Here is a 65,637-nt window from a genome sequence, read left to right as displayed (position 1 = left end):
TCTGTGCCCCCCTCCCCATCTGTATGTCCTGCACTGTGCCATCCGCCCCCTCCCCATCTGTATGTCCTGCACTGTGCCATCCGCCCCCTCCCCATCTGTATGTCCTGCACTGTGCTCCCCTCCCCATCTGTATGTCCTGCACTGTGCCCCCCTCCCCATCTGTATGTCCTGCACTGTGCCCCCCTCCCCATCTGTATGTCCTGCACTGTGCCATCCGCCCCCTCCCCTCCTGTATGTCCTGCACTGTGCCCCCCTCCCCATCTGTATGTCCTGCACTGTGCCCTCCTCCCCATCTGTATGTCCTGCACTGTGCCCCCCTCCCCATCTGTATGTCCTGCACTGTGCTGTCCTCCCCATCTGTATGTCCTGCACTGTGCCGTCCTCCCCCTCCACATCTGTATGTCCTGCACTGTGCCCCCCTCCCCATCTGTATGTCCTGCACTGTGCTGTCCTCCCCCTCCCCATCTGTATGTCCTGCACTGTGCTGTCCTCCCCATCTGTATGTCCTGCACTGTGCCATCCGCCCCGTCCCCATCTGTATGTCCTGCACTGTGCCCACTCCCCATCTGTATGTCCTGCACTGTGTTGTCCTCCCCCTCCCCATCTGTATGTCCTGCACTGTGCCGTCCTCCCCATCTGTATGTCCTGCACAGGGCCGGCGCTACCCACTCAGCAGCTCCTGCAAAGCAGGGAGGCGCCATGCTGAAAAGGCGCTGTCTCCCTCCCTGCTCTGCTAAAGCTGCCTCAGCCCTCACTGTCACTGCCTCCTGCATGCCGCCATCAGCACCTGTCTGACAGCGGGCGGGCGGCAGTATAAAGAGCTGCTCCCTACACTGCGAGTGCACACAGCCTGCACGCTGGAGAGGCTGAGCAGCTGCGACCTGCCCCCTCTTCCTCACGGACACTTGCGCTGAGGCATGTAGCGCTGTCTGAGGAATGCCTGGATGACATTTCATGTCCGGATCCATCCCCTACCCATTGCTCCCTGCGCCTGTCAGCTGTCAATCAAATGACGAACAGGCAGCAGCACCACCTCCCCTTCCTTCCCTCTTCTCAGTGTGCTGTGCCAGTGCCACTGCCAGTCCTCAACACTCCGCCCCCTTAATCTCCTCCCCTCTTCTTCCATCTCCTTCTTCTCTCACCTCCATCCCCCCTCAGTCACGAGAGGGGTGTAATGGCGTCCTTAGTTAAACAGCAAAAAAAAAAGGGAGTCTTTTATTATACGTTTCTAACAAATGTTTTAATAATTGTAGATTTTTTTAATATAAATTTAGACACTTTTTAAATAATGGGCTGGGTTATGTGCCTAAAGGTGGCCATACACGCGGCATCGCATCGCACAGTACAAAAAGTATGTGCTGCACATACTTTTTGTACTGCTTTCGGATCGCATCGCACACACATTGCATGCATGCGGTGCAATGCGATCTAGCACATAACGTATGCGATTCTCGCAGCGTGTATGGGCACCTTTAGTGCCTGCAACATTTTGCGGACACAGCACTGAGATGGTGTATGCATACATGTACATGCACCTGAGATCCTCCATAGGATCGCATGTTGCATACGCTCCCATAATCGGGCTGCAGCTTGTTGCAATGGCAATGTGAAAGGGCGCAAAATTTATGGTTTGCAGGAGGGCGCCGGACACCCTAGCACCGGCCCTGGTCCTGCACTGTGCCCCCCTCCCCATCTGTATGTCCTGCACTGTGCCGTCCTCCCCTACCCCTCTGTATGTCCTGCACTGTGCCGTCCGCCCCTCCCCATCTGTATGTCCTGCACTGTGCCATCCGCCCCCTCCCCATCTGTATGTCCTGCACTGTGCCATCCGCCCCCTCCCCATCTGTATGTCCTGCACTGTGCCATCCGCCCCCTCCCCATCTGTATGTCCTGCACTGTGCCATCCGCCCCCTCCCCATCTGTATGTCCTGCACTGTGCCATCCGCCCCCTCCCCATCTGTATGTCCTGCACTGTGCCATCCGCCCCCTCCCCATCTGTATGTCCTGCACTGTGCCATCCTCCCCTCCCCATCTGTATGTCCTGCACTGTGCCCCCTCCCCATCTGTATGTCCTGCACTGTGCCCCCCTCCCCATCTGTATGTCCTGCACTGTGCCATCCGCCCCCTCCCCATCTGTATGTCCTGCACTGTGCCCCCCTCCCCATCTGTATGTCCTGCACTGTGCCATCCGCCCCCTCCCCATCTGTATGTCCTGCACTGTGCCCTGTCCCCATCTGTATGTCCTGCACTGTGCCATCCGCCCCCTACCCATCTGTATGTCCTGCACTGTGCCATCCGCCCCCTCCCCATCTGTATGTCCTGCACTGTGCCCCCTCCCCATCTGTATGTCCTGCACTGTGCCATCCGCCCCCTCCCCATCTGTATGTCCTGCACTGTGCCCCGTCCCCATCTGTATGTCCTGCACTGTGCCATCCGCCCCCTCCCCATCTGTATATCCTGCACTGTGCCATCCGCCCCCTCCCCATCTGTATGTCCTGCACTGTGCCATCCGCCCCCTCCCCATCTGTATGTCCTGCACTGTGCTCCCCTCCCCATCTGTATGTCCTGCACTGTGCCCCCCTCCCCATCTGTATGTCCTGCACTGTGCCCCCCTCCCCATCTGTATGTCCTGCACTGTGCCATCCGCCCCCTCCCCTCCTGTATGTCCTGCACTGTGCCCCCCTCCCCATCTGTATGTCCTGCACTGTGCCCTCCTCCCCATCTGTATGTCCTGCACTGTGCCCCCCCTCCCCATCTGTATGTCCTGCACTGTGCTGTCCTCCCCATCTGTATGTCCTGCACTGTGCCGTCCTCCCCCTCCACATCTGTATGTCCTGCACTGTGCCCCCCTCCCCATCTGTATGTCCTGCACTGTGCTGTCCTCCCCCTCCCCATCTGTATGTCCTGCACTGTGCCCCGTCCCCATCTGTATGTCCTGCACTGTGCCCACTCCCCATCTGTATGTCCTGCACTGTGCTGTCCTCCCCCTCCCCATCTGTATGTCCTGCACTGTGCTGTCCTCCCCATCTGTATGTCCTGCACTGTGCCGTCCTCCCCTACCCCTCTGTATGTCCTGCACTGTGCCGTCCTCCCCTACCCCTCTGTATGTCCTGCAGTGTGCCGTCCGCCCCTCCCCATCTGTATGTCCTGCACTGTGCCATCCGCCCCCTCCCCATCTGTATGTCCTGCACTGTGCCATCCGCCCCCTCCCCATCTGTATGTCCTGCACTGTGCCCCGTCCCCATCTGTATGTCCTGCACTGTGCCATCCGCCCCCTCCCCATCTGTATGTCCTGCACTGTGCCATCCGCCCCCTCCCCATCTGTATATCCTGCACTGTGCCATCCGCCCCCTCCCCATCTGTATGTCCTGCACTGTGCCATCCGCCCCCTCCCCATCTGTATGTCCTGCACTGTGCCATCCTCCCCCTCCCCATCTGTATGTCCTGCACTGTGCCCCCTCCCCATCTGTATGTCCTGCACTGTGCTGTCCTCCCCATCTGTATGTCCTGCACTGTGCCTTCCACCCCTACCGCATCTGTGTGACCTGCACTGTGCTGTCCTCCCCCTCCCCATCTGTATGTCCTGCACTGTGCCATCCGCCCCCTCCCCATCTGAATCTCCTGCACTGTGCTGTCCTCCCCATCTGTATGTCCTGCACTGTGCCTTCCACCCCTACCGCATCTGTGTGACCTGCACTGTACTGTCCGCCTCCTCCCCATCTGTATGTCCTGCACTTTGCCATCTCCTCCCAACCTGTATGTCCTGCACTGTGCTGTCCTCCCCCTACCCCTCTGTATGTCCTGCACTGTGCTGTCCTCCCCATCTGTATGTCCTGCACTGTACCTTCCTGTACCTGGAAATCATGTCACCTCCAGTTTAGTAGACCAGTAACGGTCCCAGCACCAGATGCCAGCACCTTCTAGGAGCCTCCAGAAGGAACGAGAGCTTGGGTATCCAGGGTGATCACTTACACAATGAGAAGTGCTACACAAGCACCCCTCCCCCGTCCAGTGCCCAGGAACCCCTCCCCTGTGTCCTGTGGTCCAGTGCCTAGGAACCCAAGGGAGCTTATAATCCTTTTATTATGGCCAATAATAAAGCACATGGTGTCTCCAAGTTCGGGGGAGACCCAGCGCGTGTAGCTCGTACCTGGGTCTAGACCCAGATGCTAGATACACTACACTAGAGGATGTATCTAGCAAAGCATTGTACATAGGATAGGACTAATGTAGTGTTCAGTCTTGCAATCAGCACCTTTCAAAACCCGTGCAGTTCCCCTTTCCTGCCTGGTGTGTCTCTCTTGTGCTGCTTCTAGCACAGTTTGATCTGTTTCTCTCTGCTGAAATACAGATCAAGATGTGCTACAAGCACCACAGCAGATCATGACACCCCAGGAAGGAAAGAGGAACTGCATGGGTTAAAAAATAAATGTTTGGTGTGGCAACGGTCACCCATTAATACATCAGATACGGGTGCCAGAGGCAGTCCCGACAGTCGGGATCCTGACTGTCAAAATGCAGACAGGTGCCCGACGGCCACCCGCTATTTTCCCTCGTGGGGGTCCACGACCCCCATAGAGGGAGAATAGAATAGGTGGTGAGCGTAGCAAGCCACCGTGCCCGCAGCGTGGTGCCCGCAAGGGGCTTTGTTGCACTCACCATGCTGTCTGAGTCCGGGCAGTCGGGATCTCGACTGTCGGACCCCTGTACCACACCCTTAGATACAAGAGGGCCTGGTCATAGCATATGGGGAGATTTACTAACACAGACACGGTACCACTTTTGGCTGGTTGTAGACAGGGATAGCCTTAAAAACCTGGACTGTAATAGTGGAGTTTGGGAACCTCTGGACTCATTTGTGGCACGAGTTGTCCGTTATAAAGTCGTACCCGCAAGACTTACATGTATGTAAAACATTTCTGGACGACTATTTGGGAGCAAAAACTAAATAAAACCTCTTTAATAAAAACAGCAAGAAAGTTTCTTTTAAGCCATAAAAGATATTTATCAGACGGCGGTTCCTTCACTTCAGGTCCATAAACCGAATGTCCATGATCAGCAGGACACACTTGGGCAGCGGTCTCGGAGCCGGGGAGAGCACGGTCAGAGTCTCTCTCTCGATGTCCACCCCGGTGGTGACAATAAACCCAGCCACGTTCTTCTCCTCCACCCCTTCTTCTTCCCCACCATCAATGGGCACCACACTCAGCAGGTGATGCGCCATGTCTCTGCCAGGCGACACCGGAACTAGCTTCAGCTGATTGTCCTCTTGTGACATGCCCAACGGGAGGCAAGAGTCCGGAATAGACGGAGCTCCGACCTTGTAGACCTTCACCTCAGAGAACTTCACCTCAAAGGCGTGAGGATAGAGTGACCCCCGGGGGCCGTAGAAGTACTCCCGCACCCGCTGATCCCGGGACTCTCTCCGACACTCTTTGGAGCGTTCGGAGGCCCCGCCGGACTTGGGGAGGAGCAGCGTGTGGACAAAGTGGGGGAGGTCTCGGCGCAGATCGTTGTACAGGCGTTCCTGGTCCAGGACTATGACCACGTCCACTTCGAAGGCCGAGGCCGCATGTATCAGCGCCTGGTATCCCGAACCCTTCACCCAGCCGCAGCTGTTTATAAGGCAGCCGCTGACGGAGGCGCGCCGGTTGGCTTCGCACCGCAGATTGAAGACGTGAGCCAGGCGTGAGGTCAGCTGGGGAGGAACAAGACAGAGTCAGGACCAACAGGCAGGAGACACATCTGGGAAAATCCAGAACTTCTCAATAGCTTCTTAAATCGTATAAAAAAAAAAAAAAAAAAGGGCAACAATTTATTGCGTAAGTATTCACACCCTAAAAGCTTCATCATGAAGATCCCAGAGAATTAAAAATTTATAAATGGCGCAATGTTGCACTTTTCTGTTGCTAATCGGTGGCATGGAAACTAGGGACTCAAAAGTAATTATGCCTCTGTACAAATCATTGGTTAGACCGCACCTCGAATACGCAGTGCAGTTCTGGGCCCCACACTATAAAAAGGACATCATAGAATTATAAAAATTCAAAGGCGAGCAGCAAAGCTTATTAGGGGAATGGGGAACATAAGCTATGAGGAGAGAGTAAGCAAGCTGGGACTATTTACACTAGAGAAGAGACGTTTAAGGGGGGACATGCTCAACATGTACAAATATATCAGGGGCCAATATAAGAAACTGTCACACACCCTCTTTTCTACTAGACAGGAATCTAGGATGCGAGGGCATGAGTATAGATTAGAAGAAAATAAGATTTTGTTCATCTATAAGAAAAAAATTCTTTACAGTCAGAGCAGTCAAACTTTGGAACTCTCTTCCTGGAGAAGTGGTGTCGGCAGACACTATAAATATGTTTAAAATAAGGTTGGATAAACATTTATTGGTAAAAAACATCCATGGGTACGAATAAGTAACAAAATCTGTCTTTAAAATATCAGAACATACTGTACAACAAGGGATTAGCTACTATAACCATAGGTTGAACTAGATGGACAGAAGACTTTATTCAGCCTCACCTACTATGTAACTATGTAACATTTCTTACCTTGTTGTACAATTTGATGTTCGTCCCTGGAGTCGTAGATCCGAAGTGATAGACCAGAGGAGCCTGAGCGGAGAATCCTTCCTCTACATCGGCTGGCCGCTCCACGCAGAGGGCTCCGACCGTACCAGGCACGGACACCGAGCCTTGGCCCACGTCCAGTTCCACCAAGGTGGGGCGCCGGCCTCTCCGCACAGCGTAGTTCAGCAGGAGACGGCAGAGGGTGGACTTGCCCACGTCCGAGGGCCCGGCCACCAACACCCGAGGCCCTCTCTCCCCGTCACGCTCTGCTTGCACCCGCATCTGCTCCAGTCCCACGTGGGTGTTGAGATACAGCAGCATGGGGGTGTCCTTGGACACGTAGGCCACGTCGGGGCTGCCCCACAGCTGAACGGTGCACCCGTGCCATGTGAAGACAGCGGCCTTGCTCCCCGGTGGGAACGTGTACTTCTTGTTCCTGGTTAACTCTGTCCCAAACATCTCGGCCAGCCCGGAGATCAGCTCCACCTGCACGGTGGCCGAGCCCTCTACCTCCAGACGGAGCTCCGTCTCCTTCTCCAGCTCGAACTTGGTGGAGGGAACATTGGAGGAGGAATTTGGCCAGGTGCTCCCGGTCTCAGACCCGCCAGGAAGGGGGTCATCTGCCGACATGGTAGTAATCTGAAATAGGACAGGACAGAAGGTGCAGTAAGTAAATGGGATGATGACGCAGAGGGTGGTGGGATAACTGGAATTATTACATGAGGTGTAGGAAAAGGCAGAGATTATATGAAAAATGTAGCAATGAGGCGGTGGAGAACATGGTGGAGGATGTAGGACTGGATGGGATAATATTGGAGATGTCGGGATGTATGGGACGTAGGGATGGACGGAATCATACGGGCGATGTTGGGGTGTATGGGATCATACGGGAGATGTTGGGATGAATGGAATCACATGGGAGATGTTGGGATGTATAGGACATAGGGATGAGTGGGATAATGTGGGATGTATGAGACGTAGGGATGAACGGGATTATACGGGTGTATGGGATCATACAGGAGATATAGGAATCATGCAGGAGATGCTGGGATGTATGGAATTATAGGGAAATGTTGGGATGTATAGAATCATACGGGAGATGTAGGGATGAGCAGGTTCATATGGGAGATGTTGGGATGTTTAGGACGTAGGGATGATCAGGATCATACGGGAGATATTGGGATGTGTAGGACATAGGGAAGGACGGGACCATACAGGAGATGTTGGGATGTAGGAGATGTAGAGATGAATGGGATTATACAGGAGATGCTGGGACGTGTAGGACGTAGGGATGGGATCATATAGGAGATGTCGGGATGTGCAGGAATGATCGGGATCATACGGGAGATGTTGGGATGTAGGAGACGTAGGGATGAATGGGATCATACAGGAGATGTTGGGATGTAGGGATGATCGGAATCATACGGGAGATGTTGGGGTATATGGGGCGTAGGGAAGGATGGGATCATACAGGAGATGTTGGGATGTGTAGGACGAAAGGATGGATGGGATCATACAGGAGATGTTGGGATGTGCAGGATGTCGGGATCATACAGGAGATGTTGGGATGTGTAGGATGTAGGGATGAGCAAGTTCATATGGGAGATGTTGGGATGTGTAGGACGTAGGGATGATCAGGATCATACGGGCGATATTGGGATGTGTAGGACATAGGGAAGGACGGGATCATACAGGAGATGTTGGGATGTGGATGACGTAGGGATGAGCGGGATCATACGGGAGATGTTGGGATGTATAGGACATAGGGATGAGCGGGATAATATGGGAGATGTTGGGATATATGAGACGTAGGGATGAGCGGGATCATACAGGAGATGTTGGGATGTGTAGGATGTCGGGATGTATGAGACGTAGGGATGAACAGATCATACAGGTGATGTTGGGGTGTATGGGATCATATGGGCTATGTTGGGATGTATGGGATCATACGGGAGTTGTTGGGGTGTATGGGATCATACAGGTGATGTTGGGATGCATGGGATCATACGGGAGATGTTGGGGAGTATGGGATCATACGGGAGATGTTGGGGAGTATGGGATCATACGGGAGATGTTGGGATGCATGGGATCATACGGGAGATGTTGGGGAGTATGGGATCATACGGGAGATGTTGGGGAGTATGGGATCATACGGGAGATGTTGGGGAGTATGGGATCATACGGAAGATGTTGGGATCTATGGGATCATACGGAAGATGTTGGGATCTATGGGATCATACGGGAGAGGTTGGGATATATAGGATGTAGGGATGAGTGGGATCATATGGGAGATGTTGGGATGTAGGGATGATCGGGATCATATGGGAGATTTTGGGATGTAGGAGACGTAGGGATGAATGGGACCATACAGGAGATGTTGGGATGTAGGAGACGTTGAGATGAATGGGATCATACAGGAGATGTTGGGGTATATGGGGCGTAGGGAAGGATGGCATGACATTATAGAAGGTCTGTGGGTGGGCTGCCCTGGCCACGGGGTCCCACGCTCAGAACCTGAGGACTGCTAGGGACCCACCTGATGAGGTCACCTGGCTGCAGTAGGTCAGCCCGTATCTTTGTGGCCCACAAATAAGGCTGAACACCCCAATATCAGAGTTTATTATAATTATGGCAGCCAGAGGGGTGACTGGGACGGTACAGGAGGTGTGTAGCGGTGACTGGGGGTGAGATGAGCTGTGGGCAGCGCAGGGCACCATGTTGGGCACAGAGGGGTGACATGTACATAGAGGGGGCCCCAGAGGCCCGCACCCGGCTCTCACCTCTCTCATCCGCAGCGATCTGTCCCCGATGCAGGAGACCGGAAGCCGCGAGAGTCCCACTTCCGGCGTCTGGGGAAGGCGCAGTGACGACCTCTCCCGGTCACGGTGCCGGCTCCCCTGCACCCCGCCTCGCCAGTCTTTGCTTAGCTCTGCTCACCGGGGCGGATATGCCGGTATAAAACCTCACACTATCACCTGTCCCCAGTACCATGCAGCGGCGGCCATTTTGTTGTGGCCCACTCAATATATCCCCCAGAGCTCTAGACACACGCTGCTCCTGGAGGACTACAACTCCCAGAAATCCCTGTATTATTTTTTTTTTTAACCCTAGAACACATACACCATTTTTGCAGGCAGTAATTTCTTTGTGGTATTTTATTATTTTATTACCCCTGTAGGTGTTCTGGGGTTCATTTTTTTGTGACTGCAACTCCAGAAACACCTGTCAACTGCTAGTGTCACCCCAAACATAGTGTCACCCTGTATAATGGTGGCAGCAGGGTGGCCGTGCCCCACACATGGTCCCTGTGCAGCCTACAGCATTGTGTCCCTCCTGGAGAGGGTCATGTTGGGAGGTATGCTATGGATACTCTGCGCCAACCATGGGCAGATGCACTGAGTGACGGTGGCGCAATGGCCAGCGGTCACGTACATAGGACCCCCATAGGTACAGTAATGGCTGCCGCGGCCGCCTCTTAATCACACCCATTATATTATCCCATGGCATCAGTGAGAGGCATGAGTGTGTGCGTGCGTGTGTGGGGGGGCACCAGCAAGACTATGGCAGCTATCTGGGTCACTGCCAATGGAGCGGTCCCGGCCTACTCAGGAGAGGTCACCTGAGGATAACAGCGGCTCTGGGGGCTGAGCGGTATCATTGGCACATCTGTAATGGGTGTTATACACAGGGGCCGCCCTCCTGCCCCACCTCTGCAACGTCTCACCCAGGCCCAGATTAACAATGGCGAGGGTGGAGCTGCACCTCCAGGCTGCCACATGACTATACGCTCATTGTCATTGCAGGCTGCAGCATGATGAGACCAGCTGGCCACATGGTCGGCCAGAAATCAGAAGTATTACCATTGTGTTCTATGTTACACACTTATGCAATGTTTGTACCTTTATAATAGTAAGGGGGGACACTGGGGTGTACATACCCTCCAACATCTCATACATAAAAAAATGGTACAAATTGGGCAAGGGGGTGTGGCCAATGGTAAATGGGGTGTGGCCAACACAATGCGATGGCTGCAGAGCCCAGTCCTGTTAATTTTATTTATTTATTTATTAGCAGTTTCTTATATAGCGCACACATATTACGCAGCGCTGTAAAGAGAATTCTAGGGTTAATTTTTTTTCGCCTACCAGTATATTTTTGGATTGTGGGAGGAAACCGGAGCACCCAGAGGAAACCCACGCAAGCACGGGGAGAATATACAAACTCTGCACAGTTAGGGCCATGGTGGGAATTGAACCTCAGTGCTGTAAGGCAGTAATGCTAACCATTACCATGCCAGTATGGGACAGGTGAGTATTGTGAGGGTCCCTGGAGGTAAGGGGGGCTGGTGCAGGTACATGGTATATAACACAGAGGAACTAGAAGTCCCAGCATGACACGGGGGCCGCAGATACACCAAACTACATCTCCCATCATGCGTCACGCTCTAGCCAGCCCCGCCCAGCCTCCATACGTCATTGGCTATGCACTGCCTCCACGCCATATCCTAACCTGTCAGTCAACAGCGGGGCAGGGCCTGCGGCAGCCGGCATTGCCTAGCAACGACAGTGACATCAGCGCCGGGGCCTCATGTAAACTGGTAAAAAGTGGTACATTGGTTTTAGCTGGTACAGACCATAGAAAAACGGTACAGTTGGAGGTTGTAAGTGTATGATATAATATTGTAGTGTATATATAATATACATTCATTCCCTGCCCGCCACTGCAGATCAGTCATGGCTCAGGGGTCCCATAAGGTGCAATTTGCCCCATTCAGTGTAATTTTTGGGGGGCAGCAAAACATGATATTAGCAAGGTACAATAAATATTTGCCAAGTGTCTCCTGCATTTCCCTACCAGACCACAAGGTGGCAGTGTCGGGGGGAAAGGAAAGACAGACCAATTATAATCCGCTGTAGTCTGTAAACTGACCACTTGGTGGCAGACCAAGCGTTCTAGTGCGACTGGCTTGAGCAATGCAGCTGGAACGCAATAACCGGAAACATCTGGAACGCACAGACCGGAAGCGTAGTGATGGCAAGCGTCAGCTGTCCGGAAGCGGATTCCGCAATGAGACCGCTATGAACTATAATTCCCAGCAGCCACCTCTCAGGGTAATAAACATGACAAGGCAGAGCTAGCTGAGCGCCGAGAATGTCTTGTTCAGGATTGGAATGAATCCTATCACTGAGAACTCATAACAACATGTCTTACTGCTTATTGTGCTGCCACTGGTGAGGAGGGAGAGGAGGAGGCTGTAATTCCAGGTAATGACCTGTCACTGGCTGTTATATTAGGTGCCCACACAATATGCTGTGTGGTCTGTATGTATGTACAGTATGTATGTGTGTGTGTGTGTGTATACAATACTATAGTCCTGTGCTATAGATATTTACTATACTGTAATGTACCAGTAATGTTATCCCACATCCTGTGTCTTCCAGCATCACCATCCTCGTCACCTACCTGATCATCTGACTTCTGAGGATGGACAAAGACAAGAGTCACATGACTGAGCGGATATTACATCTCACCCTGGAGATCATCTACCTGCTGACTGGGGAGGTGAGGTCACAGTGACATCACTCTTATCTGTATTACTGACACAGGGACCTGACCGGGGAGGTGAGGGGGTCTGGGTGCGTCACAGTGACATCATTCTTATCTGTATTACTGACACAGGGACCTGACCGGGGAGGTGAGGGGGTCTGGGAGCGTCACAGTGACATCACTCTTATCTCTATTACTGACACAGGGACCTGACCGGGAGGTGATCGGGTCTGGGAGCGTCACAGTGACATCACTCTTATCTCTATTACTGACACAGGGACCTGACCGGGGAGGTGAGGGGGTCTGGGAGCGTCACAGTGACGTCACTCTTATCTCTATTACTGACACAGGGACCTGACCGGGAGGTGATCGGGTCTGGGAGCGTCACAGTGACATCACTCTTATCTCTATTACTAACAAAGGGACCTGACCGGGGAGGTGAGGGGGTCTGGGAGCGTCACAGTGACATCACTCTTATCTCTATTACTGACACAGGGACCTGACCGGGGAGGTGAGGGGGTCTGGGAGCGTCACAGTGACATCACTCTTATCTCTATTACTGACACGGGGACCTGACCGGGGAGGTGAGGGGGTCTGGGAGCGTCACAGTGACATCACTCTTATCTCTATTACTGACACGGGGATCTGACCGGGGAGGTGAGGGGGTCTGGGAGCGTCACAGTGACATCACTCTTATCTCTATTACTGACAAAGGGACCTGACCGGGGAGGTGAGGGGGTCTGGGAGTGTCACAGTGACATCACTCTTATCTCTATTACTGACACAGGGACCTGACTGGGGAGGTGAGGGGGTCTGGGAGCGTCACAGTAACATCACTCTTATCTCTATTACTGACACAGGGACCTGACCGGGGAGGTTAGGGGGTCTGGGAGCGTCACAGTGACATCACTCTTATCTCTATTACTGACACAGGCACCTGACCGGGGAGGTGAGGGGGTCTGGGAGCGTCACAGTGACATCACTCTTATCTCTATTACTAGCACAGGGAGCTGACCGGGGAAGTGAGGGGGTCTGGGAGAGTCACAGTGATGTCACTCTTATCTCTATTACTAACACAGGGACCTGACAGGGGAGGTGAGGGGGTCTGGGAGCGTCACAGTAATATCACTCTTATCTCTATTACTGACACAGGGACATGACTGGGGAAGTGAGGGGGTCTGGGGGCGTCACAGTGACATCACTCTTATCTCTATTACTGACACAGGGACCTGACTGGGGAAGTGAGGGAGTCTGGGGGCGTCACAGTGACATCACTCTTATCTCTATCACTGACACAGAGACCTGACCGGGGAGGTGAGGGGGTCTGGGAGCGTCACAGTGACATCACTCTTATCTCTATTACTGACACAGGCACCTGACCGGGGAGGTGAGGGGGTCTGGGAGCGTCACAGTGACATCACTCTTATCTCTATTACTAGCACAGGGAGCTGACCGGGGAAGTGAGGGGGTCTGGGAGAGTCACAGTGACGTCACTCTTATCTCTATTACTAACACAGGGACCTGACAGGGGAAGTGAGGGTGTCTGGGAGAGTCACATTGATGTCACTCTTATCTCTATTACTAACACAGGGACCTGACAGGGGAGGTGAGGGGGTCTGGGAGCGTCACAGTAATATCACTCTTATCTCTATTACTGACACAGGGACCTGACTGGGGAAGTGAGGGGGTCTGGGGGCGTCACAGTGACATCACTCTTATCTCTATTACTGACACAGGGACCTGACTGGGGAAGTGAGGGGGTCTGGGGGCGTCACAGTGACATCACTCTTATCTCTATTACTGACACAGGGACCTGACTGGGGAGGTGAGGGGGTCTGGGAGCGTCACAGTGATGTCACTCTTATCTCTATCACTGACACAGGGACCTGACCGGGGAGGTGAGGGGGTCTGGGAGGGTCACAGTGACATCACTCCTATCTCTATTACTGACATAGGGACCTGACTGGGGAGGTGAGGGGGTCTGGGAGCATCACAGTGACATCACTCTTATCTCTATTACTGACACAGGGACCTGACCGGGGAGGTGAGGGGGTCTGGGAGCGTCACATTGACATCACTCTTATCTCTATTACTGACACAGGGACCTGACTGGGGAGGTGAGGGGGTCTGGGAGCGTCACAGTGACATCACTCTTATCTCTATTACTGACACAGGGACCTGACTGGGGAGGTGAGGGGGTCTGGGAGCGTCACAGTGACATCACTCTTATCTCTATTACTGACACAGGGACCTGACCGGGGAGGTGAGTGGGTCTGGGAGCGTCACAGTGACATCACTCTTATCTCTATCACTGACACAGAGACCTGACCGGGGAGGTGAGGGGGTCTGGGAGCGTCTTAGTGACATCACTCTTAACTTGACGGATGTAACACATGCAGATGTAGCTACATACAGTAATCTTCAAACGATGTCAAATATTTTACTTATGAAGGTTGTTTTTATTTCAGTGATAATTACCCCTTTATTATGTGCAGGATTACATAGTAGTGAAGAAGGAATCTGGGGAGCGTGTGACACCCAGCAACCATATGTCAGGAGGACTGAGCAGGACCCAGAGCCCCATCACGGTGCCTCCACCTCACTCACTGATACAAGAGAGGCACAATGACCAGAAGATCCTGGAACTCACCAACATGATCATTCAGCTGCTGACCGGAGAGGTGACTGCTGGGAATGGGACGTTATACAGTAACACCGGGGGATGTGACCGGAGAGGTGACTGCTGGGAATGGGGCGTTATACAGTAACACCAGGGGATGTGACCAGAGAGGTGACTGCTGGGAATGGGACGTTATACAGTAACACAGACCGGGGGATGTAACAGGAGAGGTGACTGCTGGGAATGGGACGTTATACAGTAACACCGGGGGATGTGACCGGAGAGGTGACTGCTGGGAATGGGACGTTATACAGTAACACCGGGGGATGTGACCGGAGAGATGACTGCTGAGGATGGGGCGATATACAGTAACACCGGGGGATGTGACCGGAGAGGTGACTGCAGGGAATGGGACATTATACAGTAACACCGGGGATGTGACCGGAGAGGTGACTGCTGGGAATGGGACGTTATACAGTAACACAGACCAAGGGATGTAACAGGAGAGGTGACTGCTGGGAATGGGACGTTATACAGTAACACCGGGGGATGTGACCGGAGAGGTGACTGCTGGGAATGGGACGTTATACAGTAACACCGGGGGATGTGACCGGAAAGGTGACTGCTGGGAATGGGACGTTATACAGTAACACCGGGGGATGTGACCGGAGAGGTGACTGCTGGGAATGGGACGTTATACAGTAACACCGGAGGATGTGACCGGAGAGGTGACTGCTGGGAATAGGGCATTATACAGTAACACTGGGGGATGTGACCGGAGAGGTGACTGCTGAGGATGGGGCGATATACAGTAACACCGGGGGATGTGACCGGAGAGGTGACTGCAGGGAATGGGACGTTATACAGTAACACAGACCGGGGGATGTAACAGGAGAGGTGACTGCTGGGAATGGGACGTTATACAGTAACACCGGGGGATGTGACCGGAGAGGTGACTGCTTGGAACAGGACGTTATACAGTAACACCGGGGATGTAACAGGAGAGGTGACTGCTGGGAATGGGACGTTATACAGTAACACCGGGGGATGTGACCGGAGAGGTGACTGCTGGGAATGGGACGTTATACAGTAACACCGGGGGATGTGACCGGAGAGGTGACTGCTGGGAATGGGACGTTATACAGTAACACCGGGGGAGGTGACCGGAGGGGTGACTGCTGGGAATGGGACATTATACAGTAACACCGGGAGGATGTGATTGGAGAGATGACTGCTGGGAATGGGGCGTTATACAGTAACACCAGGGAATGTGACCGGAGAGGTGACTGCTGGGAATGGGACATTAGACAAAAACACCGGGGGATGTGACCGGAGAGGTGACTGCTGGGAATGGGACGTTATACAGTAACACCAGGGGATGTGACCGGAGAGGTGACTGCTGGGAATGGGACGTTATACAGTAACACCGGGGGGGAGGTAACCGGAGGGGTGACTGCTGGGAATGGGTCGTTATACAGTAACACCGGGGGATGTGACCGGAGAGGTGACTGCTGGGAATGGGACATTATACAGTAACACCGGGAGGATGTGATTGGAGAGATGACTGCTGGGAATGGGGCGTTATACAGTAACACCAGGGAATGTGACCGGAGAGGTGACTGCTGGGAATGGGACATTATACAGAAACATCGGGGGATGTGACCGGAGAGGTGACTGCTGGGAATGGGACGTTATACAGTAACACCGGGGGATGTGACCGGAGAGGTGACTGCTGGGAATGGGACGTTATACAGTAACACCGGGGGATGTGACCGGAGAGGTGACTGCTGGGAATGGGATTTTACACAGTAACACCGGGGGATGTGACAGGAGAGGTGACTGCTGGGAATGGGACGTTATACAGTAACACCGGGGGATGTGACCGGAGAGGTGACTGCTGGGAATGGGACGTTGTACAGTAACACCGGGGGATGTGACCGGAGAGGTGACTGCTGGGAATGGGATTTTACACAGTAACGCCGGGGGATGTGACAGGAGAGGTGACTGCTGGGAATGGGACGTTATACAGTAACACCGGGGGATGTGACTGCTGGGAATGGGACATTATACAGTAACACCGGGAGGATGTGATTGGAGAGATGACTGCTGGGAATGGGGCGTTATACAGTAACACCAGGGAATGTGACCGGAGAGGTGACTGCTGGGAATGGGACATTATACAGAAACATCGGGGGATGTGACCGGAGAGGTGACTGCTGGGAATGGGACGTTATACAGTAACACCGGGGGATGTGACCGGAGAGGTGACTGCTGGTAATGGGACGTTATACAGTAACACCGGGGGATGTGACCGGAGAGGTGACTGCTGGGAATGGGATTTTACACAGTAACACCGGGGGATGTGACAGGAGAGGTGACTGCTGGGAATGGGACGTTATACAGTAACACCGGGGGATGTGACCGGAGAGGTGACTGCTGGGAATGGGACGTTGTACAGTAACACCGGGGGATGTGACCGGAGAGGTGACTGCTAGGAATGGGATTTTACACAGTAACACCGGGGGATGTGACAGGAGAGGTGACTGCTGGGAATGGGACTTATACAGTAACACCGGGGGATGTGACCGGAGAGGTGACAGCTGGGAATGGGATGTTATACAGTAACACCGGGGGGATGTGACTGGAGAGCTGACTGCTGGGAATGGGACGTTATACAATAACACCGGGGGATGTAACAGGAGAGGTGACTGCTGGGAATGGGATGTTATACAGTAACACCGGGGGGATGTGACTGGAGAGCTGACTGCTGGGAATGGGACGTTATACAATAACACCGGGGGATGTAACAGGAGAGGTGACTGCTGGGAATGGGACGTTATACAGTAACACCGGGGGATGTGACCGGAGAGGTGACTGCTGGGAACAGGACGTTATACAGTAACACCGGGGATGTAACAGGAGAGGTGACTGCTGGGAATGGGACGTTATACAGTAACACCGGGGGATGTGACCGGAGAGGTGACTGCTGGGAATGGGACGTTATACAGTAACACCGGGGGATGTGACCGGAGAGGTGACTGCTGGGAATGGGACATTATACAGTAACACCGGGAGGATGTGATTGGAGAGATGACTGCTGGGAATGGGGCGTTATACAGTAACACCAGGGAATGTGACCGGAGAGGTGACTGCTGGGAATGGGACATTATACAGAAACATCGGGGGATGTGACTGGAGAGGTGACTGCTGGGAATGGGACGTTATACAGTAACACCGGGGGATGTGACCGGAGAGATGACTTCTGGGAATGGGGCGTTATACAGTAACACCAGGGAATGTGACCGGAGAGGTGACTGCTGGGAATAGGACATTAGACAGAAACACCGGGGGATGTAACAGGAGAGGTGACTGCTGGGAATGGGACGTTATACAGTAACACCGGGGGATGTGACCGGAGAGATGACTTCTGGGAATGGGGCGTTATACAGTAACACCAGGGAATGTGACCGGAGAGCTGACTGCTGGGAATGGGACGTTATACAATAACACCGGGGGATGTAACAGGAGAGGTGACTGCTGGGAATGGGACGTTATACAGTAACACCGGGGGATGTGACCGGAGAGGTGACTGCTGGGAACAGGACGTTATACAGTAACACCGGGGATGTAACAGGAGAGGTGACTGCTGGGAATAGGACATTAGACAGAAACATCAGGGGGATGTGACCGGAGAGGTGACTGCTGGGAATGGGACGTTATACAGTAACACCGGGGGATGTGACCGGAGAGGTGACTGCTGGGAATGGGACGTTATACAGTAACACCGGGGGAGGTGACCGGAGGGGTGACTGCTGGGAATGGGACGTTATACAGTAACACCGGGGGATGTGACCGGAGAGGTGACTGCTGGGAATGGGACATTATACAGTAACACCGGGAGGATGTGATTGGAGAGATCACTGCTGGGAATGGGGCGTTATACAGTAACACCAGGGAATGTGACCGGAGAGGTGACTGCTGGGAATGGGACATTATACAGAAACATCGGGGGATGTGACCGGAGAGGTGACTGCTGGGAATGGGACGTTATACATTAACACCGGGGGATGTGACCGGAGAGATGACTGCTGGGAATGGGGCGTTATACAGTAACACCAGGGAAATAGACCGGAGAGGTGACTGCTGGGAATAGGACATTAGACAGAAACATCAGGGGGATGTGACCGGAGAGGTGACTGCTGGGAATGGGACGTTATACAGTAACACCGGGGGATGTGACCGGAGAGGTGACTGCTGGGAATGGGACGTTATACAGTAACACCGGGGGATGTGACCGGAGAGGTGACTGCTGGGAATGGGACGTTATACAGTAACACCGGGGGATGTGACCGGAGAGGGGACTGCTGGGAATGGGATTTTACACAGTAACACCGGGGGGATGTGACAGGAGAGGTGACTGCTGGGAATGGGATGTTATACAGTAACACCGGGGGATGTGTCCGGAGAGGTGACTGCTGGGAATGGGACATTATACAGTAACACCGGGGGATGTGACAGGAGAGGTGACTGCTGGGAATGGGACGTGATACAGTAACACCGGGGGATGTGACCGGAGAGGTTACTGCTGGGAATGGGATGTTATACAGTAACACCGGGGGGATGTGACTGGAGAGCTGACTGCTGGGAATGGGACGTTATACAGTAACACCGGGGGATGTGACCGGAGAGGTGACTGCTGGGAATGGGACGTTATACAGTAACACCGGGGGATGTGACAGGAGTGGTGACTGCTGGGAATGGGACGTTATACAGTAACACCGGGGGATGTGTCCGGAGAGGTGACTGCTGGGAATGGGACGTTATACAGTAACACCGGGGGATGTGACAGGAGAGGTGACTGCTGGGAATGGGACGTTATACAGTAACACCGGGGGATGTGACCGGAGAGGTGACTGCTGGGAATGGGATGTTATACAGTAACACCGGGGGGATGTGACTGGAGAGCTGACTGCTGGGAATGGGACGTTATACAGTAACACCGGGGGATGTGACCGGAGAGGTGACTGCTGGGAATGGGACGTTATACAGTAACACCGGGGGATGTGACAGGAGAGGTGACTGCTGGGAATGGGACGTTATACAGTAACATCCGGGGATGTGACCGGAGAGGTGACTGCTGGGAATGGGACGTTATACAGTAACACCGGGGGATGTGACAGGAGAGGTGACTGCTGGGAATGGGACGTTATACAGTAACACCGGGGGATGTGACCGGAGAGGTGACTGCTGGGAATTGGACGTTATACAGTAACACCGGGGGATGTGACCGAAGAGGTGACTGCTGGGAATGGGATGTTATACAGTAACACCGGGGGGATGTGACCGGAGAGGTGACTGCTGGGAATGGGACGTTATACAGTAACACCGGGGATGTGACCGGAGAGGTGACTGCTGGGAATGGGTCCTTATACAGTAACACCGGGGATGTGACCGGAGAGGTGACTGCTGGGAATGGGACGTTATACAGTAACACCGGAGATGTGACCGGAGAGGTGACTGCTGGGAATGGGACGTTATACAGTAACACCGAGGGATGTGACCGCCGGGAATGGGACGTTATACAGTAACACCGGGGGAGGTGACTGCTGGGAATGGGACGTTATACAGTAACACCGGGGGATGTGACCAGAGAGGTGACTGCTGGGAATGGGACGTTATACAGTAACACCGGGGGAGGTGACTGCTGGGAATGGGACGTTATACAGTAACACCGGGGATGTGACCGGAGAGGTGACTGCTGGGAATGGGTCGTTATACAGTAACACCGGGGATGTGACCGGAGAGGTGACTGCTGGGAATGGGACATTATACAGTAACACCGGGGGATGTGACCGGAGAGGTGACTCCTGGGAATGGGACATTATACAGTAACACCGGGGGATGTGTCTGGGTGATGACTGTATTATTGTGTGTTTCAGGTTCCTATAAGGTGTGAGGATGTCACTGTCTATCTCTCCATGGAGGAATGGGAGTATATAGAGGAACACCGGGGTCTGTACAAGGACGTGATGGCTGAGAATCACCGGCCCCTCACATCACTGGGTAAGTGGAGGTGTAATGACTGTAATGTCTGTATATATGAGATGTCATCACTATATCCAAAAATCGTTCATATATATGCACAGAGTATATATAGATGATTTTTGAGCTGTAACTTGTACCACTAGGCTGTATGTATTGAGTATTGGGATGTTATGTTGTCTATATGACAATACCCAGAAGGTGAGACCCACCCAATGTACCAATAATGTACACTATTGACACACAAGACAGGTATAGGCACAGGCTAGAGAGAATATAGTAGTGACTGGGTTATCTCTCATTGGCTGCTCCAGATCGTGGCTTGCTATGTCTGTGGTCCAGCCCAGACCTCTTCAGTTTAAGGTAAGCCATAAACTAGTATCCCAAAACTGGCTTTACCAGTCCAACTGGAGAAGTATCTTAAACTTCTCCGACATCTCCTAAGACCAACTTACAAATGATTGCACTTCTTCAGTCCTACAGGCCAGGGGAGAGCCCTAATCCTCAGGTGGTCAACATGGCAACCCAACTCTAAAGGATTCTACTTTGCAACCTGAGAATGCAATAAGGGTCCTGGGTCGTAAACCTGGATGTCCTCTCTTCACACTGTATATTTAGCTGATGTGATTATGGACAGAGCTTCTAGAGCAGCGGTTCTCAATCTGTGGGTCCTGACCCCAAAGTGGGTCTCGACCTTCTCAGCATGGGGTCGCATCTCCATGTTGCTGACCATCAGGCTGATGACTTTTCTAATCTCAGTCAGTGATTCAAGGAGTCTGAAAGATCTGGTGAATTGTCTGTTAGTATAAGCTCCTCCCATCATTTTCCTGTCATTATTTTTATTGTCTAATGGGGTCCCAGAGCATGTCATCAAAGGACGCCAGGATGACATTTATTACAATAACATTAAGGAATGTGTTCCTAGGTAGTATGTAATAAACTGCATACACTTTGACGCGTTTCACCGCAGTGCTGTCTGAATCATGCAGTTTATGCTTATTTTGTTTTCTGGCTATCCTAGGGCTGGACTTAGAACATACACACATGGAGAGTGCCAGTGTCTAGCTTATTCTGTGCTTTAAGTCTGCTAAAATGTCTGATGAAGCATGCCACAGTCCGGTGAAACGCGTATTACTGTTACTCCAGCATCAGTTTCCCAGATCACACTACCTGAGAGCGTTCTTCTTCCACCTCCGAACACCAGCCTGTGGCATATTTTTATCTATTATCTTATGATACAAAATGTCAGTATATAAGGCACATTCCATTCTAATACCATATGCCATCTTGTAGAGTAAATATATATTGCAACTTCAAATAAGATCATTAGTATTTTGATATCTTTCTAAAGATGTCTATATCAGTGTCACTCCGAAGAACCCATTCCCCTCTTTATTATCCACTTGCTTAGATCATCTAACTATTAACTATCTATTTCTCTCACACAGGTCTTACTGAGGATAAAAAAATATCTGGGGAATCCTACACCCCTCTATCTTTCCCAGACTATACAACTGAGGATCACTGTGTTGTTATAGATACCCCGACTACAAAATGCTCATCATCAGCAGGAGGACGGAACATGATCAACTGTAAAGAGAATGTTCTTGAGAAACCAACATTATGTCAAGAAGAAAATGTTGCACACACTGATAATTATACACCCACAGACCATACACAGGATACATCTACTCATATTAAGGAGGAACCGGCCTCATGTGATGGAGAAGACCTCACACACACTGATATTTATACTCCCACATATCATACACAGTATACATCTACTCATATTGAGGAGGAACCGGTCTCACGTGATGGAGAAGACCTCACACACACTGATAATTATACTCCCACAGGTCATACACAGGATACATCTACTCATATTAAGGAGGAACCGGCCTCATGTGATGGAGAAGACCTCACACACCCTGATAATTATACACCCACAGGTCATACACAGGATACATCTACTCATATTAAGGAGGAACCGGCCTCATGTGATGGAGAAGACCTCACACACACTGATATTTATACTCCCACATATCATACACAGTATACATCTACTCATATTGAGGAGGAACCGCTCTCACGTGATGGAGAAGACCTCACACACACTGATAATTATACTCCCACAGGTCATACACAGGATACATTTACTCATATTATAGAGGAACCAACCTCAAGTGATGGAGAAGACCTCACACACACTGATAATTATATTCCCACAGGTCATACACAGGATACATCTACTCATATTATAGAGGAACCGGCCTCATGTGATGGAGAAGACCTCACACACACTGATAATTATACTCCCACAGACCATACACAGGATACATCTACTCATATTATGGAGGAACCAGCCTCAAGTGATGGAGAAGACCTCACACACACTGACATGTATACACCATTATATTACACATTGGCACAGTACGATAAGGATGAGGTGGGCCTTAATTCCCAGAAAGAACGTCAGAGCTCTGAGGTAGATTGTGCAGGATTCGATGCAAAGTTGCGTCATCTGAAAACCTCCTTGCATCACCACAATGTGCCGAGGGCCAGCGCCAAATACAGCAGCGGTGACGGTCAGTTTGCTTCTGCTGCCCATCTCCTTCAGCTGCAAGAAAGTCATAGACCGATACGATTGGTTCCATTTCCACAGTATGTGGAACGCGTCACTGGAGAGGAAACCTTTTCCTTCTCTGTTTATGGGAATCGTTTTACCCAACAATCACGAGACAGCAGACCTCAGAGTGGCCAGGCAGGAGAGAAACGTTACCTGTGCTCGGAATGTGGCAAGTCATTTAAAAGGAATTCCAACCTGGTGACGCACCGGAGAATTCATACGGGGGAGAAGCCCTACTGTTGCTCGGTGTGCGGGAAGCGCTTCATCAGCAATTCGGACTGCGTCATCCACCAGAGATTACACACGGGAGAGAAGCCGTACCCCTGCTCTCTATGTGGGAGGTGTTTCGTCAGCAACTCCCACCGGATATCCCACCAGCGGAGTCACACGGCGGAGAAGCCACATCCCTGCCTGCACTGTGGGAAGCGATTCAGGTGTAAATCCGACCTTACCGCTCACCAGAGGCGGCACACCGGGGAGAACCCGCATCCCTGCTGTGATTGCGGCAAGTCTTTTACCAGCAAGTCTGCACTTGTTAGACACCAGAGCGGTCACCCCAATAGATGTGAGGTTCAGCAGCCTCATGTTGGGGGAAGTGTTGTGTTATAACGACGTTTTATTGTAAAATATTCCAAATCACATAAATACTTACTAGTGATCTTCAGGACAGATTATTTTATAAAATTATATACATTTATGCCTTTCCCGTGTCTGTGCTGTTTTTCTTTATTATGATCCTTTACTTATATGGCGCCACAAGGGATCCACAGCGCCCAATTACAGAGTACATAAACGAATAAGTAAAACAGTGACTTACAGGTTAATACAATAGAGGACAAAGTACAGGATACATAACCATAGCGGCATCAAGAGGATGCTGGAATAAGAATCCCAGTGGAAGAAAACCACAGGAGTTATTGCGATTGAAGATGGTTTAAGAGAAGGAAAAGCACAAGATGGGAGAGGGCCCTGCTCGTGAGATCTCACATTCTAAAGGGGAGGGGCAAATAGGGGTGACACAAAGGGGTTGACCGTGAGCATGGGTTGGCTGGGTTTCCTGAAGAAGTGGTGTCTTGAGAGCCTGTTTGAAGGTTTGTAGGGATGTGTAGAGTCTGTAGGAGAGAGGTAGAGAATTCCAGAGGTAGGGAGCACCACGTGAAAAGTCTTGGAGGTAGGAGAGGCGGCGTGCATTACCGGAGTGAAGAGGACAGGCAGGAATGTAACGGGAGATGAGGCCATATATGTAAATGGGAGAGGAGTTGGTGAGGACTTTGTAAGTGATTGTGAGGAGCTTGAATTGGATTCTGAAAGGGAAGAGCAGCCAGTGAAGGGCTTGTAAGAGAGGAGAGGAGGACATAGTGCGCTTGGAGAGGAAAATGAGCCAGGCAGCAGCACTGAGGATAGATTGGAGTGGAGAGAGTCATTTGTTAGGGAGGCGATTACAGTAGTCCAGTCTGGAGATGACCAGAGAGTGGATGAGGGTCTTGGTAACATCCAGGTTTGTGAGAGATGCTGAATGTGTGGTTTGAAGTAGAGGGAAGAGCCAACACTATTCGAAGACAGTGCACTTGGGGGCTGGAGGAGATAGTAGTGCCATCAATACATAATGAGTTAGTGGGAGGTTAGAGGAGATTGTGCAGGAGGGTGCAAAGACGATTGGCTCAGTCTTCAGTGATAATCTTAAGCGATGTAGCTGGTTTTAGCCCTTCTGAGGGGGTATCTGGACCCTAGGTCAACCATGTCTAGGTTGACACTAGGTCGACCACTATTGGTCGACAGTGCGTAGGTCGACACCTATGAATGGTCAACATAGATAGCAGGTAGACACAAGCATTAGGTCGACAAGTTTTTTTTTTTTTTTTTGTAGCTGACATGTGCCGAGCGCAGCGAGCCATGTGAGGGGACGTTGTACACTTGGGGAGAAATGTAATAGGATGAGAGATTTGGTAATACCGCTTTCAGACCGCATTGTAGACCCGGGTTATTGCTGTGTCCTAGCGGCCCCAACGCGGGTCAAGGTGCGGTCTGAGAGAGCCATCACGGTTCCAGCAACACGGGAGTTCAACCCTGGTAATGACCAGGGTTGAACACGGCTCTTACCTGTGTCAAGTGCAGTGTGAACGGGTGCCTGGGTTGAGCGACCCGGGTCCCGTTCACAGTATGGAGGAGACAGCACTGTCAGCTCCAAGCGCTGCCTCCTCCCAAGCACCGGGTGACGCGCCACCACTCAGCTCCGCCCTGTGTGACGTCACCGACACAGCAACAAGCCGGGTCGGTGTCGTAGCTTTCAGACCGCATATGCCGTGTCGCTCTGAGGACGGGACCCGTGTCCTAATCCTGGGTGCGACCCGGCATATGCGGTCTGAAAACAGTATAAGAAATCTTCAGATTTTTTAAAGCGACAATCATTTACACTGCAAAACCAGTTCCTTATCAAATCTCTCACTTTCTGATTCTCTCATCCTATTACATTTCACCCTTGGTGTCCATGTTGACTGTGTCGACATTTGGGACAAAAAAAGGTGAAAAACCTGTCGACCTATGTTGACCTTGGGTATGTCAACCTACTCACTGTTGACCAATGGTGGTCAATCTAATAACCTTCTGAGAGATATTGCTCAGTATATGTGTGTGAATGCTTCCACCAATGGCCAATACACTCCTGCAGGTTGTTAAATACTCCCTACCTCCTTGATGGCCAACCTTGACACTGCAGATGTTGTTGAACTACACATCCCAGCATGCTCTGCTACAGTTTTGCTATTTGGCCATGCTAAATCTGATGCAGAGCATGCTGGGATGTGTAGCTCAACAACAGCTGGAGTGTCAAGGTTAGCCATCAAGGCCCTACATTAAGGGTGGGCAACAAGCGGCCCTCCAGATGTTGATGAACTATACATCCCAGCAGGCCTTGCCTTATTTTTGCTATTTGGCCAAGGTGAAACTGATGCAAGGCATGCTGGGATGTGTAGTTCATTAACATCTGGAGAGCCGCTTGTTGCCCGTCCCTGCCCTACATCATCTGTGCCTGTACAGACAATGGAGTGGATCATTAACGAGGGCCATGCTGCACAATGTGGTTGTGGGGATTGCTAGGTGTGTATGCACCTTAAGACATTGCGTTGGAGACATGAGTGAGAGTGGGGGAGAGGTCAGGGGAGGAAAGGTAGACTTGAGTATCATCGGTGTAGAGATGATATTGGAAGTCAAAAGAGCTAATGAGTTCTCCTAAGGAGGATGTATAGAGAGAGAAAATTAGAAGGACCAAGATCAAAACCTTGGTGGACACCTCCAGTTAGAGGAATAGTGGGGGAGGTGGAGTCATGAGAGGAGACAGAGACCGAACGGTCAGAGAGGTAGATGGACAGCCAGCAGAGAGCAGTAGACCTTACGACCATGCTCGCTTCTACCCTTGCGGAGTCTCCCCAGTCTGTTTGCCCCTTCCCTCTAGATTGTAAGCTCTCAGGAGCAGGGCCCTCTCTCCTCGTGTACTTTTCTAAGAACACGGTATATCTCTGCCACTGTTAAAATAGCATCAGTGTCCTCTACTGCAACTGTCTTATTTACTATGTACTTATCCTAATTTGCATTTGTACTGTTAGTCACTTTTTTCTTGTTTTTTTTTGCTCATTCATGTATTGTCAGGCGCGTCGGAACCCCTGTGGCGCCATATAAACGATGATAATAATAATAATAAAAAGGGGAACAGGGAGAAATTAATGACCTTTCTAAATGGCTTTATCTTTTCCAGACCCTCCCAGCAGACTTTCCCTACTCTCTCTTTCATAAACTCCAGAAGAGCATTACCTACTTATCTAGAAATGTAAATTTCCTAACGTATCCTTCACTATTCTCAAAAAGCTCATCTCCGGTGGTGTTAGGGGTCTTCCAGGTATCAAACTGCACTATTTGGCTACCCACTCCTCATAAATCGCTTTCATTATACTGTACTCTCCTTCCTGAAAGACCTCCTGGCTTGACTTTGAAGCCTTAACTCACCAGACCTGACCTCCCTCTAGAGTAGGGATGGGGAACCTTCAGCCCTCCAGCTGTTGTTGAGAAAAAGGGTGGGTTGTGCAGCGCTTAGATTTCAATGAAGAGTGAAACAAGTACAAATGACAATATTTAATAAAAAACAAATATAATATGACAGAAATAAAAACTCATATAATATATAATTAATTGATAATTCATGAATTATGAGATAAAAAAGGGTAAAAAATATACAGTAGGACCTGTCAATGTGTGATGGGTCTGCTCCGGACGATAGCTGTCCAAGTCCAATTTGTATCCAAGTGTGGAACCGAATATGAACCAAGATGCTTGCTGGAGGTGTCCCTACCCCTCGGGGATCATGTGAGTCTTGGGGATCCTCTCTGGATGCAAATATTTCTTGGTGCAATAATTTGAATCGGACCGATTTTGAGAGCCAAGGTTTCTTGCTGGAGGTGTCCCGATCCCAGTGGGATTTGGATGAACGTGTAGCACCCCACATACTATGTCTGTCATTATAGGGGATCCAATTTATACCCCCGATTGAATCCCATTTCTACACGTTCACCCTTGACCCGGTATTGATTAATGTGTCCCGGGGGCAGGGGTCAGAAATGTTGCATTAAATAATGTCCAAACTGGGTTTTATACAACTAATTCTCACTAAATATGAATATATAATACTCAAGTCTGTCTCCGAGTCTATACATATATATGTTTGATTTATTTTGGTGTATATTATTGAATATTTGATTCTAAATGAGACCAATCAACACTAATGGGGGAGGGTATTTATACCTGGCCCTGGGTCCATTCAAGTCACCTTGAAAAAGCTGTTTTTTATAACAGCGAAACGCGTTGGTGATATCAGAGGACCTGTCACCACATGCATTGATTATCTGCTCCATAACTCAGGACTGTCCATTGATCCCTCCAAATTCCAAGCACAGCGCACTTTATTGAGAGGACCCCTTTGCACATACGAGTCCATAGGACTGGGAAACCTCCAGCGGCCATAAGGAACCTTCATTTGTTACACCAAGTCCTTTGCAAACAGAGAGGATCCCCAAGATTCATCCAAATCCCACTGGGATCGGGACACCTCCAGCAAGAAACCTTGGCTCTCAAAATCGGTCCGATTCAAATTATTGCACCAAGAAATATTTGCATCCAGAGAGGATCCCCAAGACTCACATGATCCCCGAGGGGTAGGGACACCTCCAGCAAGCATCTTGGTTCATATTCGGTTCCACACTTGGATACAAATTGGACTTGGACAGCTATTGTCCGGAGCAGACCCATCACACATTGACAGGTCCTACTGTATATTTTTTACCCTTTTTTATCTCATAATTCATGAATTATCAATTAATTATATATTATATGAGTTTTTATTTCTGTCATATTATATTTGTTTTTTATTAAATATTGTCATTTGTACTTGTTTCACTCTTCATTGAAATCTAAGCGCTGCACAACCCACCCTTTTTCTCTACATTTACCTGTGGGATCTGACTAATCCCCAGTGCAGCAGCTTCTTGAGGTCAAACAGCCCTGGCAAGCGCTCTCTACAGTTATTTACTGTTTTTTTCCTTCTCCAGCTGTTGTTGAACTACACATCCCAGCATGCCCTGCACCAGTTTTAGCATGGCCAAATAGCAAAAATGTAGCCGGGCATGCTGGGATGTGTAGTTCAGCAACAGCTGGAGGGCCGAAGGTTCCACATCCCCGCTCTAGGGCCTACAAAAAAAGGCCACCGCCCATTTCTCCCATATCTGTGGACTCTATACTCCTTTATCGGAATCATCCTTCTGATTCTGATGCTTCTGATAAATGAACCTGGGAGGTCAGAAACGCGTTAAGGAAAACTCTATGACCGGGACGCTCCTCTGCTGACATAAGGTAAGAGTGTGCTTCTGCGGGAGGCAGGCATGGTGTCTGGGACCAAGGTTCTGACCAGTACCATCTCCTTATTTCGCCCCATTTTACTACCTCTGTCCTTCTCTTGTGTCTCCTACACCCCTCTCTTCCACTTCCCTTCCCCTCTTCTCCAGATACCTGTCATTCACCTCTACCCCACCACTCAGCCCTGCTCTCTTCCTCCTCTCCATCAGTATCACACTATACTCCCTCCATGCCTGACTCCTGTAGCTTCCCTTCCTAGCTCAGTGGTCAAGCACCATCACTACACCATCTAGATCACATTTTTCCAAATGAAAACTCCTTTCGGCGCAATAGCCACCCTGATAATCTCTTTCACATGTCTCCCACAAACTCACGCCCCCTATCATATGCCCTATGGAATATCTGACCTGTTTGTAACAAACTGGTTCCCACTCATGACCAACACCCGGAATCTCCTAACCATTACTGAAACCTGATCACCTCCTCTGACGCCACTTTGGTTTCTCTCTCTGCTGGGAGCCTCATATTCTCACCCCCCCCCCTGTCATGGTGGAGGTGTTGGTGTCCTTTTACCCCCTAGCTACTCCTACCAGCTCTTACCACCATAACTGTCTCATATTACTGCATTTAAGGACCATGCTATACACCTCTTTCAACCTGCTCATCTATGAACCTCTATTTACCCTCTCCCTGGCATTACCTCCAAATCCTTTGACAACTTTGCTTCCAGGACTCTTCACTTCTCCTCTCCTGACATCCTCTGCATTATATTAGGCGATTTTAGCATCCCTATTGATATCCCCACAAGATCCCCTGCCATTTACTCCTGAACCTCACACCTTCACTTGGTCTCTCCCAGTGGACCTCCTCACACTCCCAAGTGAATGGAAGCTCACTTGATCTGGTCTTCACCAGAGAGCCTTCCCCTTAGATAAAGTGCCAAGGCCTGATGGATACCCCCATAACTTCTACAAAAAGTTTAAAGCTAACCGTGCTCCAGTCCTTCTACCGGTTTTTAATGAAGCATCTTGATTCTTAGAGGAAGGCTGGGCCCCCCAGGCAGTGGGGCCCACTGGCGGTTTCCTATATGTGGGCCTGTCCAAACCAGAATGAGGATCACACAAGATCACAACATGTTATACACACAATATAGCAACCATTACTGTAGTATTAATTACATTTGTACCACATTGATGCAATCTAATTACCATTTATGTATGTCTCTAATTGACAGAATCTAAAAGCAGGTAGTATAAATGTCCTATTTGTGTTCTCACACTGGGCCAGATTCTAAGCTTCAAAAGTGGTAAAATGGAGAGTGATAAACAGCCAGCCAATCAGCTCCTGTCTGACATTTTTCAAACACAGTCTGTGACATGGCAGGTAGGAGCTGATTGGCTGGCTGTTTATCACTCTCCATTTTACTACTTTTTTTTTGAATTATATTTTTATTACAATAAAGACATGAAGGTTCACATACGGTACAGTGGTTTTGGCAGTAGAACATATAACAAAAAGAGCAGAGAGTGGAGTGTAACAATATATTGTGAGGGAGGCATATCTTGGTCATAGCAAAGGAACACATCTACTGAGCATATATTTTGGCATTAGGTATCAATCAAAGAATTAGGTTGGCGCGGGCCGTTGGGCTTGTGTCATATATACATAAGGCATGATTTTGCAAAAGGTTAGGCGTGGAGTATGGTAAAGTCCGGGTGGTGAGTACATCCACCATATGCAGTCACCTAAACACATAACAAACAAGCGTAAAAGGTCAGTCACTAATCAGTATGCTAGAGGGGGGGGGGGGGGGGAGTCCCCTCTCTAAAGTGGCCAGGTTGTACCAGGTGGTAAGTCGGACTGCCTGTCTAACACAATCTTTTTCGTGAAAAGGAAGGGAGTGTACATATGGGAGCCAGGTATCAAAGAATTTTGATGCCCTAGATTCTGTGTCAAGTAAACACTCGATCCAGTCCATTTGGAACAGGTGTTTTAGTCTCGAGAGCATGAGTTGCAAGGGAATGGTATTGGGGTGGATCCACTGGGAGAGGATAGTCTTTTTGGAGGCAGCTGCAATCTTGGCTAGGAGACATTTATTGCCCCGGGTGAGGGTAGTGTGTGTGTCTTGTGGGTGCATGTTCCAGAATGCCCAAGAGGGTGCCATGTTGAAGGGTAGCTTTAGGACATTATTGATATATCCCTGAACCTCTGACCAATGGGATTGTATTATATCACACGACCATAAACAATGGTAGAGATCCGCCTCTGGGGATCGGCATTTAAAGCAATTGGAATTGTCCGCTAGGCCCATCAAGAATCTATGTTTGGGCGTGTAGTAGGCCCTGTGTAAGATTTTAAATTGCATTTCGGCATAGGATGACGACACAAGCAATTTATTTAAAGACAGTGTAGCTTTGATGATGGATAGGATTGGGATCTCTGGGAAGACTACATTCCAGTGTGTCAACCCTTTTTTAACTTTAGTTAGGTCTAAGGTGGTACGTATGTGGCTGTAGAGGGTAGAGGAAGGTATCTGTTCTCCCTTACGATAAACGATCATAAGGTCAAAAGCCCGGTTTGAACCTTCCTTGTACAATTTCGAGACATTCTTAGAGACATAGCTCCTGGCCTGGAAGTACGCAAATAAGGGGATCTGCAACTGAGGATAGCGGTCTTTCAGCTGGGAGAGGGTGAGAGGCGTGGTATAATCTGTATCCAGAAATTGGAATAAAGCACGTAACCCCTGGAGATGCCAAGTAAAGAAGATAGGGTCAGGGTTCCCCCCTTGGAAATCGCTGTTATGAATCAGTGGCGTATGTAAAGATATGTTAGTTGGTAGGTGCATTCGTCGGCGTGTAGTGCGCCAGGCCAGATAAGGAGTATAAATCAACGGATTCTCCTTAATATGGGCTGGCACCAGCGAGGATGGCAGGTAGAGGAGTGCGTCTAGTGTACAGTTTTGAAGAAAGAACTGATCTAAAGATCTGTATGTATAGTTATTTGTACCACTCACCCAGTCTAGAGCATAGCGCAGATTAAATGCTAGGGCATAATCTTGAATGCAGGGCAAATTGATACCCCCATTGAATGGAGTTTGTTGGAGTTTCAATTGGGACACACGGGGTCGTTTACCTGCCCAAATAAATTTGGTGAGGGCTCTGTTGATGCTTGAGACATCTTGGTTCTTTAGCAGAAAGGGAAGCATCTGAATCACATACAAAAGTCTAGGGAATGAGACCATCTTAAATAGGCTGCAGCGTCCCAAATACGATAGCGGGAGAGGTTTCCATCTGTGGAAATCCTCAAACATTTGAGAAATGGAGTATGTGTAGTTTAGTTTGTATGTATCTGATATGTTGTTCGAGAAACGTAGGCCAAGATAAGTTAAGTGGTCAGTGTTCCAACGAAAGGGGAAGGCATCTCCCCACCCCAGGCGGGCCTCAGGGTAAATGGCCATCGCCTCAGTCTTCTGGTAATTCACCAAAAAGCCAGAGATCTCGCGGAAGGTGTCTAGTATTAGTTGCAGTTTAGGGAGAGCCGCCCTGGGATTGCTGATGTACAGCAGGAGATCATCAGCGAAGGCGGTTACCTTCACCTCCGACCCACCCAGATCTAAGCCACGCCAAGAGGTCTCTTTGCAAAAAGTGCGTATCAAGGGATCAAGCGCTATGTTAAATAACAGAGGAGATAGTGGGCAGCCCTGACGTGTTCCCCTGGCCAACCTGAATGAGGGTGAGTTCAAGCCATTAATTGTTATACATGCTGCGGGAGAGGCGTATAGCATTTTGAAAACGTTTATAAAATTCTCCCCAAAACGTTGTAGCTCAAATATTCTTAGGAGGTGACACCAGGAGACGCGATCGAACGCCTTGTCAGCATCACAGCTGACTATAATCGCCTCTCTATTTTTCAGATGTCTATACTGTATTAGTGCCGCTGCCAGGGTACGAATGTTGTGCACGGAGGTGCGACCTTTCACAAAGCCATTTTGGGCCGGATGTAGGGTCCTGTGTAAGATCGGTTGAAGCCTGCTGGCCAATAGCGCTGTGAAGATTTTTAGATCCTGATTTAGGAGTGATATAGGGCGGTATCATTGTACAAGGCTGGGGTCTTTACCCTGTTTCGGGAACACGACTATACGCGCAGCTGTAAAGTCAGTGGGTGGTGGGCGTCCCTGCAATATAGAGTTATACAAGAGAAGAAGATGGGGGACCAGGCTATCTTTCATTATCTGATAGTATTCCGCGCTGAAGCCGTCGGGCCCAGGGGACTTACCTTTTTTTAGGGATTTAATGACAGCTACCAGCTCGGGTTCTGATACAGGGGCACCAAGGGATTCACTCTCTTCTGCCGTCAGAGTGGGCAGTTAGGCCTGTTGCAAAAAGTTCAGGCCCTCTAAGGGTTTGTCAGTGGGGGCTTCATATAGACTTTTATAGTAATCTTGAAATGCTACCGAAATTTCCCTAGAGTCAGTGGCCAAGGAGCCACCAGGGGTGGTTATCTGAAGTATATGTAGGGGGGTGGATTGTGAGCGAACCAGATTGGCCAGCAGTCTCCCCATCTTGTTGGAGCTGCGGAAGAATTTGTTACGTGAAATGTCATAAGAGAATTGAGCTCTCTCCGTGCACAAGGAGTCGTACGCCCCCTTGGCTTCCATATACACCGTTCTGGTTGCGTCAGATTTTTTGAGGAGTAAGTCATTGTAAGCTTTAAATAGGCGATTACTATGGTCAGCAATGGCAACATTTAACTTTTTGCGTCTCCTGGCTACATATTCCATCACCTGGCCCCTAACAACCGGCTTGGATGCTGCCCAAAAGAGGTGAATATCGTCTAAATGCTGGACATTATCTGAGGCGTAGGTGGAGAAGGCTTGCTTTAGGTGTAATTTGAAGTCAGATGAGCTAGCCAGATAGGAGGGAAATCTCCAATTATATGAGGTGGTAAGGGGATGTTTTAGGGTTAATGTAAACCAGATCCATGCATGATCCGACAGGTCTATCGGACCTATACCTGACTCCAACACACATTGGTATAGGGAGTTGGCGATCCGCCAAAAATCAATACGTGACGATGTGTCATGGGGATGGGAATAAAAGGTATATTCTCGGGAGGTAGGGTGTTGGCATCTCCAGGGATCACATGTGCCCAATGAGTCAAGTAGCAAGGAAAGGGTGGAGGAGACAGCGCTCGTACTGGCCCTAACTTGTCGTCCAGATCTGTCCAGCCCTTCCGATAGGACATTATTAAAATCACCACCTATTATCAATTCTCCTTCCCGCCAAGACAGTAATTTGGTGTATAAAGAGGTGAAAAAGGGGGCGTTAGGGCTTGGGGGGGGGGGCATAAATTGCCGCTAATGTATAGGAGGAGCCACATAGCTCTAACTTGATGAATAGGAAGTGGCCCTCTGGATCCGACCATGTATCCCTGATAGTATAGGGTAGATGCTTTCTGAATAAGATTAGGACACCCCTGCGTTTGGCGGAGAATGAAGCAGCCCGGAACTCACCAATCCAAGAGTCTCTGAGCACATTGGGGTCTTTAGCGTCCCAGTGCGTCTCTTGCAAAAAGGCGACATCTGGACGTATGCGTTTCAGATGTTTAACGACCTTACGTCTTTTGACCGGTGAGTTCAGCCCCTCCACATTCCACGATACAAACTTCAAAGTGGTCTGTGTTCTAGTTAAACAATGAGATGCAGTGTGTGCCATTAACCTATACCTGCCCTAGGCTTGCCGAATTTGATTAATAAAGCAAGATAGGGTCCCCAGCCCGTCCCAGCGAGCAGGCTATGGGGGAAGTAGGGATGACTCACTGCACCAATTCGCATCATATAGCACATAACTTGTACCGTAGAACCTAAACAAGGTGATCATGAAAACTACTAACATTTTAACTTTTTTAAAGGCCCAAATGAGTAGTTGTGATGAACGACACATAATATAGTTGGCAAATGAATACCTGAGGGGGGAAAAGGGAAGTATGGCTTGGGCAACAAAGATGAAAGTGGTATGTAACGTGGAGATCCCATTCAAGTAAAATCCCCAAGCCACATCCACCAGGGCCCGGGTATTACATATAGCCCTTCCAGTTTGATAGTTGGTGTATTGGTCTAGGACACAAATAAGTCCAGGCCAAACACCAAGATTAACAGGAACAAGCATGAAACATATCAGACAGTTATTAGAGAAATAATACCAGAAGTAGAACTGCGACCTGATAGGTGTGAACTTGTCATCAGTGATGGATGAAATAGCTGCCGGTGTGTATTAATTCAGTCCGCATCGTCCATATTTGAAGAAGCCTGCGAAGCCAGGGAGTCGACGAAGTTTCTTGCAGACTGTGGAGTATCCAAGAAGTAAGGCTTGCCATCATGGATAACCCGGAGCCTGGCCGGATATAACAAGGCAAACCGGTAGTTCATCTTGAACAGCTGCTTGCAAATTGGGGAGAATTCCCTCCGCTTCATCGCGACTAGGTAGGAGAAGTCCTGAAAGAGTAGAAGTTTAGCTCCTTTGTAGTGCAGGCTTGAACATTTCCTATAGGCGTCCATTAGGGCAACTTTGTCTGCATAGTTCAGGATGCGAAGGATGACCGGCCTAGGCCTATCCCTGGTTTGTTGTCGGTCTGGGCCAATCCGGTGTACCCTTTCCACCCTAATCTCACCAGTCGGCGGGACACAGCCCAGAGTACGTGGCAACCACTCGGAGACAAGAGGCATGAGGGCCACGGTCTTGACACTCTCTGGAATGCCTATGATCCTGATGTTATTCCTCCTGTTTCGATTTTCCAAATCTTCCAGCTTATCGTGAATGGAAGACAGTAGTTTTTCCTGCGAGGAGACAGTGGCTTTGGTGGCGGTCAGTTCGTCCTCCAGATCAGATATTCTCTTTTCTGCCTCAGTTAAACGTTGATCATGTTGTACAATTTGTGCAAGGGCGGAATCTATTGACTCTTTAAGCGGTGTCAATTTTTTGTCTAGGAGGGAGGCCAATATGGATGTGATTTCGTTGGTTGAGACCAGGTCTCTAGGGGGTGAGGGTGGAGGGACAGGGCCATCGGCCGCTTTGGACGGTCCCGCACCAGGGGGGCTGGACCCGGGGGAGGACCCAGGAGTGGCATCCCTTCCCCGGCCCTTCCCCTGCTGCAGGTTTCTTGAGCCCCTCTGGGATCTAGCAACGTATTTATCCATGCCAGGCATGGAGTGGCCCGACAAACAGGAGGGGGTGTCTCAGGTCAAAGGGTGGTATATAGGGATATTCTGGGGAAATCGGGGTATAAACACAGGGGCCCCAAAGGGAGCTTACCCTCCAGGCACCAGCCCTGCACTGCAGCCCCACGTTGCACACAACAGGGGGGTCCCTGTCTTGGAGACTCACCCCACAATGATGCAGGTGATGGGTTGGTTTATGGGTGTCCAGAGGGGTCCAATCCAGAAGGGGCGAGTTGGAAGGTGCCCCAATATGCCCTCAGTTCCAGGTATAGAGGGCAGATGAGGAGTGGTAGAGGGGCCTCCTCCGGGACCCGCCGCACGCCTAGGCCGCCGGCTCTCTACTAGTGCACCGGCAGGTACAGGGTGTCCCGGTCCGGCGGTCGGCGTGAAGAGAGGGAGCCGGGGGAGGCTGTATGGTGGGCAGTCCGCACTCACCCCGGTCTCCGCGTGGGTGCCCGCGGCTCCAGGAGCGTCGCCGACGGGATCCGGAAATTTAGGCCGCGGCTTCTGTACACGGAGCAGGCCACGGTCTGTAAACGTCCTCGCCAGCGGTTCTCCCCCTCCGCTGCCGGGTGTCCTCGTCCAGGGTGGGTGTCGGGATGATTGGGGATGGCAGGGTGCTGGAACAGTCTCCCAGGTCTGGCCCAAGGGTGACTTTAAGGTGCCAGGACCGGGAGCTCAGCAAAAACTTGTCTTCCCTGCTCGGAGTCTAGGCCATGCCCCCATTTTATTACTTTTGAAGCTTAGAGAATCTGGCCTACTATGTGGCTCTTTTTTATGACCTTATTCAGTGTGCACATCTTCCATTGGCTATCTTAGGAACACTGTTCATTCTCCATTGGTTGTTCACGAAGGTGTAAGATGGAATTTATAGCTTACTATGCTGTAGAGTCATCGGTTGGCCAAGTTAAGTCTTGTCTTCCAGAACATTCATTCATGGTGGAGCCTCACCTGCGGACTGTACAGCAATGCCCAGAACTGATATGACCGATTGCCAGGACTCGGAGGTCTCGGAGTGCCACTGATGTCGGAACCTCTTTACAACAAGTGCTAGTTAACCATCGCTCTACAGTATTGGGCAGTGGATCCCAAACTCGATCCTCAAGGACCGCCAACAGTGCACATTTTCCAGATCTCATCACAGACTCACAAGTGAAACAATTATCTCTACCTGTAGATCTTTCAAAATGTGTCAGTGAGTAATGAAGGCACCTGTACACCTGCTGGGTGACCTAGATACAGTTTGGACAGGCTAAGACCTAGAACTAGATATGGGAGAGCAAGAGTGGGCTACCAGTTGCTTTGACATTGAACGTCTTGTCCATATAAAGTTACTTGAGCCGTTAGACAGCCAGTGCCACTGTACAATGGAAATTTTATAGTGGCAATGGCTCAACCATAATGAATGAAAAACCTCAGCCCTGGCAGAAGGCAAAAAAAATATCCAAAATTCCACCATTCCTCTCCTCAAATATATGCCCCCAAGCCCAAAAGAACCACCTACCATCTCCGGAAGCAGAGACCTGGAAAAGTCAACTATTTTGAACTTCAATACTATTAAGCAAAATCTATGTGTATCTATTGACAAGCATTTGATGCCGGTATGATGATCTATGGGGACATCTCCACGGAACAGAGGGAGTTTGGCCTCACCTACTTGACACATTTGTGGAGTAAGCAAGCTAAACGTGAGAAGCTGGCCAAAGGTCGACAAATCATTGAATGTCTTCTAGCTTGGAGAAAGATAAAGTGGAGGTTCCACAAAGCAATGACAATTGTCCAAGGCTTGATAGATCTCCACCTAATAAGAAACCGTAAATGATGTAAATATGGGTGTTTCCAAAGGTTTCTCTAGGCAACTGGTGCATTGAGATAAACCATCTAAAGTCTATTAGTTAGCAATACTTGCTACTTTATTGCGCGCATAATATCACTTGACATCTGATTTATCTAAATCTTTACGGATGTCCTGAAGTAAACTCCTAATATAACAGACAAGTCAAGTTGTCTTAAAGTCTAGAAGAAGCTCCAGAAAAGCAGCGTATAATATAGTAAAAGCAAACAAGCGCCAACGCGTTTCATTCTCAACACCACAGACCTTCATCAGGGAGAAGAGCATACGGACAGGTAAAAGTGCAAATAGGAAACAGAAAATATGCGAAATTATAGTAGTAAAATGGTATATAAAGTAAAAACAAAACAAAAACCCTCTCCTGTTATTGTGACACGTTACAGGCATGTCCAAACTATGGCCCTCCAGCTGTTGTGAAACTACAAGTCCCATCATGCCTTGCCACAGTTTTGCTGTTATGGAATGCTAAAACTATGGCATGGCTTGCTGGGATGTATAGTTTCCCAAAAGCTGGAGGCCCACAGTTTGGACATGCCTGCTTTACAATGATTGGAGGACACGACATACCAGAGATGCCCACTCATCCAAGGCCTACAACTTCCGCATGCTGATTTCTTCTCATTGAATGCAGGCCGCAAAGAGATCGCAATAAACTACTGAACTCATTTCAACAAAAGATATATATAGAATGCACATGGTATCGATTTGTTTAATTAACTCAAGGTGTGTATTTTCAAACGATATAAAAAATAATTATTACACAAAGCCATGATATGGCATTAATGATTTTGGAGTCTATTAAACGATTAGGTGGCAATAAGCGCAATCTTTAAAGCAAAAGAGCAATTAAATCAGAGATCCAGAACGCTTTGTAGGTGACCAGTGGTTGTAGTGTCGTGGGACACGGTGGAACGCTACACCGCCACTTCTACTGTTGCAACCCCTCCTTCATGAGAACCAATGGAATTCTTTCTGCCAAAAGGCATTTTCACATTCCCTCTGCTGTGGGACAGTTGCGGTTCCAAAAGAGTTAAAGCTATTTTGGGGCATGAACATTCTGATGCCTGACAAGAGACGTCTTCCGAGAAAAGCATTTCCCGCACTCGGCGCAACAATACGGCCTCTCCCCCGTGTGACTTCTCTGGTGAGAAATGAGGTCCGAGTTGTTGATGAAATATTTCCCGCACTCGGTGCAAGGGAAAGTGTTCTCTCCGGTGTGAATTCTCTGATGCCGAACGAGGTAAGAGGCACTGTTAAAGCATTTTCCGCACTCCGAACAAGGGAAGGATTCCCTCACCGAGTGGATTTCCTGATGCTTAGCGAACTCCGAATCATCGGTAAAACATTTCCCGCACTCGTAGCACGAAAGTGGTTTCCCCATGCCGGCGTGAGTGAGACGATGCCGAACGAGATTGGACCTCCTGCTGAAACGTTTCTCACAGACCTCGCACGAGTAGGGCTTCACGCCAGTATGGATCCTCTGATGTTTAACCATTGCAGCCTTGCGCATAAAGCATTTGCCGCACTCTGTGCAGGCGAAGGGCTTCTCCCCGGTGTGAATGATCTGATGGGAGACGAGATAGGAGTAGCTGCTGAAACATTTCCCACAGTCACCACAGGAGAACGGTTTCTCGCCCCGGTGGATCCGTTCATGGGTGATGAGCCTCGAGCTACTGCTAAAGCTTTTCCCGCACTCGGAGCAGGAGTAGAGTTTCTCGCCCGTGTGACTTCTCTGGTGCACAACGAGTTCGGAGCTGGTGAAGCAGCACTTTCCGCATTCGGCACAAGAGTAGGGCTTCTCCCCGGTGTGGAATCGCATGTGGATGCCCAGGTAAGAGTGACTATCGAAGCATTTCCCGCACAGTGGGCAAGAATAGGACTTGGGACGAGTGTGAACCTGCTGGTGTTTCATCAGATTGGAGTTACGGGTAAAGCACCTCCCGCACACGTCACAGGAATACGGCGTCTCGCCGGTGTGAAACCGCTCATGCAGCACCAAATAGGAGCGGCTCTTGAACATCTTCCCACATACAGAGCAAGTGTAGTGTTGATCGCTTGCGTGAGTTCTTTGATGGTTCAATAGGTTGGAGTTACGGATAAAGCATTTGCCGCATTCAGAGCAGGTATACGGTTTCTCCCCCGTGTGACTTCGCTCGTGCCGCACGAGATCAGATTTTTTGTAAAAAGAAGTGTCGCAATCTGGGCAGGAATAAGGCTTCACCCCCGTGTGGCATTTCAGGTGTTCGCTGAGAGTCGCCTTCCAGGTAAAACTCTTCTTACATACGGGACATGCGAACGGCTTCTCACCAGTGTGAATTCTATTGTGTCTGTTAAGTATTGAGCGCTGGGTAAAACATTTCCCACAAATGGCACAGGGAAACGATTTCCCTGGAAAACATTTCTCGAGTTCAGATGAGGAGATCAAAGTATTCTCTCCATCAAGTTCTTGATCATATCCTTCCTCAGAGGAGACGGACTCCTCCTTAATAAGCGTAGCTATACACTCTGTATGATCTGTGGGAGTATAATTATCAGTGTCTGTGAGGTCAGCTCCATCACTTGAGACTGGTTCTTCCTTAATATGAGATGTATACTGTGTATGACATGTGGTAGTATAATTATCAGTGTCTTCTCCATCATACGAGTCGAATTCCTCCTTAATATCAGTAGATGTATATGGTGTTTGATCCATGGGTGTATAATTATTACCGTCTTCTCCATCAAATGAGGCTGGTTCCTCCTTAATATAAGTAGATGTATACTGTGTATGGTCTATGAAGTCTTGTCCATCACATGAGGTCGATTCCTCCTTAATATGAGTAGATGTATACTGGGCATGGTCTATGAAGTCTTCTCCATCATATAAGACCGGTTCCTCCTTAATATAAGTAGATGTTTTCTGGGTATGGTCTATGAGGTCTTCTCCATCACATGAGGCTGGTTTCTCTATAATTTGAGTAGATGTATACTGTGTGTGACCTGTGGGTGTATAATTATCAGTGTGTGTGAGGTCTTCTCCATCACATGAGGCTGGTTCCTCTATAATATGAGTAGATGTATCCTGTGTATGACCTGTGGAAGTATAATTATCAGTGTGTGTGAGGTCTTCTCCATCACTTGAGGCTGGTTCCTCTATAATATGAGTAGATGTATCCTGTGTATGACCTGTGGAAGTAGAATTATCAGTGTGTGTGAGGTCTCCTTCGTGACTTGAAGTTGGTTTCTCATTAGCGTTCTCCGGACGGTTGATCATGTTCCGTTCATCTGCTGATAAGGATTTTGCTGTTTGCATATCTAGGACAACACAGTGATCCTCAGTCATATAGTCCGGAGAAGAAATAGGAGTGCAGAATCCACCAGATATTTTTGTATCCCCAGTGAGACCTGCAAAAGAGAAATACATTTTGGTTAATTATGTAAATACAGGGATAGTAAAAAGGTTCAAAGGCTGCAGGTGTTAAAAGGTGAAGCCAATGGCAGTAGAGGGCGTAGTCTGGTATTACCAGCTGCAGGTGCTCTAGGCTATGGGAAGGGAAGGTGTACTCTATGGAAGAACCTGGACAACTGCCATCGTCATATAACATCTTGCCGTCATCCAGGAGATAACGTCTGGTGCAGGAATGAGGAGATACAATAGAGCCAAATGGTCTTAATATTGATATGGAACTGAAAGCATTCTTATGAATAAACCACCTATATTGATTCACAACCTTCTCCCTCCATCGTTTATCCTATTTTGTATTAAAGGCACATTTTATTTTTATTTAGATTTATTTTCATATTCATATTTTATTCATATACTTTTTTTTGTCTTTTTTTTAAATGTTATTACCACTATAAAAAAAGTCTGTCGCTAATTCGTTTCCAACAATTTCTGATTTTATCAAACAAAATACCCTATTTATATTGTCAGAGAAACCCTGGCTGATGTGAAACGCATTGGCGGACTGTGAGAGCAATAGGAGGAAAAACATTAGTCAGCCACGTACCGGCAAACCACGAGGCGCCGGCGGGTGACATCCCTAGAAAATTGCTGCAGACTTCCGGTCAAATCCCGACCGCGAACTTGCACATTCGAAGAATACACCAGACCCCAGGTAGAGATGTATTAAGGAAAGGTTCATTAGTACTTCATGGATCAAGCTACCATTCTTTGTGCGCTGCAACATAAACCAAAAATTGGCTGAAAACTACATACTACTTTTTATATATTTTTTTTATATCATTTTTATTTTATTTTATATATATATTGCTTCATTTTTTTTCTTTTGAGCTTTTTTTTCTTTGTTTTTTTTTAAATTCCTGTACATTTTTTCTACTTAATATTACCCCTTTCCCCTTGTGTGCCACATGCCCCCCCTCCACTACTTGTTTTCCTCTCCCGCGCAACAGAGACAATCGCTTGGTATAATTGCTTCACTTTAGCTCACACTGACCAGTTAATTCGCACGGGGCCAACGTTTTGCGTATGCGCATGGCCATTTCTGTGCATGTGCCAGGTGCGGACACTGGGAACAGACTGTTTATTGGGTGCATGCACCCCAAAGTAGAGGATGGGGGTGTGGGGCGGATAGGCACGGCCATGGGAACACCCAGTATTTCATGGACGTTCCCATGTAAACACTGGACATTTCCACGGTAATTGCCCAGTGACTTGGGTGCCAGGCAGCTGACAACACCGGATGTCAGCTGCCCACCCATTTACTCACCAATGTGCACGCATATGTAAATGACCTGAGAGTCACTTTATATATTCGCATGCCTTGTGTGCCAACCCATGGTGCGATGAGGGGGGTGGACGGCACTGCATTCGCAGGGTGGGCTCTGGTGGACTCGCAGCCTTGCAAATCAACTGGAATAACCCCCAAAGTTATTCTGGTTGATTCTTTTACTATGAGCCGATGAGCACCCAGCTACCTTGTCTAAGCCTGGGCCCTGCTTTCCCAGGAGGTCTCCACTCACAAAGAGCCTTTGTTACTTCTGGTAGCACACGTCGGCCACCTTTGTAAGCCTGAACAATGACATCCTGGCTCCACCCTGTAAGATTATTTCCTAAAGGGAGGATGAAGCGGTTTCCTGAATTATTTGTGGACAGAAACACAAGAATTGCCCTGACAAGTTATGTAGCCTTGATAGTAGACTAGTTTCGGGCACTTCGTCAAGTCATCACGATTGTGTTTCAAGGTTCTGACCTCTCTTGGAAGAAGATGGACCCTTCAACCCTCTAAGATTGTACAACATGTTCAAAAGAGTTATGATACGGAGATGCCAGGATTTAGTTAGTCCACTTCAACGTCTTCTCTATTGGTTAAACGCAGATTATGGTTTCTCTTCATTATCATCTCCATCGAGCCTCTCAGCGTTATAGGGACCATCCATGTATTTGGCGATGTCCACTTCATGTTTTTATTATTCTTGTAGATTGTACAAGTTCTTAAGAGTTTTCTCATCAGTCTTAAAGTATTCTCCTTTAACCACCTCTTAAAGTAGATCAGACTTTTGGGTCTGTAATGAGCAAGATACATTTTGGTTCCGAGATGGACACCCCGTCATCTATTAGACTTACTGCAGATCCGGTCACCATGCAGGGGACTTCCTTCATGTGTTTGGAAACTGGGCAACCTGATCTATTCTAGAGAAGCTGGATTTTGTTCCCACCAACTGAGTGGCTATAGTGGTGTAGACCATCGCTAGGAGATGGAGACAAGTCCTTACTGGTACCAGGTGGGGAGCTAGATGCTGCATTAACATTGAATGCTAAATGTTCTGATCGTTCGATCAAAAGCGAGGGTCTGTAAAGTAAAACTGGAAGACATGGGGACCTTCAATGGACCTTTATGAAGGTTCTGGAGGTGTACATGTTATGAAATGGACATTTGTTAAACATTCATCATTGCCGATTTTACTCTGACTATGTGCGCCCCTTTAGACTGTCCTTAGAAACTATACACAAATAATATCAGTACACAACCATGACCAAAGAAGATGTAAATCTTGGCTATCAGCTTACACTGGGCAGTGCATGGATTAAAGTGAACCAATCACTAGTGGTAGAAGCCATTTTGAACCATACAACTATCGCACTAATTTCTATAGAACGGATAGGCTGTTACCATTGTGGGGTCATCATTTCATAAAGAAATGATAGACTGCGTGCCATTGTGATGTCAGTACATCCTGGAGAATTCATAGGCTGTGTGCCACAGTGATGTCTCTATATCTGAGGCTGCATGTCAAAATTATAGGTACTTGGGAATGGATAACCTACCCACTGCCTTGATATAGCAGGGTGCATCCTCCGGGTCACCATCTGCGGTGCTTGTTTGGCTGGGCGACCTGCTTCTACTCCCTGTTGTGCGTGCTTCTGAGCCGGGACGGGCCGCACCACGTGTTCTGAGGCGCTCCTCTCTCTGCAGCGCTTGTGTCTGCGGCGCCACCTGGTTCCCCGCATCGGAGATCTATACTCAGCGCTGCCTGTGCTGACTGCTGCATTGGGGCTTCTATCCTCTCTTCGTAGGACTCTATCCTTCATTGCCACATCCTGTGCCTGTGGGGTGCGGAGGTTCCTGGCACAGCCGCCATCTTGCCTCCGGAGCTGACAGCATACTTTATACAGGTGGTCACTTGCTGTGTCTATCTCCCTGTCCTGCCGACCAGTATTCCTGCCAGTGTATGACCTCCTGATCTGTAACATTAGAGGTCATGGTTGCGTGCTAGCCGCTGCCATCCCGTTGTTGACCTGCTATTAGGCTGGAGTCTTGGTCTGCCTGCGGTGCTGACACTGTTCCCTCACAATGGGCTACATCTTTACAGTCGATGAGAGCAATTTACAAAAAATCCTATGTGCCATTACTGCTTCGACTCAGAGGCTCCTCCACATGTTTGACACTGCATCTATGAATACTGCTCCACCGTGCTGTCTGAACGAACAGTGCAGAGATGAAACTGCCCTTGATAAACACCCAATGTGCGAATCTATAAACCCAACATCCACGGCTGAATACACTTTGGACTCCTCGATTTATACACCTGTGCTCAAGGATGAATCTTTTGGTTGTCCTCCTGCCGAATATTATGCTGAGGCTATAGCTCCTCTAAAACCTAACATTTTATCCTTAGGAATTGCACCAAGTCCATACATGCTGTTCAGTAAATATGCTATATGTTCTTTTGCTTATTCTCCTACACGGTGGGACAGTGTTGGTGTTGCTCTGCCTCTACGACACAGGCTGTATAGTACATGTGCTGTTTATTCTGGGGAAAGGTGGGACGGCACTGACTTTCTGGCTCTTTCCTTTGACGATGCTGAGTATTGGCCAGATTAGATGTGGCTCCTGAGACTTTATACCTTAATTACGCGGAATATCGGCCAGAATAATATATGATATTTAATTATACTAATTCATTAAGAACACCATTTTCAAGATTATTTCCTTCATACTGGGCTGTGTTTTTAATTTACATCCTGCTTTAACATTAATATGATGTCTATATTATACAATTATCTACTTTGCTGTAGCAAGAGGGGTGGAGTTGTTGGCTTTGGGCGTCTTTGTTAAGCAGGAACTGCATATACTTTATTATAACGGGAGAGTTGCGTTTCCTTTAGCCAAGGTTGTTAATACATTTGATATATTCAAATTATTCTTTTGACTCTGCTATATTACATTATTATTTTGCTTTTTGCCCCTGTAAGCCCATTTAGCAATTATCCTTCAGTTGGATGGGGGGGGGGGGGGGGGGGGGAGGGGGTGTGACTGTGATTTTCTCATTATTATATTCTTTTATATATATCCTATTACTTCAATACCCTGGTTATAATTCTTATAATATACACTGCTCTATATGTCATGATGCCACAAGTCCATTGCCCCGTCGGTCCATGTAACAGTTATCCTTTTTTTTTTTTGGGGGGGGGGGGGGGGGGGGGGGGTGGAGGGGGGGATAGGTAGTGGGATCGTTATAAGGTTGGGGGGGGGGGGGCAGGGTGGGAGGGGGGGATGTTGGGTTAAGTAGGAGAGGTAGGTTAGCTCTTTGTTCGGCTAGGTTAGCTATTATAGCTAAAGGCCACTAATCTGCTTTGTCCTGTAATCCATATTAGATAGTGGGGTAGGGGTAGGTATTTCAGGGATCCAGGTACGCCTAAGTTGGGGATGGGTTGTACAGGGTGGGGGGTTATATGGGAGGTTTGCTTTGGGCGGGTTACTTTACCAATCTTAGTGGGGTTAGTATGTTATAGTAAGGCAGTAGTGCTTCCACTTGTAGACTGTTTTGCGTTATAATTTGATAGTGCTGAGTGATTTTTATGAGCTCTGCTTATGTGAATGTACCCCCAACTGCCTCACTAATTGCGAGAACCCGGATGGCGCCTCCGGGTAATTGCATAATTATCCGTGTTATAAAGAGTTTATATTTGTTGAGCTCATTCTATTATGTATGCATATGTTTACATGTGTTTGATTGTATATGTTAATCTATTTAATATGTATATGATTACAGGCTTATTTTTTTCATACTGTATCTTGTATATGCATACTTTGAAGCACTGCTGTCTATGTTGCTTTGTTGACCTTTCTATGCAAAATCAATAAAAACTACTTAATTTAAAAAAAAAAAATTATGGGTACTTATGTAGTCTCTGGGCTGCCGATTTTGAAATCGGGTCCATCGCATCGCATGCGATGCGATGACCCGATTTTTCCATAGGATTCAATGTTAAAATGGACGGAGTCCATTTTAACATGGAATTCAATGGGAAAAGGGGTCCTTTTCATACCCCTACTATCCAAGTGGGCATGGAGTTGGATATAAACCTGTGGCGAGCATAGCGAGCCCCGCGAGGGGACACAGAATACCGTCCGCTCACCACGCTTCGGCTCAGTGGCTCGCTACGCTCGCCACAGGTTTATATCCAACTCCATGCCCACTTGGATAGTAGGGGTATGAAAAGGACCCCTTTTCCCATTGAATTCCATGTTAAAATGGACTCCGTCCATTTTAACATTGAATCCTATGGAAAAATCGGGTCATCGCATCGCACTGATTGTATGCCTTAAGTTAAGGCATACAATCAAAAAATCGGCAGCCCAGATAATACATAAGTACCAAATTATGTCAATAATTCCTAAAGAACTGAGGCTGTGTGCCACAGTGATGTCACTTAGGGGGTTATTCTAGTACATTCTTTCTGACAAAATCCTTCTTAGATGGACAAAACCATGTGCACTGCAGGTGGGGCAGATGTTACTTGTGCAGAGAGAATTAGATTTGGGTGGGGTTTTACTTCAAAGTGAGATCTATATTGCAGTGTAAAAATAAAGCAGCCAGTATTTTACCTGCACAGAAACAAAATAACTCACCCAAATCTAATTCTATCTGCACATGTTACATCTGCCCCCCTGCAGTGCACATGGTTTTGTCCGTCTAAGAAGGATTTTGTCACAAAGAATGAACTAGAATAAACCCCTTAGTTCTGGAGAGCTAAGGCAGCGTGCCACAGTGATGTCTCTTAATTCTGGAGAGCTGAGACTGTGTGCCACGGTGATGTCACTTGGTTCTGGATAACTGAGGCTGTGTGCCACGGTGATGTCACTTAATTCTGGAGAGCTGAGGCTGTGTGCCACAGTGATGCCCAAAGACATAAACTTATGGCTTCTACTGGAGCAAGGCCTAAGTTCCACTCCCCTTATCTCCCGCCAATGTTAACGGCGACATAGGTTTTATTGTGTATGAGATCTCAATGAGTCACACACAGCTGAGGGTGGGAAACGAATGCTGGGGTATATTTATTAAATGGTGGTTTAACAAACCATGGATATTTGTGATTAAAACACAATAATGATACATACACAGAAATGCGTGCGGCTTACTTTGTGGGTAGCTCGGTACCAGGCCCATAGTGACGACATCTCATATAAACACAGGCAGGACTGAGACTTACCCAGTGATGTGAGGGGCCGGTAATTCTCCATCATCACGTCCTTGTACAGTCCCCTGTGTTCCTCTATATACTCCCACTCCACCATGGAGAGATAGACAGTGACATCCTCACACCTTATAGGAACCTGACACACACAATGATACAGTCATCACCCAGACACATCCCCCGGTGTAATGCAGCCCACACACGCACCGATTCCAGCGTGCGTTGTGGGCTTAACTAGCACACACAGCATCGCATCGTATGCCTTGTGCATACGATGTGCATGCGATGCGATGCTGTGCTAGAAAAAGCTAGTACAAAAAGTATGTGCAGCACATACTTTTTGTACTGTACGATGAGGTGCCGCGGGAGCGCGCCCCCCATCGTACAGCATCGCACCGCCGGCATCGGCGCGTGTGTGGGCTGCATTACTGTATGACGTCCCATTCCCAGCAGTCACCTCTCCGGTCACATCCCCCCGGTGTTACTGTATAACGTCCCATTCCCAGCAGTCACCTCTCCGGTCACATCCCCCGGTGTTACAGTATAATGTCCCATTCCCAGCAGTCACCTCTCCGGTCACATCCCCCGGTGTTACTGTATAACGTCCCATTCCCAGCAGTCACCTCTCCGGTCACATCCCCCGATGTTACTGTATAACGTCCCATTCCCAGCAGTCACCTCTCCGGTCACATCCCTCAGTGTTACTGTATAACGTCCCATTCCCTGCAGTCACCTCTCCGGTCACATCCCCCGGTGTTACTGTATAACGTCCCATTCCCAGCAGTCACCTCTCCAGTCACATCCCCCGGTGTTACTGTATAACGTCCCATTCCCAGCAGTCACCTCTCCAGTCACATCCCCCGGTGTTACTGTATAACGTCCCATTCCCAGCAGTCACCTCTCTGGTCACATCCCTGTGTTACTGTATAACGTCCCATTCCCAGCAGTCACCTCTCCTGTCACACACCCCGGTGTTACTGTATAACGTCCCATTCCCAGCAGTCACCTCTCCGGTCACATCCCCCGGTGTTACTGTATAACGTCCCATTCCCAGCAGTCACCTCTCCGGTCACATCCCCCGATGTTACTGTATAACGTCCCATTCCCAGCAGTCACCTCTCCGGTCACATCCCCCGGTGTTACTGTATAACGTCCCATTCCCAGCAGTCACCTCTCCGGTCATATCCCCCGGTGTTACTGTATAACGTCCCATTCCCAGCAGTCACCTCTCCGGTCACATCCCCCGGTGTTACAGTATAATGTCCCATTCCCAGCAGTCACCTCTCCGGTCACATCCCCCGGTGTTACTGTATAACGTCCCATTCCCAGCAGTCACCTCTCCGGTCACATCCCCCGGTGTTACTGTATAACGTCCCATTCCCAGCAGTCACCTCTCCGGTCACATCCCTCGGTGTTACTGTATAACGTCCCATTCCCTGCAGTCACCTCTCCGGTCACATCCCCCGGTGTTACTGTATAACGTCCCATTCCCAGCAGTCACCTCTCCAGTCACATCCCCCGGTGTTACTGTATAACGTCCCATTCCCAGCAGTCACCTCTCCAGTCACATCCCCCGGTGTTACTGTATAACGTCCCATTCCCAGCAGTCACCTCTCTGGTCACATCCCTGTGTTACTGTATAACGTCCCATTCCCAGCAGTCACCTCTCCTGTCACACACCCCGGTGTTACTGTATAACGTCCCATTCCCAGCAGTCACCTCTCCGGTCACATCCCCAGTGTTACTGTATAACGCCCCATTCCCAGCAGTCACCTCTCCGGTCACATCCCCTTGTGTTACTGTATAACGTCCCATTCCCAGCAGTCACCTCTCCGGTCACATCCCCCAGTGTTACTGTATAATGTCCCATTCCCAGCAGTCACCTCTCCGGTCACATCCCCCGGTGTTACTGTATAACGTCAAATTCCCAGCAGTCACCTCTCCGGTCACATCCCCCGGTGTTACTGTATAACGTCCCATTCCCAGCAGTCACCTCTCCTGTCACATCCCCCAGTGTTACTGTATAACGTCCCATTCCCAGCAGTCACCTCTCCGGTCACATCCCCCAGTGTTACTGTATAACGTCCCATTCCGAGCAGTCACCTCTCCGGTCACATCCCCAGTGTTACTGTATGATGTCCCATTCCCAGCAGTCACCTCTCCATCACATCCCCCGGTGTTACTGTAGAACGTCCCATTCCCAGCAGTCACCTCTCCGGTCACATCCCCCGGTGTTACTGTATAACGTCCCATTCCCAGCAGTCACCTCTCCGGTCACATCCCCCGGTGTTACTGTATAACGTCCCATTCCCAGCAGTCACCTCTCCGGTCACATGCCCCGGTGTTACTGTATAACGTCCCATTCCCAGCAGTCACCTCTCCGGTCACATCCCCTGGTGTTACTGTATAACGTCCCATTCCCAGTAGTCATCATCCAGACATATCCCCCAGTTGTTACTGTATAACGTCCTATACCCAGCAGTCACCTCTCCTGTCACATCCCCCAGTGTTACTGTATAACGTCCCATTCCCAGCAGTCACCTCTCCGGTCACATCCCCCCGGTGTTACTGTATAATGTCCCATTCCCAGTAGTCACCTCTCCGGTCACATCCCCCGGTGTTACTGTATAACGTCCCATTCCCGGCAGTCACCTCTCCGGTCACATCCCCCGGTGTTACTGTATAACGTCCCATTCCCAGCAGTCACCTCTCCGGTCACATCCCCCGGTGTTACTGTATAACGTCCCATTCCCAGCAGTCACCTCTCCGGTCACATCCCCCGGTGTTACTGTATAACGCCCCATTCCCAGCAGTCACCTCTCCGGTCACATCCCCTGGTGTTACTGTATAACGTCCCATTCCCAGCAGTCACCTCTCCGGTCACATCCCCCAGTGTTACTGTATAACGTCCCATTCCCAGCAGTCACCTCTCCAGTCACATCCCCCGGTGTTACTGTATAACGTCCCATTCCCAGCAGTCACCTCTCTGGTCACATCCCTGTGTTACTGTATAACGTCCCATTCCCAGCAGTCACCTCTCCTGTCACACACCCCGGTGTTACTGTATAACGTCCCATTCCCAGCAGTCACCTCTCCGGTCACATCCCCCGGTGTTACTGTATAACGTCCCATTCCCAGCAGTCACCTCTCCGGTCACATCCCCCGATGTTACTGTATAATGTCCCATTCCCAGCAGTCACCTCTCCGGTCACATCCCCCGGTGTTACTGTATAACGTCCCATTCCCAGCAGTCACCTCTCCGGTCATATCCCCCGGTGTTACTGTATAACGTCCCATTCCCAGCAGTCACCTCTCCGGTCACATCCCCCGGTGTTACAGTATAATGTCCCATTCCCAGCAGTCACCTCTCCGGTCACATCCCCCGGTGTTACTGTATAACGTCCCATTCCCAGCAGTCACCTCTCCGGTCACATCCCCCGGTGTTACTGTATAACGTCCCATTCCCAGCAGTCACCTCTCCGGTCACATCCCCCGGTGTTACTGTATAACGCCCCATTCCCAGCAGTCACCTCTCCGGTCACATCCCCTGGTGTTACTGTATAACGCCCCATTCCCAGCAGTCACCTCTCCGGTCACATCCCCCGGTGTTACTGTATAACGTCCCATTCCCAGCAGTCACCTCTCCGGTCACATCCCCTGGTGTTACTGTATAACGTCCCATTCCCAGTAGTCATCACCCAGACATATCCCCCAGTGTTACTGTATAACGTCCTATACCCAGCAGTCACCTCTCCTGTCACATCCCCCAGTGTTACTGTATAACGTCCCATTCCCAGCAGTCACCTCTCCGGTCACATCCCCCGGTGTTACTGTATAACGCCCCATTCCCAGCAGTCACCTCTCCGGTCACATCCCTTGGTGTTACTGTATAACGCCCCATTCCCAGCAGTCACCTCTCCGGTCACATCCCCCGGTGTTACTGTATAACGTCCCATTCCCAGCAGTCACCTCTCCGGTCACATCCCCCAGTGTTACTGTATAATGTCCCATTCCCAGCAGTCACCTCTCCGGTCACATCCCCCGGTGTTACTGTATAACGTCAAATTCCCAGCAGTCACCTCTCCGGTCACATCCCCCGTTGTTACTGTATAACGTCCCATTCCCAGCAGTCACCTCTCCGGTCACATCCCCCGGTGTTACTGTATAACATCCCATTCCCAGCAGTCACCTCTCCGGTCACATCCCCCGGTGTTACTGTATAACGTCCCATTCCCAGCAGTCACATCCCCCGGTGTTACTGTATAACGTCACATTCCCAGCAGTCACCTCTCCGGTCACATCCCCGGTGTTACTGTATAACGTCCCATTCCCAGCAGTAACCTCTCCAGTTACATCCCCGGTGTTACTGTATAGCGTCCCATTCCCATCAGTCACCTCTCCGGTCACATCCCCCGGTGTTACTGTATAACATCCCATTCCCAGCAGTCACCTCTCCGGTCACATCCCCCGGTGTTACTGTATAACGTCCCATTCCCAGCAGTCACCTCTCCGGTCACATCCCCCGGTGTTACTGTATAACGTCCCATTCCCAGCAGTCACCTCTCCGGTCACATCCCCCGGTGTTACTGTATAACATCACGTTGCCAGCAGTCACCTCTCCAGTCACATCCCCCGGTGTTACTGTATAACGTCCCATTCCCAGCAGTAACCTCTCCAGTCACATCACCGGTGTTACTGTATAGCGTCCCATTCCCATCAGTCACCTCTCCTGTCACATCCCCGGTGTTACTGTATAACGTCCCATTCCCAGCAGTCACCTCTCCGGTCACATCCCCCGGTGTTACTGTATAATGTCCCATTCCCAGCAGTCTCCTCTCCTGTCACATCCCCCGGTGTTACTGTATAACGTCCCATTCCCAGCAGTAACCTCTCCAGTCACATCACCGGTGTTACTGTATAGCGTCCCATTCCCATCAGTCACCTCTCCTGTCACATCCCCGGTGTTACTGTATAACGTCCCATTCCCAGCAGTCACCTCTCCGGTCACATCCCCCGGTGTTACTGTATAACGTCCCATTCCCAGCAGTCACCTCTCTGGTTACATCCCCCGGTGTTACTGTATAACGTCCCATTCCCAGCAGTCACCTCTCCTGTCACATCCCCCGGTGTTACTGTATAACGTCCCATTCCCAGCAGTCACCTCTCCGGTCACATCCCCGGTGTTACTGTATAACGTCCCATTCCCAGCAGTCACCTCTCCGGTCACATCCCCCGGTGTTACTGTATAACGTCCCATTCCCAGCAGTCACCTCTCCTGTCACATCCCCCGGTGTTACTGTATAACGTCCTGTTCCCAGCAGTCACCTCTCCGGTCACATCCCCCGGTGTTACTGTATAACGTCCCATTCCCAGCAGTCACCTCTCCGGTCACATTCCCCGGTGTTACTGTATAACGTCCCATTCCCAGCAGTCACCTCTCCGGTCACATCCCCCGGTGTTACTGTATAACGTCCCATTCCCAGCAGTCACCTCTCCTGTCACATCCCCGGTGTTACTGTATAACATCACATTCCCAGCAGTCACCTCTCCGGTCATATCCCCCGGTGTTACTGTATAACGTCCCATTCCCAGCAGTCTCCTCTCCTGTCACATCCCTGGTGTTACAGTATAACATCCCATTCCCAGCAGTCACATCTCCGGTCACATCCCCCGGTGTTACTGTATAACGCCCCATTCCCAGCAGTCACCTCTCCTGTCACATCCCCGGTGTTACTGTATAACGTCCCATTCCCAGTAGTCACCTCTCCGGTCACATCCCCCGGTGTTACTGCATAACATCCCATTCTCAGCAGTCACCTCTCCGGTCACATCCCCCGGTCTTACTGTATAACATCCCATTCCCAGCAGTCACATCTCCGGTCACATCCCCCGGTGTTACTGTATAACGCCCCATTCCCAGCAGTCACCTCTCCTGTCACATCCCCGGTGTTACTGTATAACGTCCCATTCCCAGTAGTCACCTCTCCGGTCACATCCCCCGGTGTTACTGCATAACATCCCATTCTCAGCAGTCACCTCTCCGGTCACATCCCCCGGTCTTACTGTATAACATCCCATTCCCAGCAGTCACCTCTCCTGTCACATCCCCGGTGTTACTGTATAACACCCCATTCCCAGTAATCACCTCTCTGGTTACATCCCCCGGTGTTACCGTATAACGCCCCATTCCCAGCAGTCACCTCTCCTGTCACATCCCCCGGTGTTACTGTATAACGTCCCATTCCCAGCAGTCACCTCTCTGGTCACATCCCCCGGTCTTACTGTATAACATCCCATTCCCAGCAGTCACATCTCCGGTCACATCCCCCGGTGTTACTGTATAACGCCCCATTCCCAGCAGTCACCTCTCCTGTCACATCCCCGGTGTTACTGTATAACGTCCCATTCCCAGTAGTCACCTCTCCGGTCACATCCCCGGTGTTACTGCATAACATCCCATTCTCAGCAGTCACCTCTCCGGTCACATCCCCCGGTCTTACTGTATAACATCCCATTCCCAGCAGTCACATCTCCGGTCACATCCCCCGGTGTTACTGTATAACGCCCCATTCCCAGCAGTCACCTCTCCTGTCACATCCCCGGTGTTACTGTATAACGTCCCATTCCCAGTAGTCACCTCTCCGGTCACATCCCCCGGTGTTACTGCATAACATCCCATTCTCAGCAGTCACCTCTCCGGTCACATCCCCCGGTCTTACTGTATAACATCCCATTCCCAGCAGTCACCTCTCCTGTCACATCCCCGGTGTTACTGTATAACGCCCCATTCCCAGTAGTCACCTCTCTGGTTACATCCCCCGGTGTTACCGTATAACGCCCCATTCCCAGCAGTCACCTCTCCTGTCACATCCCCCGGTGTTACTGTATAACGTCCCATTCCCAGCAGTCACCTCTCCGGTCACATCCCCCGGTGTTACTGTATAACGTCCCATTCCCAGCAGTCACCTCTCCGGTCACATCCCCAGTGTTACTGTATAACGTCCCATTCCCAGCAGTCACCTCTCCTGTCACATCCCCCGGTGTTACTGTATAACGTCCCATTCCCAGCAGTCACCTCTCCGGTCACATCCCTCGGTGTTACTGTATAACGTCCCATTCCCAGCAGTCACCTCTCCGGTCACCTCCCCCGGTGTTACTGTATAACGTCCCATTCCCAGTAGTCACCTCTCCGGTCACATCCCCCGGTGTTACTGCATAACATCCCATTCTCAGCAGTCACCTCTCCGGTCACATCCCCCGGTCTTACTGTATAACATCCCATTCCCAGCAGTCACCTCTCCTGTCACATCCCCGGTGTTACTGTATAACGCCCCATTCCCAGTAGTCACCTCTCTGGTTACATCCCCCGGTGTTACCGTATAACGCCCCATTCCCAGCAGTCACCTCTCCTGTCACATCCCCCGGTGTTACTGTATAACGTCCCATTCCCAGCAGTCACCTCTCCGGTCACATCCCCCGGTGTTACTGTATAACGTCCCATTCCCAGCAGTCACCTCTCCGGTCACATCCCCAGTGTTACTGTATAACGTCCCATTCCCAGCAGTCACCTCTCCTGTCACATCCCCCGGTGTTACTGTATAACGTCCCATTCCCAGCAGTCACCTCTCCGGTCACATCCCTCGGTGTTACTGTATAACGTCCCATTCCCAGCAGTCACCTCTCCGGTCACCTCCCCCGGTGTTACTGTATAACGTCCCATTCCCAGCAGTCACCTCTCCGGTCACATCTCCCGGTGTTACTGTATAACGTCCCATTCCCAGCAGTCACCTCTCCGGTCACATCCCCCGGTGTTACTGTATAACGTCCCATTCCCAGCAGTCACCTCTCCGGTCACATCCCCCCATGTTACTATAGAACGTCCCATTCCCAGCAGTCACCTCTCCGATCACATCCCCCCATGTTACTATAGAACGTCCCATTCCCAGCAGTCACCTCTCCAGTTAGCAGCTGAATGCGACCAATCCCTGGGCTCTCTCCACTGTCACCGGATGTCACTGTTCTATCTAGAGGCAGAATAAGGCTTGATCAGGACACAGTTACAGGAACCAATTATTCTAGATCTACTGACAATTATATAGCGGCTGCCCCTTACGTCTGTCCTCTCTTCCTACAACCCTTGATAATTTAGCTTTTTCCCTCCCTTGTCCCTTCCTACAGCTAGTTTAGAACTATGAGGTAAGGATCAACCAACCAGCTCCTAAATGTCATTTTTATATCTATCCCATAAAATGGTAGTTATGATTGGCTGGTGCTTTATTCCCCTCCACATTATCTCTCTCCTTGGCTTAGTACATAGACCCCTGCATTTTGTAATCCTCTTAATACAGGTCACAACCAGTTGCCTTGCTGGACCCACTATCGGCTTCCATCAATCTTCCTAGCAGACGTCAAGCAGCCTTCAATACTTCATCCCCACCCCCCTTACACATTATTATACCATCTACCCATAGCCTATGTCCGTCACATGTCCCGACAGCCCCGAACATCCAATCAGGGCCTGCCACAAATGCTGAAGACTCTTATGGCCAACCACCGTATCCTAGATGCCCCAGTCCAGGGTCATAGAGACGAACTATGGGTCTGGACCATGGTTGCCTACCTGTCCCTCTCCTTTAGGGACACAATGCTCTGTTCCTGGTAGTGTATGATTGCCAGCACCTGTGGGGAGCTAGGTAACTGATAAGAAAGGTGTCACCACAGGTGCTGGCAATCATACATTACCAGGGAAGCCCAGGAACAGAGCATTGTGTCCTCCTGGAGAGGGGCATGCTGGGAGGTATGGATAATGTATGATTGCCAGCACCTGTGGGGAGCTAGGTAACTGATAAGAAAGGTGTCACCACAGGTGCTGGCAATCATACATTACCAGGGAAGCCCAGGAGCAGAGCATTGTGTCCTCCTGGAGAGGGGCATGCTGGGAGGTATGGATAATGTATGATTGCCAGCACCTGTGGGGAGCTAGGTAACTGATAAGACAGGTGTCACCACAGGTGCTGGCAATCATACATTACCAGGGAAGCCCAGGAACAGAGCATTGTGTCCTCCTGGAGAGGGGCATGCTGGGAGGTATGGATAATGTATGATTGCCAGCACCTGTGGGGAGCTGGGTAACTGATAAGAAAGGTGTCACCACAGGTGCTGGCAATCATACATTACCAGGGAAGTCCAGGAGCAGAGCATTGTGTCCTCCTGGAGAGGGGCATGCTGGGAGGTATGGATAATGTAGGATTGCCAGCACCTGTGGGGAGCTAGGTAACTGATAAGAAAGGTGTCACCACAGGTGCTGGCAATCATACATTACCAGGGAAGCCCAGGAACAGAGCATTGTGTCCTCCTGGTGAGGGGCATGCTGGGAGGTATGGATAATGTATGATTGCCAGCACCTGTGGGGAGCTAGGTAACTGATAAGAAAGGTGTCACCACAGGTGCTGGCAATCATACATTACCAGGGAAGCCCAGGAACAGAGCATTGTGTCCTCCTGGAGAGGGGTATGCTGGGAGGTATGGATAATGTATGATTGCCAGCACCTGTGGGGAGCTAGGTAACTGATAAGAAAGGTGTTACCACAGGTGCTGGCAATCATACATTACCAGGGAAGCCCAGGAGCAGAGCATTGTGTCCTCCTGGAGAGGGGCATGCTGGGAGGTATGGATAATGTAGGATTGCCAGCACCTGTGGGGAGCTAGGTAACTGATAAGAAAGGTGTCACCACAGGTGCTGGAAATCATACATTACCAGGGAAGCCCAGGAGCAGAGCATTGTGTCCTCCTGGAGAGGGGCATGCTGGGAGGTATGGATAATGTAGGATTGCCAGCACTTGTGGGGAGCTAGGTAACTGATAAGAATGGTGTCACCACAGGTGCTGGCAATCATACATTACCAGGGAAGCCCAGGAACAGAGCATTGTGTCCTCCTGGAGAGGGGTATGCTGGGAGGTATGGATAATGTATGATTGCCAGCACCTGTGGGGAGCTAGGTAACTGATAAGAAAGGTGTTACCACAGGTGCTGGCAATCATACATTACCAGGGAAGCCCAGGAGCAGAGCATTGTGTCCTCCTGGAGAGGGGCATGCTGGGAGGTATGGATAATGTAGGATTGCCAGCACCTGTGGGGAGCTAGGTAACTGATAAGAAAGGTGTCACCACAGGTGCTGGAAATCATACATTACCAGGGAAGCCCAGGAGCAGAGCATTGTGTCCTCCTGGAGAGGGGCATGCTGGGAGGTATGGATAATGTAGGATTGCCAGCACTTGTGGGGAGCTAGGTAACTGATAAGAATGGTGTCACCACAGGTGCTGGCAATCATACATTACCAGGGAAGCCCAGGAGGAGAGCATTGTGTCCTCCTGGAGAGGGGCATGCTGGGAGGTATGGATAATGTATGATTGCCAGCACCTGTGGGGAGCTGGGTAACTGATAAGAAAGGTGTCACCACAGGTGCTGGCAATCATACATTACCAGGGAAGCCCAGGAGCAGAGCATTGTGTCCTCCTGGAGAGGGGCATGCTGGGAGGTATGGATAATGTAGGATTGCCAGCACCTGTGGGGAGCCAGGTAACTGATAAGAAAGGTGTCACCACAGGTGCTGGCAATCCTACATTACCAGGGAAGCCCAGGAACAGAGCATTGTGTCCTCCTGGAGAGGGGCATGCTGGGAGGTATGGATAATGTAGGATTGCCAGCACCTGTGGGGAGCTAGGTAACTGATAAGAAAGGTGTCACCACAGGTGCTGGCAATCATACATTACCAGGGAAGCCCAGGAACAGAGCATTGTGTCTCCCTGGAGAGGGGCATGCTGGGAGGTATGGATAATGTATGATTGCCAGCACCTGTGAGGAGCTAGGTAACTGATAAGAAAGGTGTCACCACAGGTGCTGGCAATCCTACATTACCAGGGAAGCCCAGGAACAGAGCATTGTGTCCCTCCTGGAGAGGGGCATGCTGGGAGGTATGGATAATGTATGATTGCCAGCACCTGTGGGGAGCTAGGTAACTGATAAGAAAGGTGTCACCACAGGTGCTGGCAATCATACATTACCAGGGAAGCCCAGGAACAGAGCATTGTGTCCTCCTGGAGAGGGGCATGCTGGGAGGTATGGATAATGTAGGATTGCCAGCACCTGTGGGGAGCTAGGTTACTGATAAGAAAGGTGTCACCACAGGTGCTGGCAATCATACATTAGCAGGGAAGCCCAGGAGCAGAGCAATGTGTCCTCCTGGAGAGGGGCATGCTGGGAGGTATGGATAATGTATGATTGCCAGCACCTGTGGGGAGCTAGGTAACTGATAAGAAAGGTGTCACCACAGGTGCTGGCAATCATACATTACCAGGGAAGCCCAGGAACAGAGCATTGTGTCCTCCTGGAGAGGGGCATGCTGGGAGGTATGGATAATGTAGGATTGCCAGCACCTGTGGGGAGCTAGGAGGTAACTGATAAGAAAGGTGTCACCACAGGTGCTGGCAATCATACATTACCAGGGAAGCCCAGGAACAGAGCATTGTGTCCTCCTGGAGAGGGGCATGCTGGGAGGTATGGATAATGTATGATTGCCAGCACCTGTGGGGAGCTAGGAGGTAACTGATAAGAAAGGTGTCACCACAGGTGCTGGCAATCATACATTACCAGGGAAGCCCAGGAACAGAGCATTGTGTCCTGGAGAGGGGCATGCTGGGAGGTATGGATAATGTATGATTGCCAGCACCTGTGGGGAGCTAGGTAACTGATAAGAAAGGTGTCACCACAGGTGATGGCAATCATACATTACCAGGGAAGCCCATGAGCAGAGCATTGTGTCCCCCTGGAGAGGGGCATGCTGGGAGATATGGATAATGTAGGATTGCCAGCACCTGTGGGGAGCTAGGTAACTGATAAGAAAGGTGTCACCACAGGTGCTGGCAATCATACATTACCAGGGAAGCCCAGGAACAGAGCATTGTGTCCTCCTGGAGAGGGGCATGCTGGGAGGTATGGATAATGTATGATTGCCAGCACCTGTGGGGAGCTAGGTAACTGATAAGAAAGGTGTCACCACAGGTGCTGGCAATCATACATTACCAGGGAAGCCCAGGAACAGAGCATTGTGTCCTCCTGGAGAGGGGCATGCTGGGAGGTATGGATAATGTATGATTGCCAGCACCTGTGGGGAGCTAGGTAACTGATGAGAAAGGTGTCACCACAGGTGCTGGCAATCATACATTACCAGGGAAGCCCAGGAGCAGATCATTGTGTCCTCCTGGAGAGGGGCATGCTGGGAGGTATGGATAATGTATGATTGCCAGCACCTGTGGGGAGCTAGGTAACTGATAAGAAAGGTGTCACCACAGGTGCTGGCAATCCTACATTACCAGGGAAGCCCAGGAACAGAGCAGTGTGTCCTCCTGGGGAGGGGCATGCTGGGAGGTATGGATAATGTATGATTACCAGCACCTGTGGGTAGCTAGGTTACTGATAAGAAAGGTGTCACCACAGGTGCTGGCAATCATACATTACCAGGGAAGCCCAGGAACAGAGCATTGTGTCCTCCTGGAGAGGGGCATGCTGGGAGGTATGGATAATGTATGATTGCCAGCACCTGTGGGGAGCTAGGTAACTGATAAGAAAGGTGTCACCACAGGTGCTGGCAATCATACATTACCAGGGAAGCCCAGGAACAGAGCATTGTGTCCTCCTGGAGAGGGGCATGCTGGGAGGTATGGATAATGTAGGATTGCCAGCACCTGTGGGGAGCTAGGTAACTGATAAGAAAGGTGTCACCACAGGTGCTGGCAATCATACATTACCAGGGAAGCCCAGGAACAGAGCATTGTGTCCTCCTGGAGAGGGGCATGCTGGGAGGTATGGATAATGTAGGATTGCCAGCACCTGTGGGGAGCTAGGTAACTGATAAGAAAGGTGTCACCACAGGTGCTGGCAATCCTACATTACCAGGGAAGCCCAGGAAAAGAGCATTGTGTCCCTCCTGGAGAGGGGCATGCTGGGAGGTATGGATAATGTAGGATTGCCAGCACCTGTGGGGAGCCAGGTAACTGATAAGAAAGGTGTCACCACAGGTGCTGGTAATCACACATTACCAGGGAAGCCCAGGAACAGAGCATTGTGTCCTCCTGGAGAGGTGCATGCTGGGAGGTATGGATAATGTATGATTGCCAGCACCTGTGGGGAGCTGGGTAACTGATAAGAAAGGTGTCACCACAGGTGCTGGCAATCATACATTACCAGGAAAGCCCAGGAGCAGAGCATTGTGTCCTCCTGGAGAGGGGCATGCTGGGAGGTATGGATAATGTAGGATTGCCGGCACCTGTGGGGAGCTAGGTCAGTGATAAGAAAGGTGTCACCACAGGTGCTGGCAATCATACATTACCAGGGAAGCCCAGGAACAGAGCACTGTGTCCTCCTGGAGAGGGGCATGCTGGGAGGTATGGATAATGTATGATTGCCAGCACCTGTGGGGAGCTAGGTAACTGATAAGAAAGGTGTCACCACAGGTGCTGGCAATCATACATTACCAGGGAAGTCCAGGAGCAGAGCATTGTGTCCTCCTGGAGAGGGGCATGCTGGGAGGTATGGATAATGTAGGATTGCCAGCACCTGTGGGGAGCTAGGTAACTGATAAGAAAGGGGTCACCACAGGTGCTGGCAATCCTACATTACCAGGGAAGCCCAGGAGCAGAGCATTGTGTCCTCCTGGAGAGGGGCATGCTGGGAGATATGGATAATGTATGATTGCCATCACTTGTGGGGAGCTAGGTAACTGATAAGAAAGGTGTCACCACAGGTGCTGGCAATCATACATACGTCCGGCAGGAGCAGGAGTGTGTGAAACCAGCTGAACAGAGCATTTTCTCCCTGAAGGAGAGGGTCAGATCAGGTAGGCAATCATGGTCTGGGTGATGGGGCGTGGTGAGGCAAAATCATGGGGGCATGACCGAGCCCCCTCAAAAAATAAATTCAAATTACTATGTGAGAAGACGATGATGATGATCTTGGGAAGAGGTGGCGGCCACACCCTAATAGGGTCAGATTGTTACCACCCATAAAGTTCACTTATTTTGATGCCACCTTAAAGTGGCAGGAGCTACACTGGGGGGCAGGATGGACTGCTGGTCATTATAGTAGCACTGATATACCTCACCCTGTTCTGGTATCTGGGGTGAGGCACCAAAGTCTGCTCCACCTGCACTGGGTGTAATAAAGAGTGAGGCCCTAGGCCTATATGTGCCAGCCTGTGACAAATGTCATTACCTGGTATCACTCACGGCAGTATGTAGTGACAAACTCTTATCTTCTCCGTCATTACTTCCATGTATGTCCGAACCGGAAGTTGTTAATAAAGTACTTCCTGGTTAGGCGTTCCACCAGCGTTTCCTGCCTGTGCGTTCCAGCCGACTTCCTGCCTGTCCATGCCCGGGCTCTACTCCGCTGCCTTGGGGTCCAACCACATAGAAAGTAACCGTATGGGACTAGGTGGGAATTCCGCAAACGCAGCCTCCGCCGCCTGCCCCGAATCTAGGTGGGGAAATCCTCCTAAAGGTCAGGTGGAACGCACAGCCCGGAAGCCAGCGTGGAACGCACACAATGCTTCCTGCTCAGACAGAAGCAGTAGAATGCAGAGTAGACTGGACGGAAATGTAATTGTTCTTAATGGCTCGCATTCCACATAGGACCAGGGGGAGCCGACTGTGCCCTGGGAAAGTAATTACGAGGGACAAGCAAAGCAGTCAGGTGGAACACAGAACCAGGAAGTCAAGTGGAACGCAGAACCAGAAAGTCAAGTGGAACGCAGAACTAGGAAGTACTTTCTTTTAACCCACATCCGGACTAGACAGAAGCAATTGAATGACGACTGAGAGGGAACTCTGCTGCTGTTATATTAAGTATGCACTTGCTACAGTATATGCTGTTGGAGCCGACTTTTGTGACATGGTGACCACTCAGTTAAATTTATCATGGAAATTTGTTCTTGCTGACATTATTAAATGGTCAATTTATTCTGACACATACACAAGTGTATGGTTGTTATAGAGCTGCACCTTATATTATTCTAAATAAATGTATATTCCTTTTTGAATGCTATGGATCTGAGGCTAGTATTTATAATCTGGCCTCCCTGGGTATCGCTCAAAAGGAGCAGGTTCCGTAATGTTTGACTACACATTTTTGACTATTAGAAGGTCTGGATTTATTTAATTTGTTCTTACTAATCTATAGATTGTAAGCTTGCGAGCAGGGCCCTCCTACCTCCATGTCGGTTTGTATCTCACCTGTTAGTTTAATCACTGTTGTTTCTAATTGTATAGCACAATGGAATCTGCTGCGCTTTATAAGAGTATAAGAGCTTTATAATTGTAGGAATTTCAATAACATCAGAAATAAATAAAAATGTAGAAACACAAATAGTAGGTGAATATATTCACAGTGGACTGAAAAAAGACACCCCTGTGACTACCCCGTCAGGCAGCTAGTAACCGTACTGTCCCCGTGAGCTGCAGCTCTGTCCCCGGCATCCCTGACAAGCCTAGTGAGCGCCTCTCGCACAGCGCCGGTAACCGCCAGATCCCCTGCACTGGCGGACACCGGCGGAGAGGCGGTCATGGGGCGCCGGCGGAGAGGCTCTCCATCTGCCTAAGATGCACAAGTGTCTCAAGCGTCTCAGACAGATACGCTTGTGTCTCATACGCTTGTGCGTCTCGGTATTTCGTGCGACAGGGTACAGCAACCCTGCCCGTGTCCGCCTCAGGGACACCGTCAGGGTTTCGGTCGCGCGTGCGTCTCACGCACAAAGGGGGGGGATGCGGGCGCAAGTGCACAATAAAGGACGTATTTGCCAGTGCTCCATGTGACATACTGGCAAATGCCTCCAGTTTAAACCCCCACTATCCACGTCAGCCCGAAGCGTGGCGAGGGGACGCGGTATGTGTCCTCCCGACCTGTTCATACCCCCACTATCCACGTCAGCCCGAAGCGTGGCGAGGGGACGCGGTATGTGTCCTCCCGACCTGTTCATACCCCCACTATCCACGTCAGCCCGAAGCATGGCGAGGGGACGCGGTATGGGTCCTCCCGACCTGTTCATACCCCCACTATCCACGTCGGTGTGGAGTTAATTTTATAAAGTGCGGTTCGCCACACTTTATAAATACAACTCCTCGCCGATGTGGGTAGTGGGGGTATGAACAGGTCAGGAGGACACATACCGCGTTCCCTCGCCACGTGGATAGTGGGGGTATTTCATGAATACATTCACACTTGTCATGTCAGGCAGGTTAAAAATGGTCAATGGTTTCCACACAATGTAATAAGCGCTGACACAACGCTGACTGACTACGCTAACTGCCTACGCTAACTACGTAACGCTGACTGACTACGCTAACTACGTAACACTGACTGACTACGCTAACTACGTAACGCTGACTGACTACGCTAACTACGTAACGCTGACTGACTACGCTAACTACGTAACGCTGACTGACTACGCTAACTACGTAACGCTGACTGACTACGCTAACTACGTAACGCTGACTGACTACGCTAACTACGTAACGCTGACTGACTACGCTAACTACGTAACGCTGACTGACTACGCTGACTACGTAACGCTGACTGACTACGCTGACTACGTAACGCTGACTGACTACGCTGACTACGTAACGCTGACTGACTACGCTGACTACGTAACGCTGACTGACTACGCTGACTACGTAACGCTGACTGACTACGCTGACTACGTAACGCTGACTGACTACGCTGACTACGTAACGCTGACTGACTACGCTGACTACGTAACGCTGACTGACTACGCTGACTACGTAACGCTGACTGACTACGCTATCTACGTAACGCTGACTGACTACGCTAACTACGTAACGCTGACTGACTACGCTAACTACGTAACGCTGACTGACTACGCTAACTACGTAACGCTGACTGACTACGCTAACTGCGTAACGCTGACTGACTACGCTAACTGCGTAACGCTGACTGACTACGCTAACTGCGTAACGCTGACTGACTACGCTAACTGCGTAACGCTGACTGACTACGCTAACTGCGTAACGCTGACTGACTACGCTAACTGCGTAACGCTGACTGACTACGCTAACTGCGTAACGCTGACTGACTACGCTAACTGCGTAACGCTGACTGACTACGCTAACTACGTAACGCTGACTGACTACGCTAACTACGTAACGCTGACTGACTACGCTAACTGCGTAACGCTGACTGACTACGCTAACTGCGTAACGCTGACTGACTACGCTAACTGCGTAACGCTGACTGACTACGCTAACTACGTAACGCTGACT

General features: G+C 49.9%; 3 protein-coding genes across 7 annotated transcripts; 1 reads left to right on the top strand and 2 right to left on the bottom strand.

Moving 5' to 3' along the window:
* Nucleotides 1-4,930: 4,930 nt before the first annotated feature.
* CLP1 (cleavage factor polyribonucleotide kinase subunit 1) lies at nucleotides 4,931-9,553 on the bottom strand. 2 transcript variants are annotated; one of them, XM_083150673.1, is made up of 3 exons: nucleotides 9,362-9,553; nucleotides 6,564-7,220; nucleotides 4,931-5,698 (listed from the first exon to the last, which is right to left on the bottom strand). In XM_083150673.1, exons 1-3 carry the CDS (start codon nucleotides 9,368-9,370, stop codon nucleotides 5,024-5,026), a joined length of 1,341 nt encoding a protein of 446 aa, XP_083006799.1. In that variant the 5' UTR covers nucleotides 9,371-9,553; the 3' UTR covers nucleotides 4,931-5,023. The 2 variants fall into 2 exon arrangements, with proteins under 2 accessions (XP_083006799.1, XP_083006800.1); XM_083150674.1 differs by lacking the exon at nucleotides 9,362-9,553 and adding an exon at nucleotides 9,118-9,334.
* On the top strand, nucleotides 9,376-24,399 carry LOC146009915 (uncharacterized). Of its 3 annotated transcripts, none has more exons than XM_083150540.1 (5): nucleotides 9,376-9,534; nucleotides 12,023-12,143; nucleotides 14,624-14,809; nucleotides 20,688-20,811; nucleotides 22,239-24,399. In XM_083150540.1, exons 2-5 carry the CDS (start codon nucleotides 12,066-12,068, stop codon nucleotides 24,023-24,025), a joined length of 2,175 nt encoding a protein of 724 aa, XP_083006666.1. In that variant the 5' UTR covers nucleotides 9,376-9,534; nucleotides 12,023-12,065; the 3' UTR covers nucleotides 24,026-24,399. The 3 variants fall into 3 exon arrangements, with proteins under 3 accessions (XP_083006666.1, XP_083006667.1, XP_083006664.1); XM_083150541.1 differs by lacking the exon at nucleotides 9,376-9,534 and adding an exon at nucleotides 9,906-10,028; XM_083150538.1 differs by lacking the exon at nucleotides 9,376-9,534 and adding an exon at nucleotides 11,673-11,845 and having other exon boundaries at nucleotides 22,239-24,398.
* Nucleotides 24,400-39,075: 14,676 nt separating this feature from the next.
* LOC146009914 (uncharacterized) lies at nucleotides 39,076-63,104 on the bottom strand. 2 transcript variants are annotated; one of them, XM_083150536.1, is made up of 4 exons: nucleotides 62,576-63,104; nucleotides 56,261-56,331; nucleotides 48,323-48,446; nucleotides 39,076-41,766 (listed from the first exon to the last, which is right to left on the bottom strand). In XM_083150536.1, exons 3-4 carry the CDS (start codon nucleotides 48,405-48,407, stop codon nucleotides 39,419-39,421), a joined length of 2,433 nt encoding a protein of 810 aa, XP_083006662.1. In that variant the 5' UTR covers nucleotides 48,408-48,446; nucleotides 56,261-56,331; nucleotides 62,576-63,104; the 3' UTR covers nucleotides 39,076-39,418. The 2 variants fall into 2 exon arrangements, with proteins under 2 accessions (XP_083006662.1, XP_083006663.1); XM_083150537.1 differs by having other exon boundaries at nucleotides 56,261-56,327.
* Nucleotides 63,105-65,637: the final 2,533 nt, after the last annotated feature.

This window comes from Crinia signifera, chromosome 6 (genome assembly GCF_055691185.1).
Source record: "Crinia signifera chromosome 6, ASM5569118v1, whole genome shotgun sequence".
Taxonomy (NCBI): Eukaryota; Metazoa; Chordata; class Amphibia; order Anura; family Myobatrachidae; genus Crinia; species Crinia signifera.
This window is presented reverse-complemented; position numbering and strand designations above follow the sequence as displayed.

Coding starts and splice junctions, on each gene's coding strand:
- CLP1 (XM_083150673.1), bottom strand. Junction 5,699..6,563: donor ACATCAAATTGTACAACAAG/GTAAGAAATGTT, acceptor GTTCCTCCCCAG/CTGACCTCACGCCTGGCTCA.
- LOC146009915 (XM_083150540.1), top strand. CDS start 12,066: ATGGACAAAGACAAGAGTCACATGACTGAGCGGATATTACATCTCACC. Junction 14,810..20,687: donor TTCAGCTGCTGACCGGAGAG/GTGACTGCTGGG, acceptor TGTGTGTTTCAG/GTTCCTATAAGGTGTGAGGA. Junction 20,812..22,238: donor CCGGCCCCTCACATCACTGG/GTAAGTGGAGGT, acceptor TCTCTCACACAG/GTCTTACTGAGGATAAAAAA.
- LOC146009914 (XM_083150536.1), bottom strand. CDS start 48,407: ATGGTGGAGTGGGAGTATATAGAGGAACACAGGGGACTGTACAAGGAC. Junction 41,767..48,322: donor CCGGCCCCTCACATCACTGG/GTAAGTCTCAGT, acceptor TCTCTTTTGCAG/GTCTCACTGGGGATACAAAA.